This window comes from Mytilus galloprovincialis, chromosome 8 (genome assembly GCF_965363235.1).
Source record: "Mytilus galloprovincialis chromosome 8, xbMytGall1.hap1.1, whole genome shotgun sequence".
NCBI classification, from domain to species: domain Eukaryota; kingdom Metazoa; phylum Mollusca; class Bivalvia; order Mytilida; family Mytilidae; genus Mytilus; species Mytilus galloprovincialis.
In genome coordinates this window covers 76,678,911-76,750,999 of record NC_134845.1, presented here as the reverse complement: position 1 = coordinate 76,750,999, position 72,089 = coordinate 76,678,911, and the positions used below count along the sequence as shown (strand labels likewise).

The 72,089-nt window shown below is 33.5% G+C and overlaps 1 protein-coding gene across 1 annotated transcript; it reads left to right on the top strand.

The window, feature by feature from the left end:
• Positions 1 to 19,052: 19,052 nt before the first annotated feature.
• Positions 19,053 to 44,411, top strand: LOC143043780 (erythroid differentiation-related factor 1-like). The gene is made up of 3 exons (XM_076215958.1): positions 19,053 to 19,238; positions 39,126 to 39,355; positions 44,247 to 44,411. The coding sequence occupies exons 1-3, from the start codon at positions 19,061 to 19,063 to the stop codon at positions 44,409 to 44,411; spliced, it is 573 nt and encodes a 190-aa protein (XP_076072073.1). The 5' UTR covers positions 19,053 to 19,060.
• The last annotated feature ends 27,678 nt before the right edge of the window (positions 44,412 to 72,089 follow it).

Sequence of the window (72,089 nt, the reverse complement as noted above, 5' to 3'; positions counted from 1 at the left end):
GTCCAAATAAGCATTATTCTTGGTTTTCGCACAATAACTTTAGTATAAGTAAATAGAAATCAATGAAATTTAAACACAAGGTTTAATATGACCACAAAAGGAAGGTTGGGATTGATTTTGGGAGTTGAGGTCTGAACAGTTTAGGAATTAGGGGCCAAAAAGGGGCCCAAATAAGCATTATTCTTGGTTTTCACACCATAACTTTAGTATAAGTAAATAGAAATCTTTGAAATTTAAACACAAGGTTTATGACCATAAATGGAAGGTTGGGTTTGATTTTGGGAGTTTTGGTCCCAACAGGTTTTTAGAAATAAGGGGCCCAAAGGGTCCAAAATTGAACTTTGTTTGATTTCATCAAAAATTGAATAATTGGGTTCTTTGATATGCCGGATCTAACTGTGTATGTAGATTCTTAATTTTTGGTCCCATTTTCCAATTGGTCTACATTAAGGTCCAAAGGGTCCAAAATTAAACTTAGTTTGATTTTAACAAAAATTGAATCCTTGGGGTTCTTTGATATGCTGAATCTAAAAATGTACTTAGATTTTTGATTATTGGCCCAGTTTTCAAGTTGGTCCAAATCAGGGTCCAAAATTAAACTTTGTTTGATTTCATCAAAAATTGAATAATTGGGGTTCTTTGATATGCCAAATCTAACTGTGTATGTAGATTCTTAATTTTTAGTCCCGTTTTCAAATTGGTCTACATTAAATACCAAAAGGTCCAAAATTAAACTAAGTTTGATTTTAATAAAAATTGAATTCTTTGGCTTTTTTGATATGCTGAATTTAATCATGTACTTAGATTTTTGATTATGGGCCCAGTTTTCAAGTTGGTTCAAATCAGGATCCAAAATTATTATATTAAGTATTGTGCAATAGTAAGAAATTTTCAATTGCACAGTATTCAGCAATAGCAAGAAATCTTCAATTGCACAGTATTGTGCAATAGCAAAAAATGTTCATTTGCACAGTATTGTGCAATAGCAAGAAATCTTCAATTGCACAGTATTGTGCAATAGCAAATATTTTCAATTGCACAGTATTGCGCAATAGCAAGAAATATCTAATTGCACAATATTGTGCAATAGCAAGAAATTTTCAATTGATTGGAGTTATCTTTCTTTGTTCAGAATAGTAGTTGAATCAACTTAAATCATTGTTTTATACAATGCACAATGTATATTCACTTTTACTACCAACTGATAAATTAAAACACTCTTTACCATTCAGTGAAAAGAAGCACTTTTTGTTACATTTTAATTTTTATGATTTTTTTCAAATGAGTAGTTATTGTTGCAAACTCCATTAGAAATTTGAATTGAGATCAGTTTTGAAAAAAGGGAAAGAGGGATGTGAAAAAAAAATGGTGGGGGTTTAATTTTTCTCATTTCAGATTTCATAAATAAAAAGAAAATTTCTTCAAACATTTTTTTGAGAGGATTAATATTCAACAGCATAGTGATTGCTCAAAGACAAAAAAAATATTTTAAGTTCATTAGACCACATTCATTCTGTGTCCAAAACCTATGCTGTGTCAACTATTTAATCACAATCCAAATTTAGAGCTGAATCCAGCTTGAATGTTGTGTCCATACTTGCCCCAACCGTTCAGGGTTCAACCTATGCGGTCGTATATAGCTGCGCCCTGTGGAGCATCTGGTTGAAAAATGTCAAATGGTCTCAAAATTCCGTTTTATGCTGATTTCTCGGTTTTCAACCCCACTAAAACTTGTTATTGACAACCAAGAAATCAGGAAAGAGTATTGCGGAACCCATTTTTCTGATTTGCAGAATAAAAATAAATTGACATTTCATACTTTTTTATTCCTTCCAACCGTAACTAATACATTATCCCTAAAAAATAAATAAAAATAATCTTTTTTTATGAAATGAAATGCATTAAACAACACGTTGTAATGTGAAAAAGTTAATTTCAAAAATAATCTGTATGTTTACGTATCTAAAAACAGACAAATCGATCATAACTGAGTTTGAAATATTTTTTGTGCATATAATTTTGTGGAGCGAAACCTGTGTTTAAAACCCATTACAATAAGTTTGTTATTCTTTTTTGTCATAATTCCGTAAGATGTATCTCAAAGATGAAATGGACCTGTCCAAATGTGGAAGTCGGCAAGTTAAAGTAATGGATATTAACAAACAATTTGGAATTTTCTTGTTTCATAGATAATAAAAAAAATTTCGTCCATTTGGATATCAAAAACGGGAATGCATGACAACTGATGAATCCAATATCCTCGTCTTTCCAGTGGACGAGTCTATTATATTTTGTGAACAGGAATGGTAACGCTTATAATTTTTCGTACGTGTTTGCAATTTTTATTTATTATTTTTATGCCCCACCTACGATAGTAGAGGGGCATTATGTTTTCTGGTCTGTGCCTCCGTTTGTCCGTCCGTCTGTGCCTCCGTTCGTCCGTCCGGTGAAAGTTTTTGGTCGAGGTAGTTTTTGATGAAGCTGAAGTCCAATCAACTTGAAACTTATTACACATGTTCCCCATGATATGATCTTTCTAATTTTAATGCCAAATTATAGTTTTGACCCCCATTTCATGGTCCACTGAACATAGAAAATGATAGTGCAAAGTTCAGGTTAAAGTTTTTGGTCAAGGTAGTTTTTGATGAAGTTAAAGTTACATCAACTTGAAACTTAGTATACATGTTCCCTATGATATGATCTTTCTAATTTTAATTCCAAATTAAAGTTTTGACCCCAATTTCACAGTCCACTGAACATAGAAAATGATAGTGGGAGTGGGGCATCCGTGTACTATGGACACATTCTTGTTCGTGCTTGAAGATCATTATATTATTCACCAAGTTTCCTGAAATTGATAGAAAGCTATGCGGATCTGTTTTTTCTAGTTCGTGAAATGACGATTGAATTTTGTCTTTGTCTGTGACTTGTATGACGATAGCATGCATTTTATGTTTATAACAATTGAGCAATAATATTTCATGGAACTAGAATTTATGAAATGATGACAAAATAGCACACCAAACAAATTGCTTGAAAGATATTTTTTTTTTTTTTTTTTCGACCAACCGACTGCCATGACTGTTCATGTGAAAAATCCATAAACCAACAAATTAAAAAATCCTGGCCTGACAATTTTTAATTGAAAACGGGCTATTCTAGTCGACTAAGATATATAAAGAATTCACCTGCAATGAGCAGATTTTGTTAAAGATTACAACAATTGGGTTGAAGGCTAGTGATCATTGTAGACAATTTATTGTTGTCAGTAGACCTTACATATTGGTATACAATTTTCTGCTTTGCTTCAGGTCTAGACAAATATATGCTACTTTATGCCGCATACATGCAAATACAAATATACTGGATACTTCAGAGTTTGAGGAGGTCAAATGATTTTATAACTAATGTTCTAAATGTAAATGAATAATGCTAATAACAGTGTAACATGATAGTTTTTTTATATTTACCAGGGCTTGAAAATAAGTGATGAAATGAAGAAGAAAAATGAAGAAGAAAAAGCAAGCTGTTACAGCAATGTAGTAATTCCTCTTCCATGGTATGATACTTCACTGAAAGATATGGAGCATTTTCTGGTGTCAACACTGGATACAGAATTTTCAAGATTTTTTTTTCAGGTTTCAGCAGTTTTACTGCTACATAAAGCGGCCATTGTTTTTCTTTCCAATGCAAAATCATTATTTGAGGATAATCTGTCTTGCAGCTTTGATTACCTAAAGATGGCATTACAATGTCATGGTAAGTAATTCTTATATTCAAATAAAAATGGTTCTTTTGAACTCTCAGAAATTAAAGATTGGTGTATCCTTTTGTGGAGCATCCTTTGGCAATTCTTATTTTTGGGATACGATTGCTTTCAAGCAATCTGTAGACTTTTACTGTTGACTCAGGGCTGCATTCCCTCACGTTAACCGTTTTATTTTAAACATTCAGCAGCATCTCAGATTCTTATGATTGTCTTGCTTTAAAAGGTAAAAACAAGTAAAAGGATTGAACATAAACAACTTTCCTGTAATGTTCTTCTCATAATCTTCATGTTTGATATTTCCTTTGACTTATATGCGTGTTTTTAACAACACGGAAAATCAGAATTAAGCAGTATTTATATTTAGTGTTTTTATAAATTTAGAAACACGTCAGAGGGAATTCCCCAGTTTTGATAAATGCGAGAGTTCTCTGACCGATAATTCCATTTCTGTCATATAAGAACTGAAGTGGAGTTTTTCCATATTTTACCGTTATGAAACTGATATTTGATACTGTACTGTCATAAAGAAATGGAGAACCATTTATCATATCATTTTTGAAATAAACGTTCTTGTTACAAATTGCAAGTCGCGGGTTTGTTTATGAATTAATGCGCATGCAAAATTTTTCTTGATTTCAAGGGGTATCAGATTGAGTGGTTGCTCTGGATTCCAAGCTTCATTGATTTATTTGAAACTCATGGGATTCTTTCTATGTCTGTAGGCTGCTATTGAGGGTTATTGATGTTGCATAATTTTAATTCATATGCATCATTTAAATTAAATAAATGAAGGTTTACCTATAACACCCCTTAAGCTGAAATGGAGTCTTCCATATTATCGTTTCGAGTTGTCTCCCTTCCGGAAGTATTTCCCGTCAAAATCGAAATGTAATACGACTCGTCAAGAAAAATTAACTAGTTAGATGTCGATAAACGTCGTATTAATATATTAAGAACGATCTCAATTTAAACAGAGGAGTGTGTACGGAAAGGAGTCATGCCCACTGACCCAAAGGAAATCAATATTTAAAGAGTTAGAAATGGGGTTTCTCCTAGAATTAACGGTGATAAGATACGAAGTGAAATACTTTCTCTCACTCTCAGTGACTGCTGTGGAAAGTAGTACAAGAATAAAACACAATAAGTACATTGCTCATACACTTGTATCCGAGATTGGCTATTTTAAAAGTTGAGTGACTATTCAGATTATTACATTTTGCATGTGCAGTCGAATTAGTTTTGAAAATAATACTATCCAGCTGTACCAGGGCTGCCAAAAATGTGTGAGACTCACGCATGTTCATGCTTTTTTGCGGCAGTATCCTTGGATCTATTTTTTTCCTCTTTGATCTTTTCAAATTTGGCCAAATCTCACGCATTTGACATAAATAATATATCACTAGAAACACCCCTGCAAAATTGCGGGAATTTAGAGCGTGGTTGAAAGTATGTAAACTGTTGTACTAGGATGAATTTTTGTAAAGTGTATATGCTATTTACTTTCAATTCCAAGTTTACTATCCAGTCTCTATATAATATATCAGTACCCACCATGGATAGTAAACTTGGAATTAGAGTCTTTAAAATATATCAGTGACCGTCGAGGATAGTAAACTTGGAATTTATAGGAAATAGCAAATACACTTTATTTATAATATATGTATGATCATAGTATACAGAAAAACGCGAAAATAATTGTCCTGTCCTCAAATACTTATCAAAATAATGTTTAATTTTAAAACAGTCCTAAACGAAAGTCTTGTCTATCATACATGTCATACCTGTCAACCTATGAAAATGAAAATGCAGGTCATGACCTGCATTGAAAATTTAAAATCTCAGGTCACAACGCGTACAAACTTTTTTTGAGCTGGATTTAAGTATTTACTATAATTTAAATCAAAGTTTCCAAAACATGTTCACATGGCTAAGTGTAAAGACTTAAAATAATTTAAAACTTTACATATCATTATTTCATTACACTCGAAAGCACATAGTTAGGTTTATGTTATGCTTCCATTACAGCTTCACTTGTTCATTCCTAGGTGCTTTTGAGTGTAATGAGTGTATTTTAAAGGAAAATCAATTATGAAATCAGTCTGAAGGCTTAGGAATCCGGGTGAAAACTGGTCATTTTCAGAATTCCCGGTTTATGGCGGGTGACCCAGGTGACCCCTCAAAGTTGTGAAAATCTCGGGTCACACCAGCAGGATAAGGGTCAATTGACAGGTATGGCCTAAGAATTAAAAGTTTGTCCGATGACAGAAACAATATCCCGACGCCTTTATTTTCGTTTTCTTCCCAAAATAACCCAAACTGAATTATCATAAGCAAGGATGACAAATGCGACTATGCATGGTACTTATAGGACACAGAGGCATGATGATTAATTTATTGTGGAAGGAAGAGAAGCAACACACAAAATGAGGTCTTCTCATTTAATAGTATAGATGTACATTTTTTCCCCTGTGCAACACAGTGAAACTTTGTGAGTCCATCTTTGTGTTTGTATGTCTATCTGTACACATTATTGCTTTTATTTATAATGGCGATTTTAAATTTTGCATTATTGTGAAAAATCCTGCTTAATTGCATATAAAAAATTTCAAAATGTGAGTTAACAATTATTGCGATTTATACAAACTTCAAAGGTGTTTGTATCCTGCTATCTCATATTGTATTTTCTTGTGGTCTCATATTGTATTTTCTTGTAGAGTTCTATTGTATTTTCTGTAGACTCTTATTATATATTTCTTGTGGTCTCATATGGAAATATTATTTTTTGTAGTCTCATATAGTGGGAATATTATTTCTGTAGTTTCAGTAGGAGGTTGTGTAATTTTTTGTTTGTGTAACTGTTGAGGGATCCTGATATAGCAAATCTCAATTAAAGTCAGCATGGCAATTTGATAGCTAGCCCACATAAATGAGCAAAAAAGACCAAATAACTGCTCCAAAACAAACAGCAACCAAGGCCCATATAAGGGGTTTCTGTGTGTAAACCAAAACATAGTCTCAGCAAATCATACTGGCTTAAAGCAGAAAGACAGTTAGAATAAATAATAATATTTATTAAAAAATCATTTAATTTTGGCCCTTGAGCAACACTCAGCATACAAACGGAATTTTGAGTTCCTGCCTGAGCAAGTCAGCTTGCAACCTTCAGTGTAAGGAAGAACCTGCCTGCCCGACAATGCGCCAGCCGGGGAATGTGAAGCGAGGGTTCTCCACTTAGGTGATGAGACTAGGCGTCTCATCGGCAGCCAGGTAGTGCAAGGGTCTGCCTGGGGGATAGCCCATGTACTTGTGAAGTAGCAGGGGTCTATCAAACTGGCACTGGAATAAATTTGATAAAATTTGTCCCCGAAATGCTTGGGGATGAATGAAATTTTAGAAATGACCAGTGATAAAATTCCATTAAGGAAAACTGAAATAAAGAAAAATATATATCACTAGTTTAAGCTGAGTTGTTTCTCTAGTCATGAAACAATATTGAAGGTGTTAGGAAGGGGAAGGTGGGAGGTAAATTGAATAATAGCACTGTAAAACTCCATCAACTAGTCAGGCTGCTATGAACCAAGAAACTGATTATACAAAGACCATGCAATTGGCTTTACATACAGATTGGGTACTGACCTACTGACCCTCAAATAATATACTATTTAAGTGTAATCAGTATTAAAGAGATCTGGTATCATATTCTGCTTTCCTCTCCAACAGTGATTGTTTGTGACATGTATCTGATTAAGAAAAGATTAGTGTGCCTCCTAGTGAGATTCCAGTTGTAACTTCAAAGTGTCAAATGTTAGAATTAACCTCAAGATATAACAAGTGGTCTGTGTATGTTAATTAATTGCATCCATGATGTCAGCATCTTTATCATAAAATTAATTACTTGTAAACTGAAATGACTTTTCTGTTTGTATAAACAATACTTAAATTACATATAAGTAAATATTATAACCCTGGTGCATTTTTCGCAATAATGAAAACATTGCAATAATTTCTGAATTTACAGTATATAATTCTTGCAAGATTTTTAGCTCCTAAGTCCTAAAGGGTCATGTGAGCTTTTTCCATAGTTTGGCATGTGTCTTCATTATATGTCTGGCTTTGCAAACATTATAACAAAATGTTCTTGTTAAAAACTACTAGGCCAAATGTTAAATAACTTTACCTGAATGTTCCTTAGTGTATCTTGTTTCAAAAATATATCCATGGATTTAATCAATCAACAAATATTGCTGCTATTTCTAAAAACAGAAAATAAGGGTGACATGCAATAAATTAAAATGTTTTTGATTTATATAAAAAAAATTCGTAAGGGTTCCACGGAACCCAGTGTCTCGCCTACTTTTGCTGTTAATCGCAGACTCAACAAAAATGAGGAAAAACATCAATAAAAATTTGCCTCTCGATACTGTCTTTTGATTGAAAGAAGCTTCCAAGTTTGGTAAAAAAATCCAGGATAATTTATAAATCTAATAAATGTTTTATAAACTTTAGCTGCAGACTGTATGTAATGTTAACTGGAAGAAAATCTAAGTCCATTTATAAGTAAAATACGGAAAAAGTGAATTTTTTTATCACAAAATTTACTTCTGAATAATATCTAATGATCAGAAACAAGCTTTTGTCTAGGTTTGGTAGAAATCCAGGATAGTTTAAGAACATTATAAAAATTTTAAAAACTTAAACCGCAGAGTGAATGTTTTGTTTCTGGCAAAAAAACTAAGTCCATTTATAAGTAAAATACGGAAAAGTGGAAATTTATTTTTACAAAATTTCTTCTTGATACTATCTTATGATCATAAACAAGCTTCTGTCCAAGTTTGATACATTTTAATCAAGGATAGTTTATGAAAGTTATTAAAATTTTAAAAACTTTAACCACAGAGTGAATGTAATGTTTCCTCGCAGAAAACCTGAATTGGTAATTTAAGGAAATTTTGCTGTTTTTGGTTATTATCTTGAATATTATTATAGACAGAGATAAACTGTAAACAGCAATAATGTTCAGCAAAGTAAAATTTACAAATAAGTCAACATGACCGAAATGATCAATTGACCCCCTAAGGAGTTATTGTCCTTTATAGTCAATTTTTAAAGGTTTAAGACCACAAAAGGAAGGTTGGGATTGATTTTGGGAGTTTCAGTCCCAACATTTTAGGAATTAGGGGCCAAAAAGGGCCCAAATAAGCATTTTCTTGGTTTTCACACTATAACTTTAGTTTAAGTTAATAGAAATCTATGAAATTTTGACACAAGGTTTATGACCACAAAAGGAAGGTTGGGATTGATTTTGGGAGTTTTAGTTCAAACAGTTTAGGAATAAGGGGCTAAAAAAGGGCCCAAATAAGCATTATTCTTGGTTTTCGCTCAATAACTTTAGTATAAGAAAATAGAAATCAATGAAATTTAAACACAAGGTTTATGACCACAAAAGGAAGGTTGGGATTGATTTTGGGAGTTGAGGTCCAAACAGTTTAGGAATTAAGGGCCAAAAAGGGGCCCAAATAAGCATTTTTCTTGGTTTTCGCACCATAAACTTTAGTATAAGTAAATAGAAATCTATGAAATTTAAACACAAGGTTTATGTCCATAAAAGGAAGGTTGGGATTGATTTTGGGAGTTTTGGTCCCAACAGTTTAGGAATAAGGGGCCCAAAGGGTCCAAAATTAAACTTTGTTTGATTTCATAAAAAATTGAATAATTGGGGTTCTTTGATATGCCGAATCTAACTGTGTATGTAGATTCTTAATTTTTGGTCACGTTATCAAATTGGTCTACACTAAGGTCCAAAGGGTCCAAAATTAAACTTTGTTTGATTTTAACAAAAATTGAATCCTTGGGGTTCTTTGATATGCTGAATCTGAAAATGTACTTAGATTTTTGATTATTGGCCCAGTTTTCAAGTTGGTCCAAATCGGGGTCCAAAATTAAACTTTGTTTGATTTCATCAAAAATTGAATAATTGGGGTTCTTTGATATGCAAAATTTAACTGTGTATGTAGATTCTTAATTTTTGGTCCCGTTTTCTAATTGGTCTACATTAAAGTCCAAAGGGTCCAAAATTAAACTGAGTTTGATTTTAACAAAAATTGAATTCTTATACCCGCGAGCCTCCTTAACCAAAGAGTGTTTGTATCTTCACTATCTTTTTTATATATGATCTTTTGATATATTTCATCTATATCCTCTTTTATTTTTTGCCAGTTTGCATTTTTATACGACCGCAAAAATTGAAAATTTTTTGGTCGTATATTGGTATCACGTTGGCGTTGTCGTCGTCGTCGTCGTCCTCTTAGTCCAAATACTTTTAGTTTTCGCACTCTAACTTTAGTAAAAGTGAATAGAAATCTATGAAATTTTAACACAAGGTTTATGACCACAAAAGGAAGTTTCAGATTTATTTTTGGAGTTTTGGTCCCAACAATTTAAGAATTAGGGGCCAAAAAGGGCCCAAATAAGCATTTTCTTAGTTTTCGCACTATAACTTTAGTTCAAGTAAATAGAAATTTATGAAATTTTGACACAAGGTTTATGACCATAAAAGGAAGGTTGGGTTTGCTTTTGGGAGTTGAGGTCCCAACAGTTTAGGAATAAGGGGCCCAAAGGGTCCAAAATTGAACTTTGTTTGATTTCATCAAAAATTGAATAATACGGCTTCTTTGATATGCCAAATCTAACTGTGTATTTAGATTCTTAATTTTTGGTCCCGTTTTCAAATTGGTCTACATTAAAGTCCAAAGGGTCCAAAATTAAACTAATTTTGATTTTAACAAAAATTGAATTCTTGGGCTTCTTTGATATGCTGAATCTTAACATGTACTTAGATTTTTGATTATGGGCCCAGTTTTCAAGTTGGTCCAAATCAGGATCCAAAATTATTATACTAAGTATTGTGCAATAGCAAGAAATTTTCAATTGCACAGTATTCAGCAATAGCAAGAAATCTTCAATTGCACAGTATAGTGCAATAGCAAGAAATTTTCAATTGCACAGTATTGCCCAATAGCAAGAAATCTTCAATTGCACAGTATTGTGCAATAGCAAATATTTTTAATTGCACAGTATTGTGCAATAGCAAGATATTTTCAATTGGAGTTATCTTTCTTTGTCCAGAATAGTAGTTGAAACAACTTAAATCATTGTTTTATGCAATATACAATGTATATTCACTTTTACTACCCTGATAAATTAAAACAATCTTTACCATTCAGTGATTACAAGCACTTTTTTTACATTTTAATATTTTATGCTGTATTTAAATGAGTAGTTATTGTTGCAAACTCCATTAGAAATTTGAATTGAGATCAGTTTTGGAAAAAGGGAAAGGGGGATGTGAAAAAAAAATGAGGGGGGGGGTTTCAATTTTTCTCATTTCAGATTTCATAAATAATACGAAAATTTCTTCAAACATTTTTTTGAGAGGATTAATATTCAACAGCATGAAAATAGTTAAAAACCACAGGAAAAAATTTTATTGTACAAAAAAAATAAATATTAGAGAGACAAAAACAACATACATGGTCTGAGATTGATGTATCAGTATATAATGATCTTTTATGATAATAATGAAATCATATGTTGTTTTTGTCTCTCTAATATTTATTATTTTGTACAATAAAATTTTTCCCTGTGGTTTTTAACTTAAGAGAATTTTTATACGACCCCAAAAATATTTTGGGTTCGTATAATAGTATGATGTCGTCGTCTGCGTTGTCGTCGTCCGAAGACACTTTGGTTTCTGGATAATAACTTTAGTTTAAGAGAATAGATCTTAATGAAATTTTTTCAGAAGGTTCAATACCACAAAAGGAAGGTTGGGATTTATTTTGGGGATGATGGTCCAAACTGTTTAGGAATTAGGGGCCCAAAAGGGGCCAAAACAAGCATTTTTTCTAGTTTCAGGATAATAACTTGTTTACCAGTATTTCAATTGCTCTGAAAGTATACTGCAATGTTTAAAATCACAAGTAGAAGGTTTGGATTCATGTAAGGGGTTATGGGGCCAAAGTTTAGGAATTAAGGGCCAAAAAGGGGCCAAAACAAGCATTTTTCTAGTTTCCAGACAATACCTTGTGTGTAATTGCATGGATTTCTCTGAAATTGTACCACAATGTACCATATAACAAAGGGGAGGCTGGGATTAAGTTTTGGGTTAATTGACCAAAATATGTAGGAATTAAGGGCCAAGAAAAGGGCCAAAAAGAAGCATGTTTCTAGTTTCCAAACAATCATTACAATAACTTATGTTTAAGTGTATGGATCTCTCTGAAATCGTACTACAAGGTTCAATATTACAAATGAAAGCATGGGATTGAGTTTAAGGGTTATTGCTCCAAGGGGGGTTTCAATAAATGGGGGGGGGGGATCTCAGTTTACCATTTTTTTTTATTTTTTTAACATTTTTCAAATTTTGAAAAATTTCAAAAAGAAATATTCAATTGCACAGTATTGTGCAATAGATGTGTTAGATCTTGAACCACATTAATTTTGTGGCAAAAACCTATATTATTTCAAAATTTTGATCACAATCAAAATTCAGACGGTATCAAGCTTGAATATTCTGACCAAATTTGCCCCAACTGTTCAGGGTTCGACCACTGGGGTCGTATAAAGCTGCGCCCTGCGGAGCACCTGGTTAACCTTATCATAAGTTTACAAATTGCTCATACTGTAAGAGATTTAGAAAATTTTTATTTTTTTAGAGAATTTATAAAAGATTTTAGATGCTGATTGGTAGATTTGATTGCTTAATCCTCACTTTATTCACTATCAAGCTCATAAATGTCTGATTACAGTTAATTGATTATAAAACAATTTAGAAAATTGTTCATAATCTATAACAATATATCGCTAATTATAGAGTATTGTTGATCATCTCAATGAGATTGATTTTCTCCCTTGAGCCAGTACGTCAAAAGGGAGAAAAGCAGTCGAGTTGAGATGACCAATGATAATCTGCTTATCGCTATTTTACCTATGAGGACGTTGTTAATTTCATTGACAACGCCACATGCACCATTAGTTTCTAGTGATAATTTTTCATATCACTCGACTCCGCTGAGAAACGAAATTATCAGTCAGTAATTTCAAATTTGTTTTGTAGAATAGCGATAATAGTGGGAAAAGAATAAATCAGCAAAGTGGTTAATGAATGGAAATTTAATTATGAGTGTTTCGTCCGAGTTCGAGACAAAGAGAGTTAAAAACTTTAATTTTTTATTTTAGCTGTGAGCAAAATACCAAAGAAAGCATATGCAGATAAAAGGTTACTGGTACATATTTTTAGTCTAGCTGGTGATATACATTGTAAGAAATTATACATAGAAGAAGAAGAAACTTTTGTTCCAGTATACAGTCAAGATGAAATCACTATAATGGATATTGTTAACAGGGAATTAGAAACATTTGGTAAACATTTTTTATTAAGGGCAAAGAATTTTTGTCGAGCCTGCAACTTTTGTTGCAGAAAGCTCGACATAGGGATAGTTTTCCGGCGGCGGCGGCGGCGGTGTTAGCTAACTTCTTAAAAGCTTTATATTTTAGAAGGTGGAAGACCTGGATGCTTCATACTTTGTATAGAGATGCCTCATGTTACGAAGTTTCTGTCAGTCACATGTCCAATGTCCTTGACCTCATTTTCATGGTTCAGTGACCACTTGAAAAAAAAGTTCAAATTGTTTGTAATGTTGAATTCTCTCTTATTATAAGTAATAGGATAACTATATTTCATATGTGCATACCTTGCAAGGTCCTCATGTCTGTCAGACAGTTTTCACTTGACCTCGACCTCATTTCATGGATCAGTGAACAAGGTTAAGTTTTGGTGTTCAAGTCCATATCTCAGATACTATAAGCAATAGGGCTAGTATATTCGGTGTATGGAAGGACTGTAAGGTGTACATGTCCAACTGGCAGGTGTCATCTGACCTTGACCTCATTTTCATGGTTCAGTGGTTATAGTTAAATTTTTGTGTTTTGGTCTGTTTTTCTCATACTATATGCAATAGGTCTACTATATTTGTTGTATGGAATGATTGTAAGGTGTACATGTCTAGCGGGCAGATGTCATGTGACCTTGACCTCATTTTCATGGTTCAGTGGTCAATGTTAAGTTTTTGAGTTTTGGTCTTTTTATCTAATACTCTATGCTATAGGTCAACTATATTTGGTGTATGGAAATATTTTATGATCTTTATGTCAGTCGCGCAGGTTTTATTTGACCGTGACCTCATTTTCACGGTTCATTGCACAGTGTTAAGTTTTTGTGTTTTGGTCTATTTTTCTTAAACTCTAAGTAATAGGTCAACTATATATGTTGTATAGAAGCATTGTTAGCTGTACATGTCTGCCTGGCATGGTTCATCTGACCTTGACCTCATTTTCAAGGTCCATTAGTCTTTTATTAGTTATCTTGGTTAATGTTAAGTTTATGTGACAGTTATTATAAAGCTTAACTTTATACTTAGGACTATCAACATAATATCAATGATTAGTATAGAAGGCGAGACATTTCAGCGTGTGCACTCTTGTAACTTTTGTTTTTGTTTCCTGTCCCCTCTCTTTGCAGCAGCTGATTGAAAATATTAACTAGAAGTGATTAAATTATGAAGTACATGTACTTTGACAAGATATATTAAATGATTCTTAGTTCATTACTATGTATGATTCAGTCACCTAACTTTTAGCTATGCTATATACCATCCAAAAGCTGCATTTTCAATTTTGTTGTGTCATAAAAAAGTCATATTTTGCAATTTCCATTAAATCTGGGTCAAGATTGAACTTTTAACATTTTGCAAGAATTAGAAAATTGATCTTTTCATGTTCTGTTCTTGTGTGATATTTTTAAATAAAATACAATAAAATCAAAACAATAAGTAGTAAAATATAATTATGCAATATTTACAGAAAGTTGCTATTCTAAAAAAAATACCAGTTACTTGTGTATAATGCACCTAAAGTGAAATCTTGCATTCACAAACACTTATTATTCCTTTTTCATTACCAGTATATTAACCATTGAGAAAGAATGCAATTAATGTTTTATGTATCAGAAAGACAGAATAAAGAGGTTCAAAAAGTAAAATCACAAAAACACTGAACTATGAGGAAAATTCAAAAAGGAAAGTCCCTAATCAAATGGCAAAATCAAAAGCTCAAACACATCAAACGAATTGATAACAACTGTCATATTCCTGACTTGGTACAGGCATTTTTTTATGTAGAAAATGGGGGAATTAAACCTGGTTTTCAAATGAATACTGTTTGCACCTTGCACTTTTTAAAGCACAAAACCAGATTGATGATTCAGCCATGCAGGATCTATATGATCACTCTGGATTTTGAGATCAAATTTGAGATCATGCAGAATTCTAAGTTGAAGACACATCATGAAACTAATTATGTGTTTTGATGACTTGCAGAAACTTTTTAAATCAAATTCATTTATTCATTTTCCATTATATTGCTATTTAACAGTGTATGGTATTTCATGTATCTTTGAATACATAGAGAATAATGCATGGCAAAATCCGTATCATATGTCGTATCATCCCGAGACATCAATATCAGCCCAAGGGCCTTTAGGCCCGAGGGATGATATTGGTCGAGGGTGATACGGCATGTGATACGGATTTTGCCATGTATTATACGCTTTATCATATATTTCAACAGAAGAGTATTATATTATATGAACTGTTTTCTGATCCCGATAGATTAGCACTGGGTTACCTTCAGTTCTGCTTTTGTCTTGGTTCAAAGCCTTAAAATAACTGCTTATACAAAGCACCTGGGTTACCTTACCATTTGCCTGCTGCTGTTTTAAAAATATTTTGTTTATTATTGTATTTATTTGAGTGTTTTGTATTTTTTATAGTTGCATTTAGTGTGCCAAAAAATATGCAAACTTGATGTTCGTGACGTCACATACAATATGAAAACTTGACGTTCGTGACGTTACATACCAAACAATGACGTCATTAAAAAAAATGACCTATTTTGAGGAATTTTTTTCTTAAGCAAAAAAAAAACAAAAAACTTTATGTAAAAAAAAAAAAAAAAAAAAGGTATGCGATACGGGTTTTACCATGCGATACGGGGTATGCGATACGGGTTTAGCTATGCGATACGGGGTATGCGATACAGGGTAGGTGATACAGACTGGAAAAACAACCTTTATTAGATATACAAAATAGCTGTATTTTGTACTAAATATATGATAAATGAAATTATTTATTCTGAATGCAGAATGAACACTACCGGGTAATTCAAATTAACAAAAATAGTTCCTAAATTTTGTTGCTGAAAAAGTGTGTTTTCAATTGCTCTCTCTGGAAAATAATCATTAAACTTCATTATAAAAATACACTTCAACTTGCTTGTTCATTTCCAATCATGCCAAAATTATCTAATTGGAAAAAAAATAGATATATAAAATCTGTGCCCCTTCTAAAAAAACTAAAGAGGGCTAAAACCAAAACAAGTTCTTTGAGGAATAAGTTGATTTAGATATTATACAACAAGTTAAAAAACATGATACATTGCACTAAAATGTTAACTAAGTATATTTTATCTTAAGTTTAGCTTCAATGTAACCATTATACATTGTTATAAGGTCAGTTTAAGAACCACTACTACAACTATTTGGTATGCAATTGAATAAGCTTTGGCACATCACATTTCCATAGAGATTATTTGGATACACCCCTATGTTATGGTCTATTGACTTATAAACCTTTGCTTAATTTAAAGATTGTGATTAGGTCAGTTTAAGGGGAACCGCTTGTAGTATGTCTATGGTATTTGGTATGCAGTTGAATAAGCATTCGCACATCATATTTCATGGAGATTATTTAGCTATGTTCTCCATTAAACCAGGTTCAACCTACCTTTTTTATCGAGACTGTGACTTTTGTTGCAAAAGTGAGACATAGTAATCCTACACTGCAGCAACTCTTTGGTTAAAGTTTTGGAAATTTTTTAAAATAACTTTTTTAAACTATCCTGGATTTCTACCAAACTTGTGATTATAAGATAGTATCCATAAGTGAATTTGAAAAAAAAATAAAAAAAATCCTGCTTATCTGTATTTTACTTATTAATGGCCTTTTATATCTGCCAGTTGACAATACATTCACCCTGTTGTTAAAGTTTTTACAATTTTAATAACTTTCTTAAACTATCCTGGATTTCTAACCAAACTTCGACAGAAGCTTGTTTATGATCAGAAGATGGTATCACGAAGAAAATTTTGTATAAAAATTTTTTTTTTCTTTCTTTCATATTTTTACTTATAAGTGGACATAGTATCTAAAGTTAGTATCGAGAAGGAAATTTTGTAAAATATATTTCCTGTTTTTCCATATATTACTTGAATATGGAATTTTTTTTTTCTTCCAGTTAACATTACATACAGTCTGCAGTTAAAAATCTTTACACATTTATTAGATTCATAAAATAGACGAAACACTGGGTTCTGTGGAACCCTTTCAAATTTAATATCTTAAAATGTCCTGTACCAAGTCAGGAATATGGTAGTTGTTTCTATGCATATATGTATGTTGGTGTTTGTTTTTGTTGCACTTTAGTGTTCCTGTTGTTCATTTGTTTTCTTCTTATAGTTTCCCTTTGTTTTAGTTTGTAAACCAGATTTGTTTTCTCTCAATCGATTTATGACTTTTGCACACGGGTATAGTACTGTTGCTTTTATTTAATACATTTTTATGACATCTCTTATTACCAGATTAATTCAAAAATGAAATTTTTTTTTTTTACATTCTTTGATAATTACGAATGTGTAATGCTTAAAAGTAGAATGATAGATAAGTATGATTTGAAGTCCATCATGCTGTCCTCTGAGACATTTTTATACGACCGCCAAAAATTTTGGGGTTCTAAATTTTTTACATTCTTTGATAATTACGAATGTGTAATGCTTAAAAGTAGAATGATAGATAAGTATGATTTGAAGTCCATCATGCTGTCCTCTGAGACATTTTTATACGACCGCCAAAAATTTTGGGGTCGTATATTGGTATCAAAGTCTTGTTGTCGTCATAAGACATTTGGTTTCCGGACAAAAACTTCAGTAAATGTGAATTGAATTCTATGATATTTAAACAAAAGGTCTATAACCACAAAAGGAAGGTTGGGATTGATTTTGGGGGTTATGATCACAACAGTTTTGGAATTAGGGGCCAAAAAAGGGCCCTAATAAGCATTTTTCTACTTACCAGACAATAACTTGTTGACTGGTGTATATTGATCTCTTTGAAATGATATCACAAGTTTCCATACCACATAGAGATGGTTAGTAGTGGCTATCGCGAGGGGGGGGGGGGGGTTTGGCTCAAACTGTTTAGGAATTATTAAAAAAAATTGCAAATTATATGTTTGGATTATCTCCCTTACACTGCTTTTAAATTATGTATAAAGAAATGTTGTATTGTCTTGAGGTGATTAGATATAGGAAGATGTGGTGTGAGTGCAAATGAGACAACTCTCCATCCAAATAACTATTTATAAAAGTAAACCATTAGCTGTCAATTTATTTTTAGAAGTTACTATTTAAAAAATGCTGATTAAGGAATATCTATTTTAAGCCTAGATGATGTATGTCATTTTCTATTTTAAGACTTATGATTTGTTTGAATGGGTAATTATGGTTGCAAACTCCATTGGAAATTTGAATTGAGATTATGACCATATCTGAGGGAATTTTTTTTTGGAAAAAGGAGGAGGGTTGGGTGTCAATTTGCAACATCATATATAACTATATAACCAATTCTTAGTTCTTTGACAACAGTTATTCTGTGACTGTGTCAGAAACTTATTATGTATCAAATATTTAATTACAATCCAAATTCAGACCTGTATCAAGCGCGAACATTGTGTCCATTTTTGCCCCAACTGTTGATGGTTGGACCTCTGCAGTCATATCCAGCTGCGGTCGTATCCAGCTGCGCTCCGCGATGCAATTTATTTTCATTATTAACACAGATTCAGAACTGCAAGCTAACACATCAGAAACCAATATATATGTAATATACTTAAGCATTTGGAACCATTGCAGAATCATTCGTTTTTGGCAGAACTAATGGACTTGATCCAACTTTCAAATTAAAAGACATGTCAAATTGTGTAGAAATTATTGTAGACCCTTAATTGCATCTCAAATAAATGTCTTTATGGGTAAGATATCTATTCGAATCAGAACTGAATTGTCCTTAAAACTGTTTTACTCTTTTAGAATATGAATGGGTATGTACTCAACCTGATGACATGAATGGGAGACTACTCTTGTGTTGTAAATGTTATGCAGTTGCCATTGAAAGAGCTGAATCCATGACAACAGATTCAAAATGTGAATCTATACTTTCATTAAAAAAAAAGTATGGTGAAACGCTTGATAAGCTTGGTAAATGGTACATGAAGGAAGCACAATCTTGTCTACAAAAAGGTAATTTTTATACGACCCCAAAAAAATTTTGGGTTCGTATAATGGTATGATGTCGTCTTCTGCGTTGGTTTCATATTTATTACTTTTTTACATACTAACTGGAACCTGCTTGTTTTACGCTACACTCGAACAAAGTGTTGTAGTCGGACGGGAACCAGTTTACATAATTTATTTTATTTACCAAAAAAAATATTGACCTGTCCATAGAAAGGCTTGTATAGCAGTCAGGGGCATTACTTAAACAAGTAACTTTTAAAATTACCTATATAAGTAATGTTGAAAACGAGGCTATTTTTTTTTATATAAGTAACTTTTCTAAATATTATTTTCATAGGTGACCAATTATACAAATTTTACTAGTTTTAACAAATTTTTACAGACATCTGGTTAATTTTTCCCATGAAATATAAAATCTAATCCTTCTGAAACACTAATTGCTTTTCTGACACACTTATCTTTGATATCAACACACTTATCTTAGATATCAACGCTTCTTGGTCAAAGATTGGTCTCTTGGGAATATTAAAATATTGTTTTCCTTCAAAATCTTGAAGGTAGACAGATATAAATAGATAGAAACTTATGAATTAATTAAGACTTGAAGTTATTCATAATTTGTAACCCAAAACAATTACATATGTTCCTAAAATAAGTGTTATTACTAATTCTTTCAAAGATGTACAAAATAACTTATTCAAGTAACATTTTTTTTCATTATTTTTATATAACCCTTTATGTCTATTCTCCTCTCAAATCTTACAAATTCTTAAATTTATGATATAAAATGATGTAAAAATTCATGAAAACTACATTTAGTCTCTGCTTTTATTGAAATTTAAAATAACTCTATTGAGTAATTTTATATTTTTTTAAAACAAAAATTACCTATATAAGTAACTAAAAAAAGTAACTTGTTTAAGTAACACCCCTAACTGTATAGTCTGCCGTTTTATTCTCCAAAATTGGATCTTCCAAAGGGGGTGAATAGAGTACCGGTACAATAAGCAAGAAATAAGAGAACTAGTCCAATTTCGCGGCGAGGTGGTTAGTTTACATTGTTCACATGTAGAGGGCACTCTCATCATTTTTCAAACTAATAATTTTAACTCATCCATATTTTAATAAGTTATTTCTATTCAATTTCTAATTAATACTGATAAATATAAAAACTAAACCTTTCATTACAAATTTCTCGTTTCTTTTCAATTTATTTGTTGAAAGAAACTGGTATCTGCTTGATTGAAACAATACAAACATAGTAAAAAAGACAACTGTAAACCAGCTTAGAATTTGTAAACTACAAAACGTAATCGGTTATTGTTCATTCTGTTTTGATGTTTCATACTGACTATAATGGTTTGTATTAGCTTAAGACCTTTCAAATAATAATGTGATAGGTATATTAAAGACTGTTTTACAAAATGATGGAACTGTTTTACTTTCAAAGTCGTATTATAGTGATATCTGTCATGTACGGATTTCGACTCTCGCCAGTTAATTTCTTCTTTAACAGTCATGCTTTTTAAACTTCCTGTTTAACATACACAAGTTGCTAAATTGTTTTTTAAATGAATTAAACTTATTTTAACAATCATGAAGCTTTCTAGAATCATTTACAAGCAGTTTCAGCTTCTGTTTGATGATGGAAAACAGGTTTTCCTTAGAAAATACTGCAAACGATCGCATAGGATTTGAAATTACCAGAGTTTTATTAGACCTTTTCTAACAGTAACAAAAAGTTTTTTTACCTAAAATTTTTTGGGGACAACGGGGTTCGGACTATATACCAGTGCGAACTATACAAGCCTTTATTTGTACAAAAAAGAACAGCCAGTAGTCAATGGATACTGTAAATCATTCAGGTAGGGTTGACCTATTCGTTTGTGCTAATAAAAAAACAGCCAGTTGTCATCTTCACTTCACACACACACATACGAATATCAATTATATGCTTACGAGATATGCTGCAATGTTAAACAAAGACTTCCTTGAAATTTAATATTTATCTTTCAATTATCTATTTACTTATTTATTTAATTTTGTTTCTTTTTGTTGTTGTTTTTGTTGTTGTTTTTTTATTTTTTTTATTTTTTTTTTTTATTTTTTTTTTTCTTCTTTTCATAATTTTGAATTCAAAATTATCTACATACTTTAAATATATATCTTATATATCTTTATATTTTACTACTTTAACTACTCACAATATATATTTTTCATAACCTGTGCATTTGTTATATTAGATAATTATGTTTGATAATCTTAATGGTAAACTTCATTTTTTGATATTACTGATATGGTATATAATTTTTTCAAGTATGGAAACTTGTATGTAAATACTAACAAAAACTTATTTACTAATTTTAACGAGGCCGGGATAAGGTACAGGTACTTGATGTTTTTAAACTAACAAATGTACAGATTTCAATAAAATATAAATCCCAATATTAGAGACAGTGGCATCATTTTTCCTCAGAGCTTTCAGCTCTTTGATTATCCCAATTGCAACTTCCACTGAACATAGAAAATCCAGTTTTTTTTAGCCCCAGCCATAGCTGAGGGAGTATAAAGGTTTACTCTTGTCTTTATGTAAGACATCTCACACATACGTCTCAAAATTTCTTGATATTCACTAAGTTTGCCTCAACCAAATTTTATTAAACAAATACGCAATGCTTTTGATCACAAAACACAGATCTTTGAAGATTTAGTATTGGTGGCAACACGTTTACAATCTAGAGTTAGAGTGGGGTGCTTATTTTCCCCATAATTTTCCATGTTTTCTGCAATTCATGTTCAGGTCTTTATGTTTTTGAAATATACTGATATTTCTATATGAAGATAACACCAAAATCAAAATATTCTTAGCTTAAAAAAGTGTCTCTTTGATCAAAAAATATCTGAAAAGTTAGATCAAAGGCTATTTTAAATTTCCTGATGTATTGTCAAAGGCGGACAAATATTCACTGTTTTAAGCTCACCTGGCCCAAAGGGCCAAGTGAGCTTTTCCCATCACTTTGCGTCCGGCGTCGTTAACTTTTATAAAAATCTTCTCCTCTGAAACTACTGGGCCAAATTAAACCAAACTTGGCCACAATCATCATTGGGGTATCTAGTTTAAAAAATGTGTCCGATGACCCGGCCAACCAAGCAAGATGGCCGCCATGGCTAAAAATAGAACATAGGGGTAAAATGCAGTTTTTGGCTTATTACTCAAAAACCAAAGCATTTAGAGCAAATCTGACATCGGTAAAATTGTTTATCAGGTCAAGATCTATCTGCCCTGAAATTTTCAGATGAATCGGACAACCCATTGTTGGGTTGCTGCCCCTGAATTGGTAATTTTAAGGAAATTTTGCTGTTTTTATGCCCCACCTACGATAGTAGAGGGGCATTATGTTTTCTGGTCTGTGCGTCCGTTCGTCTGTCCGTTCGCCCGTTCGTCCGTCCGTCCGTCCGTCCGTCTGTTCGTCCGTCTGTCCCGCTTCAGGTTAAAGTTTTTGGTCAAGGTAGTTTTTGATGAAGTTGAAGTCCAATCAACTTGAAACTTAGTATACATGTTCCTTATGATATGATCTTTCTAATTTTATAGCCAAATTAAACTTTTGACCCCAATTTCACGGTCCACTGAACATAGAAAATGAAAGTGCATGTTTCAGGTTAAAGTTTTTGGTCAAGGTAGTTTTTGTCGAGCCTGCAACTTTTGTTGCAGAAAGCTCGACATAGGGATAGTGATCCGGCGGCGGCGGCGGCGGTGTTAGCTAACTTCTTAAAAGCTTTATATTTTAGAAGGTGGAAGACCTGGATGCTTCATACTTTGTATATAGATGCCTCATGTTACGAAGTTTCCGTCAGTCACATGTCCAATGTCCTTGATCTCATTTTCATGGTTCAGTGACCACTTGAAAAAAAAGTTCAGATTTTTTGTAATGTTGAATTCTCTCTTATTATAAGTAATAGGATAACTATATTTGATATGTGCATACCTTGAAAGGTCCTCGTGTCTGTCAGACAGTTTTCACTTGACCTCAACCTCATTTCATGGATCAGTGAACAAGGTTAAGTTTTGGTGGTCAGTTCCATATCTCAGATACTACAAGCAATAGGGCTAGTATATTCGGTGTATGGAAGGACTGTTAGGTGTACATGTCCAACTGGCAGGTGTCATCTGACCTTGACCTCATTTTCATGGTTCAGTGGTTATAGTTAAATTTTTGTGTTTTGGTCTGTTTTTCTCATACTATATGCAATAGGTCTACCATATTTGTTGTATGGAATGATTGTAAGGTGTACCTATCTAGCGGGCAGATGTCATGTGACCTTGACCTCATTTTCATGGTTCAGTGGTCAAAGTTAAGTTTTTGAGTTTTGGTCTTTTTATCTAATACTATATGCCATAGGTCATCTATATTTGATGTATGGAAATATTTTATGATCTTTATGTCAGTCGCGCAGGTTTTATTTGACCGTGACCTTATTTTCACAGTTCATTGCACAGTGTTAAGTTTTTGTGTTTTGGTCTATTTTTCTTAAACTATAAGTAATAGGTCAACTATAGATGTTGTATAGAAGCATTGTTAGCTGTACATGTCTGCCTGGCATGGTTCATCTGACCGTGACCTCATTTTCAAGGTTCATTGGTCTTTGTTTAGTTATCTTGGTTAATGTTAAGTTTATGTGACAGTTGTATTAAAGCTTAGCTTTATACTTAGGACTATCAACATAATATCAATGATTAGTATAGAAGGCGAGACATTTCAGCGTGTGCACTCTTGTTGATGAAGTTGAAGTCCAATCAACTTGAAACTTAGTACACATGTTCCCTATGATATTATCTTTCTAATTTTAATGCCTAATTATATTTTTTATCCAATTTCACGGTCCATTGAACATAGAAAATGATAGTGCGAGTGGGGCATCCGTGTACTTTGGACACATTCTTGTTGGTTATTATCTTAAATAATATTATAGAAAGAGATAAACTGTAAACAGCAATAATGTTCAGCAAAGTAAGATTTACAAATATGTCAACATGACCTAAATGATCAATTGACCCCTTTAGGAGTTATTGCCCTTTATAGTAAATTTTTTACCATTTTTCGTAAATCTTAGTAACCGTTTACAAAAATCTTCTCCTCTGAAACTACTGGGCCAAATTAAACCAAACTTGGCCATAATCATCTTTGGGGAATATAGTGTAAAATGTGTGGCGTGACCAGGCCAACCAACCAAGATGGCCACCACAGCTAAAAATAGAACATAGGGGTAAAATTCAGTTTTTGGCTTATAACTCAAAAACCAAAGCATTTAAAGTAAATCTGACATGAAGTAAAATTGTTTATTAGGTCAAGATATATCTGCCCTGAAATTTTCAGATGAATCAGACAACCTGTTGTTGGGTTGCTGCCCCTAAATTGGTAATTTTAAGGAAATTTTACTGTTTTTGGTTATTATCTTGAATATTGTTATAGATAGAGATAAACTGTTAACAGCAATAATGTTCAGCAAAGTTCGATTTACAAATAAGTCAACATGACCGAAATGGTCAGTTGACCCCTTTAGGAGTTATTGCCCTTGATAGTTAATTTTAACCATTTTTCGTAAATCTTTGTTATCTTTTACAAAAATCTTCTCCTCTAAAACTACTGGGCCAAGTTCATTATAAATAGAGATAATTGTAAGCAGCAAGAATGTTCAGTAAAGTAAGATGTACAAACACATCACCATCACCAAAACACAATTTTGTCATGAATCCATCTGCGTCCTTTGTTTAATATTCACTTAGACCAAGGTATGCGACACAGGCTCTTTAGAGCCTCTAGTTACACATCTATTTAAAACCAAATACCTGCAGCTATAAACAATATTTATCAAATCAATTTCATTATAGATGAATAGCAGATATTTCAAAGGTGTAAAAAATCTGAAATTTTAGGCAATGAGTCAAAGAATTACTAAGAAATACTTCTTTGAAATCGTGTTTTTCATTCAGGAAATTGGCAGAAAATCATCTGTTTTTCGGTCCTTTGCGGTAAGTGCCGAAGTTTAAAAAATAATAATTTTTGTTATGAAATATAATTTACCAGCATATTTCTTCCATTTTAGCCATTATTTTTTTTCATCAAATTTTTTGAAACATATACACAATTCTTGTTACCACAAAAGTTACTCAGATCAAGTACAAATTTGAGTAGCCTCTCTTCTATCATTCTTCAGTTATGTCCAAGGATCTGGAATTTTTTTCACCTAATTTCAGTCATTTATTGATAACTTTAAAGTTGGTGCGCTTTTTAAGCTCACCTGACCTGAAAGGTCAAGTGAGCTTTTCTCATCAATTGGCGTCCGTTGTCCGTAAACTTGTCCATTTAACTAAGATGGCCGCAATGCCTAAAAATAGAACATAGGGGTAAAATGTAGATTTTGGGTTATATCTCTGAAATCAAATCTGTGATGGGGTAAAATTATTTATTAGGTCAAGATCTATCTGCCCTGAAAATTTCAGACAAATCTGACAACCTGCTGCCCCCGAATTAGTAATTTTAAGGAAATTTTGCAGTTTTTAGCTCACCTGGCCCGAAGGTCCAAGTGAGCTTTTCCCATCACTTTGCGTCCGTTGTCTTCCGTCGTTTGTCGTCTATCGTCGTCCCGCATCCGTCGTCGTCCTGCGTCCGTCGTCGTTAACTTTTACAAAAATCTTCTCCTCTAAAACTGCTTGGCCAAATTTAATCAAACTTGGCCACAATCATCATTGGGGTATCTAGTTTGAAAAATGTGTCCGGTGACCCGGCCAACCAACCAAGATGGCCGCCATGGCTAAAAATAGAACATAGGGGTAAAATGCAGTTTTTGACTTATAACTCAAAAACCAAAGCATTTAGAGCAAATCTGACATGGAAAAATTGTTTATCAGGTCAAGATCTATCTGCCCAGAAATTTTCAGATGAATCGGACAACCCGTTGATGGGTTGCTGCCCCTGAATTGGTAATTTTATGGAAATTTTGCTGTTTTTGGTTATTATTTGGAATATTATTATAGATAGAGATAAACTGTAAACAGCAATAATGTTCAGCAAAGTAAGATTTACAAATAAGTCAACTTGACCGAAATGGTCAGGTGACCCCTTAAGGAGTTATTGCCCTTTATAGTCAATTTTTAACCATTTTTCGTAAATCTTAGTAATCTTTTAGAAAAATCTTCTTCTCTGAAACTACTGGGCCAAATTTAACCAAACTTTGCCATAATCATCATTGGGGTATGTAGTTTAAAAAATGTGTCCGGTGACCTGGCCAACCAACCAAGATGGCTGCCATGGCTAAAAATAGAACATAGGGGTACAATGCAGTTTTTGGCTTATAACTCAAAAACCAAAGCATTTAGAGCAAATCTGACATAGAGTTAAATTGTTTTCAGGTCAAGTTCCATCTGCCTTCAAATTTGCAGATGAACGGACATTCCGTTGTTGGATTACTGCCCCTGAAATGGTAATTTTAAGGAAATTTTGCTGTTTTTGGTTATTATCTTGAATATCATTATAGATAGAGATAAACTGTAAACAGCAATAATGTTCAGCAAAGTAAGATCTACAAATAAGTCAACATGACCAAAATGGTCAGTTGACCACTTTAGGAGTTATTGCCTTTTATAGTCAATTTTTAACCATTTTTCGTAAATCTTAGTAATCTTTTAGAAAAATCTTCTCCTCTGAAACTACTGGGCCAAATTTAACCAAACTTAGCCATAATTGGGGTATCTAGTTAAAAAAATGTGTCCGGTAACTCGGCCAACAAACCAAGATGGCCACCATGGCTAAAAATAGAACATGGGGGTAAAATGCAGTTTTTGGCTTATAACTCAAAAACCAAAGCATTAAGAGCAAATCTGACAGGAAGTCAAATTGTTGATCAGGTCACGATCTATCTGCCCTGGAATTTTCAGATGAATCGGATAATCGGTTGTTAGGTTGCTGCCCCTGAATTGGTAATTTTGAGGAAATTTTGCTGTTTTTTTTGTTATCTTGAATATTATTATAGATAGAGATAAACTGTAAACAGCAATAATGTATAGCAAAGTAAGAACTAAAAATAAGTCACTATGACTAGAATAGTCAATTGACCCCCTAAGGAGTAATTGCCCTTCACAGTCAATTTTTAGCTCACCTGGCCCAAAGGGCCAAGTGAGCTTTTCTCATCACTTGGCGTCCGGCGTCCGGCGTCGTCCGTCGTCGTCCGTCGTCGTCGTCCTGCGCTAACTTTTACAAAAATCTTCTCCTCTGAAACTACTGGGCCAAATTTAACCAAACTTGGCCACAATCATTATTGGGGTAACTAGTTTAAAAAATGTGTCCGGTGACCCGGCCAACCAACCAAGATGGCCGCCATGGCTAAAAATAGAACATAGGGGTAAAATGCAGTTTTTGGCTTATAACTCAAAAACCAAAGCATTTAGAGCAAATCTGACAAGGGTAATATTGTTCAACAGGTCAAGATCTATCTGCCCTGAAATTTTCAGTTGAATCGGACATTTCGTTGTTGGGTTGCTGCCCCTGAAATGGTAATTTTAAGGAAATTTTGCTGTTTTTGGTTATTATCTTGAATATTATTATAGATAGAGATAAACTGTAAACAGCAATAATGTTCAGCAAAGTAAGATCTACAAATAAGTCAACATGATCAAAATGGTCAGTTGACCACTTTAGGAGTTATTGCCCTTTATAGTCAATTTTTAACCATTTTTCGTAAATCTTAGTTATCTTTTAGAAAAATCTTCTCCTCTGAAACTACTGGGTCAAATTTAACCAAACTTGGCCATAATCATCATTGGGGTATCTAGTTTAAAAAATGTGTCCGGTGCCCCGCCCAACTAACCAAGATGGCCGCCATGGCTAAAAATAGAACATAGGGGTAAAATGCAGTTTTTGGCTTATAACTCAAAAACCAAAGCATTTAGAGCAAATCTGACACCAGTAAAATTGTTCATCAGGTCAAGATCTATCTGCCCTGAAATTTTCAGATGAATCAGACATTCCGTTGTTGGGTTGCTGCCCCTGAAATGGTAATTTTAAGGAAATTTTGCTGTTTTTGGTTATTATCTTGAATATTATTATAGATAGAGATAAACTGTAAACAGCAATAATGTTCAGCAAAGTAAGATCTACAAATAAGTCAACATGACCAAAATGGTCAGATGACCACTTTAGGAGTAATTGCCCTTTATAGTCAATTTTTAACCATTTTTCGTAAATCTTAGTAATCTTTTAGAAAAATCTTCTCCTCTGAAACTATTGAGCCAAATTTAACCAAACTTGGCCATAATCATCATTGGGGTATCTAGTTTAAAAAATGTGTCCGGTGACCCGGCCAACGAAACCAAGATGGCCGCCATGGCTAAAAATAGAACATAGGGGTAAAATGCAGTTTTTGGCTTATAACTCAAAAACCAAAGCATTTAGAGCAAATCTGACATGGGGGGTAAAATTATTCATTAGGTCAAGATCTATCTGCCCTGAAATTTTCAGATGAATCAGACATTCCGTTGTTGGGTTGCTGCCCCTGAAATGGTAATTTTAAGGAAATTTTGCTGTTTTTGGTTATTATCTTGAATATTATTATAGATAGAGATAAACTGTAAACAGCAATAATGTTCAGCAAAGTAAGATCTACAAATAAGTCAACATTACCAAAATGGTCAGATGACCACTTTAGGAGTTATTGCCCTTTATAGTCAATTTTTAACCATTTTTCGTAAATCTTAGTAATCTTTTAGAAAAATCTTCTCCTCTGAAACTACTGGGCCAAATTTAACCAAACTTGGCCATAATCATCATTGGGGTATATAGTTTAAAAAATGTGTCCGGTGACCCGGCCAACGAACCAAGATGGCCGCCATGGCTAAAAATAGAACATAGGGGTAAAATGCAGTTTTTGGCTTATAACTCAAAAACCAAAGCAATTAGAGCAATCTGCCATGTGGTAAAATTGTTTATTAGGTCAAGATCTATCTGCCCTGAAATTTTCAGATGAATCGGACCACCTGTTATGGGGTTGCTGCCCCTGAATTGGTAATTTTAAGGAAATTTTGCAGTTTTTGGTTGTTATCTTGAATATTATTATAGATAGAGATAAACTGTAAACAGCAATAATGTACAGCAAAGTAAGAACTAAAAATAAGTCAGTATGACCAAAATAGTCAATTGACCCCCTAAGGAGTTATTGCCCTTCATAGTCAATTTTTAACAATTTTCTTAAAATTTGAAGATTTTCAATAACATTTTCCACAGAAAGTACTGTTATCAATGGAGATAATTGTAAGCAGCAAGAATGTTCAGTAAAGTAAGATCTACAAACACATCACCATCACCAAAACACAATTTTGTCATGAATCCATCTGTGTCCATTGTTTAATATTCACATAGACCAAGGTCAGCGACACAGGCTCTTTAGAGCCTCTAGTTCGTAAATCTTAGTAATCTTTTACAAAAATCTTCTCCTCTGAAACTACTGGGCCAAATTAATCCAAACTTGGCCACAATCATCTTTGGGGTATCTTGTTTAAAAAATGTGTCCGATGACCCGGCCATCCAACCAAGATGGCTGCCATGGCTAAAAATAGAACATAGGGGTAAAATGCAGTTTTTGGCTTATAACTCAAAAACCAAAGCATTTAGAGCAAATCTGACAGAAGTAAAATTGTTCATCAGGTGAACATCTATCTGCCCTGAAATTTTCAGATGAATCGGACAACCCGTTGTTGGGTTGCTGCCCCTAAATTGGAAATTTTAAGGAAATTTTACTGTTTTTGGTTATTATCTTGAATATTGTTATAGATAGAGATAAACTGTTACAGCAATAATGTTCAGCAAAGTTAGATTTACAAATAAGTCAACTAGACCGAAATGGTCAGTTGACCCCTTTAGGAGTTATTGCCCTTTATAGTAAATTTTTAACCATTTTTCGTAAATCTTAGTAATCTTTTACAAAAATCTTCTCCTCTGAAACTACTGGGCAAAATTAATCCAAACTTGGCCACAATCATCTTTTGGGTATCTAGTTTAAAAAATGTCCGGTGACCCAGCCATCCAACCAAGATGACCCCCATGGCTAAAAATAGAACATAGGGGTAAAATGCAGTTTTTGGCTTATAACTCAAATACCAAAGCTAAATTGAGAGCAAATCTGACATTGGGTAAAATTGTTTATCAGGTCAAAATCTATCTGCTCTGAAATTTTCAGATGAATCGGACAACCTGTTGTTGGGTTGCTGCCTCTAAATTGGTAATTTTAAGGAAATTTTACTGTTTTTATACGACCGCAAAATTTTTAATTTTTCGTCGTATATTGCTATCACGTTGGCATCGTCGTCTGCGTCGTCGTCGTCGTCGATGTCAGAATACTTTTAGTTTTCGCATTCTAACTTTAGTAAAAGTGAATAGAAATCTATGAAATTTTGACACAAGGTTTATGACCACAAAAGGAAGGTTGGGATTGATTTTGGGAGTTGAAGTCCCAACAGTTTAGGAATTAGGGGCCAAAAAGGTGCCCAAATAAGCATTATTCTTGGTTTTCGCACCATAACTTAAGTATCAGTAAATAGAAATCTATGAAATTTAAACACAAGGTTTATGACCATAAAAGGAAGGTTGGTTTTGATTTTGGGAGTTTTGGTCCCAACAGTTTAGGAATAAGGGGCCCAAAGGGTCCAAAATTGAACTTTGTTTGATCTCATCAAAAATTGAATAATTGGGGTTCTTTGATATGCCGAATCTAACTGTGTATGTCCTGTTTTCAAATTGGTCTACATTAAGGTCCAAAGGGTCCAAAATTAAACTTAGTTTGATTTTAACAAAAATTGAATCCTTGGGGTTCTTTAATTTGTTGAATCTAAAAATGTACTTAGATGTTTGATTATTTGCCCAGTTTTCAAGTTGGTCCAAATCGGGGTCCAAACTTAAACTTTGTTTGATGTCATCAAAAATTGAATAATTGGCGTTCTTTGATATGCCAAATCTAACTGTGTATGTAGATTCTTAATTTTTGGTCCCGTTTTCAAATTGGTCTACATTAAAGTCCAAAGGGTCCAAAATTAAACTAAGTTTGATTTTAACAAAAATTGAATTCATGGGCTTTTTTGATATGCTGAATCTAAACATGTACTTAGATTTTTGATTATGGGCCCAGTTTTCAAGTTGGTTCAAATCAGGATCCAAAATTATTATATTAAGTATTGTGCAATAGCAAGAAATTTTCAATTGCACAGTATTCAGCAATAGCAAGAAATCTTCAATTGCACAGTATTGTGCAGTAGCAAAAAATCTTCAATTGCACAATATTGTGCAAAAGCAAATGTTTTCAATTGCACAGTATTGTGCAATAGCAAGAAATATCTAATTGCACAATATTGTGCAATAGCAAGAAATATCTAATTGCACAATATTGTGCAATAGCAAGATATTTTCAATTGGAGTTATCTTTCTTTGTCCAGAATAGTAGTTGAATCAACTTAAATCATTGTTTTATACAATATACAATGTATATTCACTTTTACTACCAACTGATAAATTAAAACAATCTTTACCATTCAGTGATAATAACTTTATTTTACATTTTAATATTTTATGATGTATTTAAATGAGCAGTTATTGTTGCAAACTCCATTAGAAATTTGAATTGATATCAGTTTTGGAAAAAGGGAAAGGGGGATGTGAAAAAAAATGAGGGGGGAGGGGGGTTAAATTTTTCTCATTTCAGATTTCATAAATAAAAAGAAAATTTTTTCAAACATTTTTTTGAGAGGATTAATATTCAACAGCATAGTGAATTGCTCAAAGGAAAAAAAAATATTTTAAGTTCATTAGACCACATTCATTCTGTGTCAGAAACCTATGCTGTGTCAACTATTTAATCACAATCCAAATTTAGAGCTGAATCCAGCTTGAATGTTGTGTCCATACTTGCCCCAACCGTTCAGGGTTCAACCTCTGCGGTTGTATAAAGCTGCGCCCTATGGAGCATCTGGTTGATTATTGGCCCAGTTTTCAAGTTGGTCCAAATCGGGTCCAAATTAAACTTTTTTTGATTTCATCAAAAATTGAATAATTGGGGTTCTTTGATATGCCAAATCTTGGGCCCAGTTTTCAAGTTGGTTCAAATCAGGATCCAAAATTATTATATTAAGTATTGTGCAATAGCAAGAAATTTTCAATTGCACAGTATTCAGCAATAGCAAGAAATCTTCAATTGCACCGTATTGTGCAATAACAAGAAATTTTCAATTGCACAGTATTGCACAATAGCAAGAAATCTTCAATTGCACAGTATTGTGCAATAGCAAATATTTTCAATTGCACAGTATTGTGCAATAGCAAGAAATATCTAATTGCACAATATTGTGCAATAGCAAGAAATTTTCAATTGATTAGAGTTATTTTTCTTTGTCCAGAATAGTAGTTGAATCAACTTAAATCATTGTTTTATACAATATACAATGTATATTCACTTTTACTACCAACTGATAACAAGCACTTTTTGTTACATTTTAATATTTTATGATGTATTTAAATGAGTAGTTCAAACTCCATTAGAAATTTGAATTGAGATCAGTTTTGGAAAAAGGGAAAGGGGGATGTGAAAAAAAAATGAGGGGGGGGGGAATTTTTCTCATTTCAGATTTCATAAATAAAAAGAAAATTTCTTCAAACATTTTTTTGAGAAGATTAATATTCAACAGCATAGTGAATTGCTCAAAGGCAAAAACAATATTTTAAGTTCATTAGACCACATTCATTCTGTGTCAGAAACCTATGCTGTGTCAACTATTTAATCACAATCCAAATTTAGAGCTGAATCCTGCTTGAATGCTGTGTCCATACTTGCCCCAACCGTTCAGGGTTCAACCTCTGCGGTCGTATAAAGCTGCGCCCTGCGGAGCATCTGGTTGGTTATTATCTTGAATATTATTATAGATAGAGATAAACTTTAAACAGCAATAATGTACAGCAAAGTAAGATTTACAAATAAGTCAACATGACTGAAATGGTCAATTGACCCCCTAAGGAGTTATTGTCCTTTATAGTCAATTTTTAACAATTTTTATAAAATTTGTAAATTTTTACTAACATTTTCCACTGAAACTACTGGACCAAGTTTATTATAGATAGAGATAACTGTAAGCAGCAAGAATGTTCAGTAAAGTAAGACGTACAAACACATCACCATTACCAAAACACAATTTTGTCATGAATCCATCTGCTTCCTTTGTTCAATATTCTCATAGACCGAGGTGAGCGACACAGGCTCTTTAGAGCCTCTAGTTTGTAAATCTTAGTTATCTTTTACAAAAATCATTTCCTCTGAAACTACTGGGCCGAATTAAACCAAACTTGGCCACAATCATCATTGAGGTATCTAGTTTAAAAAATGGCCACCATACCAAGATGGCTGCATTGTCTAAAAATAGATTACAGGGGTAAAATGTATAATTAGGCTGATATCTTTGAAACCAAAGCATTTAGAGCAAATCTGACATGGGGTAAAATTGTTGATCAGGTCAAGATCTATCTGCCCTGAAATTTTCAGACGAATCGGACAACCTGTTGTTGGGTTGCTCTCCCTGAATTGGTAATTTTAAGGAAATTTTGCCTTTTTTGGTTATTATCTTGAATACTATTATAGATAGAGATAAACTGTAAACAGCAATAATGTTCAGCAAAATAAGTCAATCATTACCAAAATTGTCAGAGAACCCCTGAAGGAGTTATTGCCCTTTATAGTCAATTTTAACAACTTTTTCGTCATTTTTTATAACTTGTACAAAAATCTTCTTCTCTGAACCTACTGCGCCAAATTTAAACTTACTTGGCGACAATCATAATTGTGGTATATAGTTTTAAAAAATGTGTCCGATGACCCAACCTACCAAATAAAATGGCCAACATGGCTAAAATTAGAACATAGTGATAAAATGCAGTTTTTGCTTTATATCTTTAAAACTAAGACATTTAGGGCAAATCTTTCAAGATTTAAATGTCCATGAGAATAAGATCTATCCCCTGATATTTTTCAGATGAATCCTACAACCCATTGTTGGGTTGCTGCCCTAAAATTGGAAATTTTAAGGTAATTTTGCAGTTTTTATACGACCGCAAAATTTGAAAAATTTTTCGTCGTATATTGCTATCACGTTGGCGTCGTCGTCGTCGTCGTCCGAATACTTTTAGTTTTCGCACTCTAACTTTAGTAAAAGTGAATGGAAATCTATGAAATTTTAACACAAGGTTTATGACCACAAAAGGAAGGTTGGTATTGACTTTGGGAGTTTTGGTCCCAACATTTTAGGAATTAGGGGCCAAAAAGGGCCCAAATAAGCATTTTCTTGGTTTTCGCACTATAACTTTAGTTTAAGTTAATAGAAATCTATGAAATTTTGACACAAGGTTTATGACCACAAAAGAACAGTTGGGATTGATTTTGGGAGTTTTGGTTTCAACAGTTTAGGAATTAGGGGCCAAAAAAGGGGCCCAAATAAGCATTATTCTTGGTTTTCGCACAATAACTTTAGTTTAAGTAAATAGAAATCTATGAAATTTAAACACAAGGTTTATGACCATAAAAGGAAGGTTGGTATTGATTTTGGGAGTTTTGGTCCCAACAGAATAAGGGGCCCAAAGGGTCCAAAATTAAACTTTGTTTGATTTCATCAAAATTGAATAATTGGGGTTCTTTGATATGCCGAATCTAACTGTCATGACTGTGTATGTAGATTCTTAACTTTTGGTCCCGTTTTCAAATTGGTCTACATTAAGGTCCAAAGGGTCCAAAATTAAACTTAGTTTGATTTTGACAAAAAATGAATCAGTTAGGTTCTTTGATATGCTGAATCTTAAAATGTACTTAGATTCTTGATTATTGGCCCAGTTTTTAAGTTGGTTCAAATCGGGGTCCAAAATTAAACTTTGTTTGATTTCATCAAAAATTGAATAAATGGGGTTCTTTGATATACAATGTACCAAATCTAACTGTGTATGTAGATTCTTCATTTTTGGTCCTGTTTTCAAATTGGTCTACACTAAAGTCCAAAGGGTCCAAAATTAAACTTAGTCTGAATTTAACAAAAATTGAAATCTTGGGGTTCTTTGATATACTGAATCCAAAAATGTACTTAGATTTTTTATTATGGGCCCAGTTTTCAAGTTGGTCCAAATCAGGATCTAAAATTATTATATTAAGTATTGTGCAATATCAAGTCTTTTCAATTGGACAGTATTGCGCAATGGCAAGAAATATCTAATTGCACAATATTGTGAAATAGCAAATTTTTTTTTAATTAGAGTTATCTTTCTTTGTCCAGAATAGTAAGCAAGAAATATCTAATTGCAAAATATTGTGCAATAGCAAGATTTTTTTTTAATTGGAGTTATCTTTCTTTGTCCAGAATCAACTTAAATCTTTGTTATATACAATATACAATGTATATTCACTTTTTACTACCAACTGATAAATTAAAATAATCTTTACCATTCAGTGATAACAAGCAGTTTTTTTTACATCTTAATATTTTATGATGTATTTAAATGAGTAGTTATTGTTGCAAACTCCATTATAAATTTTAATTGAGATTAGTTTTGGAATAAGGGAAAGGGGGATGTGATTGAAAAAAATTGGGTTCAATTTTTCTCATTTGAAATTTCATAAATAAAAAAGAAAATTTCTTCAAACATTTTTTTGAGAGGATTAATATTCAACAGCATAGTGAATTGCTCTAAGAGAAAACAAAAATTTTAAGTTCATTAGAACACATTCATTCTGTGTCAGAAACCTATGCTGTGTCAACTATTTAATCACAATCCAAATTTAGAGCTGAATCCAGCTTGAATGTTGTGTCCATACTTGCCCCAACCGTTCAGGGTTCAACCTCTGCGGTCGTATAAAGCTACGCCCTGCGGAGCATCTGGTTGGTTATTATCTAGAATACTATTTTAGATAGAGATAAACTGTAAACAGCAATAATGTTCAGCAAAGTAAGATCTACAAATAAGTCAACATGACCAAAATTGTCAGTTTACCCCTTAAGGAGTTATTGCCCTTTATAGGTGTAATACCACCATTGATTTCCCCCTATTAGTCTTTGTTAAATTTGCACTTTTCAAAAAATTCTGTAGAATTTATCTTTGTTTCAAATAAAGAAATACTTGGCATGAGCAAAGGTTTATCCAGTGTCCAGTACTATAGAAAAAAATTCACATAATATTTCATTGCATATAAGAAAATAACCATCACCGGAAGTTATCCAATCAAATTGCTCCCCTTATTTTATCTGTGTACAAGGTTTAGTCACCATGTAACCTCAAGATTACAAAATATTCTATAGAAATCCCAAATAAAAAAATAATGGTGCTTTGAAATACCCAAGACATATGTTTATGACACAGAAATCTTTTACTGCTATAAAATGTAGGATTAATTACCTACAACTGTCAAATTCAAGGGAATATTTTTTTTTCGACCTATTTTCGTATACAACCGGATGTGACGTACCATGATTAGGTGGTATTACACCTATAGTCATTTTTTTACAATTTTCATATTTTTTGTAAATTTTTGTGAATTTTTATGCCCCACCTACGATAGTAGAGGGGCATTATGTTTTCTGGTCTGTGCGTCCGTTCGTCTGTTCGTTCGTTCGTTCGTCCGTCCGTTCGTTCGTTCGTCCGTCTGTCCCGCTTCAGGTTAAAGTTTTTGGTCGAGGTAGTTTTTGATGAAGTTGAAGTCCAATCGACTTCAAACTTGGTACACATGTTCCCTATGATATGATCTTTCTAATTTTAATGCCAAATTAGAGATTTTACCCCGATTTCACGGTCCACTGAACATAGAAAATGATAGTGCGAGTGGGGCATTCGTGTACTGAGGACACATTCTTGTTACAAAATATTTTCCACTGTAATTACTGGGCCAAGTTCATTATAGATAGAGATAATTGTAGCAACAAGAATGTTCAGTAAAGTAAGATCTACAAACACATCACCATCACAAAAACACAATTTTGTCATGTCCATTGTTTAATATGCACATAGACCAAAGTGAGCAACACATGCTCTTCTTGAGAGCCTCTAGTTTAGAAATGAAAAATGGAGTTCATCAACTTGATTGCATCTACCTTAATAACAGGTGCTTTATACAGAAATATATTGAAATCCTATTTGGGATTATGCAACACTTTTAAAAATCTTAGTTTTGTAACATTGTACGTTATTGATGTACAATTATCCTTTTTATACGACTGCAAAAATTGAAAATTTTTTGGTCGTATATTGGTATCACGTTGGCGTCGTCGTTGTCGTCGTCGTCCGAATACTTTTAGTTTTCGCACTCTAACTTTAGTAAAAGTGAATAGAAATCTATGAAATTTAAACACAAGGTTTATGACCACAAAAGAAAGTAGGGATTAATTTTGGGAGTTTTGGTCCTAATTTTTTAGGAATAAAGGGCCAAAAAGGGCCCGAATAAGCATTTTCTTGGTTTTCGCACTATAACTTTAGTTTAAGTAAATAGAAATCTATGAAATTTTGACACAAGGTTTATGACCACAAAAAGAAGGTTGGGATTGATTTTGGGAGTTTGGCTTAATAAACATTTTGATATGAGCGTCACTGATGAGTCTTATGTAGACGAAACGCGCGTCTGGCGTACTAAATTATAATCCTGGTACCTTTGATAACTATTTTCACCACTGGGTCGATGCCACTGCTGGTGGACGTTTTTGTCCCCGAGGGTATCACCAGCCCAGTAGTCAACACTTTGGTGTTGACATGAATATCAATAATGTGGTCATTTTTACAAATTTCCTGTTAGCAAAACTTTGAATTTTTCGAAAACTAAGGATTTTCTTATACCAGGCATAGATTACCTTAGCCGTATTTGGCACAACTTTTTGGAATTTTGGATCCTTAATGCTCTTCAACTTTTTACTTGTTTGGCTTAATAAACATTTTGATATGAGCGTCACTGATGAGTCTTATGTAGACGAAACGCGCGTCTGGCGTACTAAATTATAATCCTGGTACCTTTGATAACTATTAGTTCAAACAGTTTAGGAATTAAGGGCCAAAAAAGGTCCAAAATAAGCATTATTCTTGGTTTTCGCACAATAACTTTAGTATAAGTAAATAGAAATCCATGAAATTTAATCGCAAGGTTTATGACCACAAAAGGAAGGTTAGGATTGATTTTGGGAGTTGAGGTCAATCAATTGATTGGAGTTATCTTTCTTTGTCCAGAATAGTAGTTGAATCAACTTAAATCATTGTTTTATACAATATACAATGTATATTCACTTTTACTACCAACTGATAAATTAAAACAATCTTCACCATTCAGTGATAACAAGCACCTTTTGTTACATTTTAATATTTTATGATGTATTTAAATGAGTAGTTATTGTTGCAAACTCCATTAGAAATTTGAATTGAGATCAGTTTTGGAAAAAGGGAAAGGGGGATGTGAAAAAAAAATGGGGGGGGGGGGGTTAAATTTTTCTCATTTCAGATTTCATAAATAAAAAGAAAATTTCTTCAAACAGTTTTTTGAGAGGATTAATATTCAACAGCATAGTGAATTGCTCAAAGTCAAAAAAAATATTTTAATTTCATTAGACCACATTCATTCTGTGTCCGAAACCTATGCTGTGTCAACTATTTAATCACAATCCAAATTAAGAGCTGAATCCAGCTTGAATGTTATGTCCATACTTGCCCCAACCGTTCAGGGTTCAACCTTTGCGGTCGTATAAAGCTGCGCCCTGCGGAGCATCTGTTTACTCTATGATATCAAAAGTTTACAACTTTTTGTTGTCTTGTTATTGGCGATAAATATAGGATATATATTTTTCTTTTACAGCAGGTGAAAGATTTCCTAAAGAAGAATTTCAAGAATTTGAATCCTTTTATAAGGAGAGCCTGTCCTGTTTTGAAAGTGGGATGTCTAAATTCAAGTCAGTAGATGATAAGGCAGGCAATGCCAAAGTAATGTTAAATATTGGAAGACTTCATTGTTTGAAGGCTAAGGAACTCTGTTCTAGGACAGCACGGAATGAGTTTAGTAAAGATGAAAGATTTTTCTTTGAACAGGTTAACTTAATTATAATTCTTTATATTATTAATTTTGACATTTTTCTTTATAACATTCGTCAAGCATATTCAAGAAATGACTATAAAATCTTGGTACATTGTACTTTGAAACAAAGATCGAGTTCAACAAAATAAAGACATCATACTTATTTTTGTTACTGTATCAAACGATCCTTTATAATAGATATTTAGCTAATCAGCTATCAATTCCATCATCATGCCTAATATATCATATACTGTGTTACAACTCTAGATTCTACTGACCGAAAGGATCGTATAATACAGTGATGGAAATAAGTACGACTAAACAAGTGACAACTCCAGGACAGATCCATCCATTTGGATCATCAGTGAAGGCGATACACAGCTAACAACACATTTTATTTCATATAAACTACTCTTTATATCAGCACAACAATGTTAGATCTGCAGATTTTTAAACTCTTGCTATTGGGATATCGAGAAATGTGTCCATCACTCCAGACCACTCGGCCACATAGACTGAACTAAAATAATTCAGCTTTCGGTGGCCTAGTGTTTCCTTTATATATATATATATATATATGATATAACTATCACACATATATATATGATATAACTATCACACATATATATATGATATAACTATCACACATATATATATGATATAACTATCACACAAGTTTCGATAAGTTTCAGCCATTACATCCTTCTTCATTGGAATGCATGACAACATTTAAACAACAATTACTTGGCTTGGATACATTCTTACATATATAATGACATACCTGTCAACCTATGAAAATGAAAATGCAGGTCATCATTGAAGAAAAAAATTTAAGTATTTAGGAGAAATTTTTATGCCCCACCTACGATAGTAGAGGGGCATTATGTTTTCGGGTCTGTGCCTCCGTCTGTTTTGTATATTTTTTATTGGTTTATTTGTTTATTTGCACTGCTCTATTCAAGAAGTACACCACTTATTCTTGGTCCCATTGCTTTCAATGTTAGTTACCTCAATTTCAAGCTGAATAGCTCTTTTTTTAGCTCACCTGGCCCAAAGGGCCAAGTGAGCTTTTCTCATCACTTTGCGTCCGTCGTCCGTCGTCGTCCGGCGTTAGCTTTTGCAAAAATCTTCTCCTCTGAAACTACTGGGCCAAATCAAACCAAACTTGGCCACAATCATCATTTGGGTATCTAGTTTAAAAATGTGTGGCGTGACCTGGTCAACCAACCAAGATGGCCGCCACGGCTAAAAATAGAACATAGGGGTAAAATGCAGTTTTTGGCTTATAAATCAAAAACCAAAGCATTTTGAGGAAATCTGACATGGGTTGAAAATGTTTATCAGGTCAAGATCTATCTGCCCTGAAATTTTCAGATGAATCAGTCAATCGGTTGTTGGGTTGCTGCCCCTGAATTGGTAATTTTGAGGAAATTTTACTGTTTTTGGTTATTATCTTGAATATTATTATAGATAGAGATAAACTGTAAACAGCAATAATGTTTAGCAGAGTAAGATCTACAAATAAGTCAACATGACCAAAATGGTCAGTTGACCCGTTTAGGAGTTATTGCCCTTTATAGTCAATTTTTAACCATTTTTCGTAAATTAAAGTAATCTTTTACAAAAATCTTCTCCTCTGAAACTACTGGGCCAAATTAATCCAAACTTGGCCACAATCATCTTTGGGGTATTTAGTTTAAAAAATGTGTGGCGTGACTTGGTCAACCAACCAAGATGGCCGCCACGGCTAAAAATAGAACATAGGGGTAAAATGCAGTTTTTGGCTTATAACTCAAAAACCAAAGCATTTTGAGGAAATCTGACATGGGGGATAAAATGTTTATCAGGTCAAGATCTATCTGCCGTGAAATTTTCAGATGAATCGGTCAATTGGTTGTTGGGTTGCTGCCCCTGAATTGGTAATTTTGAGGAAATTTTGCTGTTTTTGGTTATTATCTTGAATATTATTATAGATAGAGATAAACTGTAAACAGCAATAATGTTTAGCAAAGTAAGATCTACAAATAAGTCAACATGACCAAAATGGTCAGTTGACCCGTTTAGGAGTTATTGCCCTTTATAGTCAATTTTTAACCATTTTTCGTAAATTAAAGTAATCTTTTACAAAAATCTTCTCCTCTGAAACTACTGGGCCAAATTAATCCAAACTTGGCCACAATCATCTTTGGGGTATCTAGTTTAAAAAATGTGTGGCGTGACCTGGTCAACCAACTAAGATGGACGCCACAGCTAAAAATAGAACATAGGGGTAAAATGCAGTTTTTGGCTTATAACTCAAAAACCAAAGCATTTTGAGGAAATCTGACATGGGATAATAATGTTTATCAGGTCAAGATCTATCTGCCCTAAAATTTTCAGATGAATCAGTCAACCCGTTGTTGGGTTGCTGCCCCTGAATTGGTAATTTTGAGGAAATTTTGCTGTTTATGGTTATTATCTTGAATATTATTATAGATAGAGATAAACTGTAAACATCAATTATGTTAAGCAAAGTTAGATTTACAAATAAATCAACATGACCGAAATGGTCAGTTGACCCCTTTAGGAGTTATTGCCCTTTATAGTCAATTTTTAACCATTTTTCATAAATCTAAGTAATCTTTTACAAAATCTCCACTGAAACTACTAGGCCACAATCATCTTTGGGGTATCTAGTTTGAAAAATGTGTCTGATGACCTGGCCATTCAACCAAGATGGCCGCCACGGCTAAAAATAGAACATAGGGGTAAAATGCAGTTTTTGGCTTATAACTATGAAACCAAAGCATTTAGAGCAAATCTGACATGAAGTTAAAATGTTAATCAAGTCAATATTTATCTGCCCTGAATTTTTCAGATAAATTGGACAACTGGTTGTTGGGTTGCTGCCCTCCAATTGGTAATTTTTAAAGAAATTTTGCCGTTTTTGGTTATCTTGAATACTATTATAGATAGCGATAAACTGTAAACAGCAATAATGTTCAGCAAAGTAAGATCTACAAATAAGTCAACATGACCTAAATGGTCAATTGACCCCTTAAGGAGTTATTGCCCTTTATAGTCAATTTTTAACAATTTTCATTAATTTGGTAAATTTATGTAAATTTTTACCAAATACAGTCAAACCTGATTAAACCGGACCCTGAATAAACCGGTTTCCTGTCCATTCCGGCCGAAAATGAAAGTCCCATGTTTTCCTCTTCAAAGTCTTTGTTAAAATACCCTTAGTATACCGGACCCTGTGTATTCCGAATTCCGATCTAATTATGAAGTCCCAATACTCTTAATTACATTAATTATTACCTGTCAAAACCGGTTTGTGTAATTAATTTCAATAATCGATATGCAATCAAAACATATTTGTTTATACAATATGGCTTTTCAGGATAATCAATTAGTCAGGTGTTAAACTGTGAACTTACAATCGTACAGGAGTGAGCTGTATTATTTATTAAAACATTATAAACGTGTCAGTTAAACGAAAAAAAAACACCGAATATATCTTGGATTGAACTTACGTTGTAACTTGGATAAACAAATTTAAATCGCAGAATAAGAAATTTTCATCGTGATTTCGAAATCCTCGATTCCCTGTTGTGAACCCCTAAACACATGACCTTGATAATGAAAAACACCCAGATGACAACAATCAATGGGTATTGTACACTGTACGACAACGTTGCGATAGTGATGAAACTACGTTTGATTATATTCTGGCTTTTTAATCGGCCATTTAACAAATTAATAATCATGGAAGTAAATCGAAACTCTCGTCTCACAATCCAAACAACGCGAGCATTAGGATGCAAAGGCAAACAATGAAAAACGAAGTGAAAGTATTTTAATTTATCAGATATAATTCACAATCAGAGAGAACTTTTACAGGCAAAATATCGGACGTCACAAGTACTTAACTTCCGGTCAAAACGGAAACCTGAATAAACCGGCTCACTGTCCAAACCGGCCCTCTTTCATAGTCCCGTAGCCGGCCGGTTTATACAGGTTTTACTGTATAGTTCTCTGTTACTAATGGGCAAAGTTCATTAAAGATATAATTGTAAGAAGCAAAATCGTTCAGTAAAGTAAGAACTTCAAACACATCACCATCACCAAAATACAATTTTGTCATGAATCCATTTGTGTCCTTTGTTTGATATGCACATAGACCAAGGTGAGCGACACAGGCTCTTTAGAGCCTCTAGTTTTAAGTTCAAATAAAGTGATAATCATTGTATGTCAAAGCAACACTTTATGGTGTCTTGTACTGTAAAAATTAGCATACCTTTAATGGTATATAAGAAAGATTACTGGTTCCCAGAACTTCGGATGAACCAAAACAGGTACTTCAGATCTGACAAACAGGCAAAATGTACCCTCTTTTCAAAATTACAAGTCAAAGAGTGTTTTACAATGATCATTCAGCCTTCATTTATTACCAATAATGCCTAGATATTCTACATATTTTTAAAGTTACACTCGTAAGTAGAACTATTTTGTGTTCAATATGTACTACTTTCTAGAATGTGCTTTCTGGACGGACAAAATGATTTGATATAAAGAATGATATAAAAAAGAAGATGTGGTATGATTGCCAATGAGACAACTCTCCACAAGAGACCAAAATGACACAAATATTAACAACTATAGTATGTTTGTGTTGCTAAAAACATCTCTTTTCTCCTTTTTTGATTCTTCATAAAATAACGATATATTTTAATTTTCATTGCACATAGTCCTAATATCTATTTGCCACTCACTAAAATCTATAAAGCATTATTTGCATTTAGATATTCTTTCAGGCACAACCCACTAACATAACTGAATTAACTTAATAATGTTAAATATAATAAATTTTAAAACATGACTTTTGCCAAGATTGAAGCTTCCTTTTTTTATGTATTTTAGGCAATTATCTGTTTCAAGAAAGCCTTTAAGATTTTAAAACAAGGAAAGAGTTTTGAGGAGATTTTGGAATTAATAAACTTCAACATTGCAGAAACTTATTTTGAGATGTACAAACAACTTCAAGATCATCCTCCATTATCTGCTTGTGCACAGGAAGAGGTATAATTTAGTGAACAGTTTTTAAATTGAAATAACATGTTAAGTTGAGCAATTTATAACTTACCTGGCCTCAAAGGCCATGCCAGCTTTAGCTGTCACTTGGCATTCTTCATCAGCTTATGTCCTTAAACTTTTTTAAAGATCATCTCTGAAACTTCAAAACCAATTTCCACCAAATTTGGGGTGAATGTTCCTAAGGGTACGTAGCATATGGTTAGTGGCATCCATTTTCTGGTCAGGTAACAAACAAAAATTAGCTGCCATGGAATAAAATAGAACATTAAAGTAAAATGCAGGAATGTTCTAAAATCTTGACAACCCTAGTAAAAAAAGAAAATCTGACAGTAAAAATGGCATAATCTACATATTTCCTATTATCATTTAAGTATCCAATAGAACACACCAGCGAAATTGTGGGCATATATAGCTTGTAAACTGTTGTAGGATGAATTTTTGTAAAAGATATTATGACTGTTAGAACTTCATATAAGGTATCAAAGACCCTATCCCTTTTTTCCAAAGTCCGTTATTTGTTTCCTTTCTGTTAAATTCAATTATTTTCGTGTTTCTTGCCTTATACCACAATTATTCTTCCCCTTTGCTACAATGCATTATTTAATAAAAGTCAAATTAAATTAAAGAATTGCACCACTTCAAACATGAAATCAATGAAACTGTTTATAGACCATTATTATTTTTATAAAATATGCTTCTAGGACATTCCAACAGTGTTTTTCCTTTTGAGAGCTGTATTAACATGCCAATGATAGGATTTGAATCTCGTATAAATGACTATGGCTCATTTGAGGGGTGGTCGGAGGGGCCCTGATCCCGAAATCCAGGGCTTAAAAACATGAAATCCTGAGGTGCGTATTTTAACGAAATTCCTATCCCGATATCCCGAAATTCAATAAACATATTCCTGCATCCCGTAAGGCTCAATCCCGAAATCCTGAGCTTAAAAGCACTCGATCCCGACGTCCTGAATAAGTCCTGCCTCTCTCTAATTTCTAAACATTGAAAAAAATTGCCGATATGGCATCCATATACTATGGACACATTCTTGTTTCCCCATGCTTTACTTATTTCAATTATATGCACCTGGTATGACCCCTTTGATAGTAAATATTTCAGAAAACAGTAGACAGAATACAGAGAGTCTCTATATATTATAGAAGTTGTATAATCGTAGTTTACATGTGGATAAACCCGAAAAATAATTGTATTTAAAGAGGTATAATAGTTGTGATTCTTGCGATCTAAAAACCATGATATGGAGAAAGCTCTGATTGGCTAATTTATTTTTCATGTTTGTAATCTATCAAACGATTGGTTGGTTTTGTGCATGTTTAAAACCGGAAGTCTTATCTATGACTAAAAGTCAGTCTGATGATGGAAAAATATCCGGACACCTATTTTGTCGTTTTTCATCCAAAATAACTCAATCTGAATAATCATAAAAATGGATGACAAATGCGACTATGCATGTTACCCAAAGAACACAGAGTCATGATGATTGATTTATTGTGGAAGGAAGAGAAGTGACACACAAAATGAGGTCTTCTCGTTTAATAGTATAGATAAGGAGTTATTTGCCCAATAAAATGATAAATTATGATTTGTTACTAATTTGATGTTTTTATACACCTGTTTATGGGACGTACTATGGTATACTGTTGTTCGTCGGTCGTCAACATGTCAGACAATAACTCAAAAAGGCTTGAACAAAATTACTTTGGTGAATTGTTTATATCTATTGATGTAAGCTCCCTTTCATTTTTCATAAATTTCAGATTTTAAGTTTTTCCAGTTTTCTGACAATAATTCAAAAATGCTTTCAGCAGTTTTCATGAAACTTTATGTTTAAATCTATTGTTCTAAGCTCCCTTTTGATTTTAATAGATTTTAGATTTTACGATTTGATTTTATTTATAAAAAAGGGGTGATCTTCCAGTTTTCTGAAAATGCTTTGAGCAGTTATCATAAAAAAAATAGGTGACTGGTTTACATCTATTAAGATAACCTCCCTTTAGTTTTTTATGAATTTTTTATATGACATTTTGAACTTTATCATCATCTTTTAAAAAGTGACAGGCATCTCATGCACTCATAGCGCAGCTGTTTATTCTCTTTCATTTCAGAAAATAAAATAGATAGGTGGAAACTGTGAACAGCAAACATATTCACTAATATTTGATCTACAAATTCAAATACAACTGAAATTTCTAGATGACTCCTAATAAGGAGTTGCAGCCTTAAGCAACAGTTTTTGACAAATTTTCCTGTCATTGTAATCTTTTTATGCCCCCTCAACTATATTTTACCCTGGCAATTACAAGTTTGGGAGCATATTGCTTAACACCTGTCTGTCTGTTCTTCTGTCTGTCCTAAGCCGTCTGTCCCATTATGGGTATAGATATTCTGCATAACTTCTCCCACAGTTTGAATCCTAGGAAGTTTTCACTTTGCTGTCTGTTTGTACATATATTGAAGGTGTGTATATGGTCAGGTTTTTGATTTTTATTAATATTTGCTCTTTTGGGAGATAGTTGAACTTTGTCATTTTTGGAGTATATATTTGCATAAGAGGTGCATAGCATTTCTGGATAACTCCTACAATTTGAATGCTAGGAAGTTTTCACTTTTCAGGCTGAATGTACATATATTGAAGGTGTGCACTTTGTCTAGTTTAAAGATTGTCTCATCTGAAACAACTGAATCTATTTCAATCAAAGTTTTTTAAAATGATCTTTAGGGTATTCAAATAAAATTGGTAAATTTCAGTTTTGCACTCTAACCAACATGGATGACCAGAATCATAGTACGACTTGGGAATAAAATGCAAATTTTGTCTATTATCTTGAAGCCCTTAAATAATGGACATGATGGATAGAGAAAATCTGATATAACTTATAAGGAGAAATGTAACATTTGGTTTCTAGACAATAACTTTAGTTAAAGTGTATGGATCTCTATGAAATTTTACAAGAAGGTTCATTTCCACAAAAAGGAAGGTTGAGATTGATATTGAGGGTTATGGTTCTAACAGTTTAGGAATAAGGGACCAAAAAGGGGTCAAAAACAAACATTTTTATTATAAAACCCAAATTCAAACAGTATCAAGCTTGAATATTGTGTCCAAACTTGCCCCAACTGTTCAGGATTTTGACCTCTCAGGTTGCGCTTATTATTTATTGGTTATTAGTCCTCTACCGACAAAGTCAAAGGGGACTCTAGGTTTGCACTCCGTCTGTCTCTCTGTCCATCTGTCAGTCCCGCAAATCAGTTTTCCACACTTTTTATACGATCGCAAAAATTTTAATTTTTCGTCGTATATTGCTTTCACGTTGGCGTTGTCGTCTTGCATCTTCGTCTTGCGTCGTCGTCCGAATACTTTTAGTTTTCGCACTCTAACTTTAGTAAAAGTGAATAGAAATCTATGAAATTTTAATACAAGGTTTATGACCATAAAAGGAAGGTTAGGATTGATTTTGGGAGTTTAGGTCCCAACAGTTTAGGAATAAGGGGCCAAAAAGGGGCCTAAATAAGCATTATTCTTGGTTTTCGCACAATAACTTTAGTATCAGTAAATAGAAATCTATGAAATTTTAAACACAAGGTTTGTGACCATCAAAGAAAGGTTGGGTTTGATTTTGGGAGTTTTGGTCCAAACAGTTTAGAAATAAGGGGCCTAAAGGGTCCAAAATTGAGCTTTGTTTGATTTCATCAAAAATTGAATAATTAGGGTTCTTTGATTTGCCGAATCTAACTGTGTATGTACAAAAATGTAGATTCTTAATTTTTGGTCCCGTTATCAAATTGATCTACATTAAGGTCAAAAGGGTCCAAAATTAAACTTAGTTTGATTTTAACAAAAATTGAATCCTTGGGGTTCTTTGATATGCTGAATCTATAAATGTACATAGATTTTTAATTATTGGTCCAGTTTTCAAGTTGGTCCAAATCGGGGTCCAAAATTAAACTTTGTTTGATTTCATCAAAAATTGAATAATTGGTGTTCTTTGATATGCCAAATCTTACTGTGTATGTAGGTTCTTAATTTTTGGTCCCGTTTTCAAATTGGTCTACAGTAAAGTCCAAAGAGTCCAAAATTAAACTAAGTTTGATTTTAACAAAAATTGAATTCTTGGGCTTTTTTGATATGCTCAATCTAAACATGTACTTAGATTTTTGATGATGTTTTCAAGTTGGTTCAAATCAGGATCCAAAATTATTATATTTAGTATTGTGCAATAGCAAGAAATTTTCAATTGCACAGTATTCAGCAATAGCAAGAAATCTTTAATTGCACAGTATTGTGCAATAACACAAGAAATTTTCAATTGCACAGTATTGCGCAATAGCAAGAAATCTTCAATTGCACATACAGTATTGTGCAATAGCAAATATTTTCAATTGCACAGTATTGCGCAATAGCAAGAAATTTTTTTTTTGTCCAGAATATATAGTAGTTGAATCAACTTAAATCGTTGTTTTATACAAAATACAATGTATATTCACTTTTACTACCAACTGATAAATTAAAACAATCTTAATTACCATTCAGTGATAACAAGCACCTTTTGTTACATTTTAATATTTTATGATGTATTTAAATGAGTAGTTATTGTTGCAAACTCCATTAGAAATTTTGATTGAGATCAGTTTTGGAAAAAGGGAAAGGATTTTCATAAATAAAAAGAAAATTTCTTCAAACATTTTTTTGAGAGGATTAATATTCACCCAAGAGAAAATTAATCTGGAATTCCACTGGAATCCCGGCTGGAATTTTGATGGGATTCCAAGTGGGATCCCACCTAATTCCACCGGGATAAAATTTCGGGAATCCCGCCAAAAGTCCGGGAATTCTGATGTAAATCCCGGTTGAAATATACTGGGATCCCACTGGGATATTGTGGGAATTCAATTGGGATCCCACTGGGATAAAATTTCAGGATTCCCGCTAAATAAGTGGTATCCCGATGTAAATGTAATGTGATAAAATTTCGGGATTCCCGTAGAAGAAGCGGGATCCCGATGTAAATCCCAGTGGAAATATACTGGGATTCCCGGAAAAAAAAGCAGGATCCCAAAAATAAATACCAGCAGGATATACATGCACCAATTCAAATTGCACTGCCACTGGGATTCCTGGGTTATTTATGCAAAAGGATACATATGTCATGTTTTCCTTTCTGTTAATTAATTTGCTGTCTCTGTACTTCCAACTAGAATTGCTGAGTAAATTATGGTAACTGGAATATCTGCATGCAATCAGTTTCGTTGGCAGCTCCATTTAAAAAGATCAGTATATCCCCTAAAAGTATCAAAAAAATCCACAAAGAATCATTTGTTCAATACGTTTTGAAGCAACAAATTCAATAGAAATATTATTGCATGTTAATGTTTATAGAATACAGTAGATTGGAAGCTAGTCCAAATAATTATGAAGTCTTGGAAGGTTATTTTATTTTTTTTGCAAATTAATTACCTTCCCCCTTTTTTATCCCCTGACGATAAATAACTAGCGACTTATTATTTTCACCAAATAAACATACACACAACTGAATTAAAGTTTGACATACCTACTATTTATGCCTGTTATGTGACAAGTTTAAAATAAGTTTATTCATGGCATGCATGTATATATATATATTTTCAGTTTATGCTTTCAGACTTTCTGAAGTTGATTTGCTCAGATAAAAACCATACAAATCATAGTTCCTCAATAAATTATTTTTATAATCATTATATGCACATATACACATGTTAAATTAAATTATTAATGCACTTATCTGAAAATATCTTCATCTTCGTCCTGTCCATAATTCAGCGTAAACAAATTTTGATGACGTTTTTACCAGTACACAAACGTCGACGTGACAATCTCGCCCCAAATTATATCGGCCAAGTTGATCTGTCTCCGTAACGGTATTATAAATAAATTAAGGGTATCGCATAAAAGTATTAATTACTGGCCAGTTTTTACTAAATATAAGAAAAGAATACTTTAGTAATCGGCACATGGTGCATGCGGATAAGATAGTGGCCGCATTATTTAGGACAGTTTTTTCTTGGGTCGAACTGTTCAGTACAAAGCACGTGGTCATCATTTTTTTTTACATTTTACATAAGTTGAGAGACCAACGTTTTACGACGTCAGTCATTATCTTATCATTGATGCCGGACGACAACTAATAGAAACGCACTTATGAGAAGTTGGGGAACATTAGAAACGCACAAGCTTGTCTGGCAAAACACCCGTTGACATTTCCTCGGACGCCCTGTCATTTTTATCGCGAAAATCTCGGCATTTTTCTGACTTATAAATATCTGTCAAACTGAGTATTAAGTGACACTTAAATGTGATTGGCTTCACCTGACAGCTTTGATGTCATACACATTGTTAATTAACACCAATAACCTATACTTGATGTTATTAGACACATTTGTATACACAAACAAAACACTTGCATATTTTCAACAACATAAATTAATTATGGTTCATACAATTTCCCGTTTTAACTAGACTGGGATCCCAGCATCAGACAGTTTTCCCGATTGGGATCCCAGCTTTAAACAGTTCCGATTGGGATCCCAGTGTCCGATATTTATCCCGTTTCATCTTGACTGGAATCCCGGCTTCAGACAGTTATCCCGAATGGGATCCCAGTTTCAGATATTTATCCCGAATGGGATCCCGCCTCCAGATGCTTATCCTGGCTTATCCCGACAATTTCACCGGGATTGCATTGGGATCCCGATCGATCCCGTTTTCGTTTTCTCTTGGGCAACAGCATAGTTAATTGCTCAAAGGGAAAAAAAATATTTTAAGTTCATTAGACCACATTCATTCTGTGTCAGAAACCTATGCTGTGTCAACTATTTAATCACAATCCAAATTTAGAGCTGAATCCAGCTTGAATGTTGTGTCCATACTTGCCCCAACCGTTCAGGGTTCAACCTCTGCAGTCGTATAAAGCTGCGCCCTGCGGAGCATCTGGTTGGGGGTTATTTTTGCTTTTTATATCATGAAAACTATGATAGATAGGGAGATAAATTTGAATTACAAATATGTTTAGCAGGACAAGATATATAAATATATGTCAACATCACCAGCATCACAAATTTTATTGGCAAACATAATAGGCAGTAAGAAAACAAAAATAATGGTCTGACTAACTGTCGCAGATGTAAAGCGCATTGTTTCAAAGAAATGAAATTGTATTAAAAGGTTTAATGATTTTTATTTCATTCATCTAAGAGGACATATGTGTTTTTGCAATCACGTTGCCTCTGTTGTAGTGCATCATTAACTTTTTCAAAAATTTTCTCCCCTGTGATACCGAGTCAATTTCTTTCAAACTAGATGTGAATGCTCTTTTGGGTATGTAGTTTAGTATGAGACTTTGCCATCCCTTGGCATACCTAATGTCTGTCATCTTTAATGTTTTTTAACTTTTCCATAATTTTTATCCTCTGCAGAAACTACTGGGCTTTGAACTTGGTTGAAATCATTCTTGGGATATCTTGTTTAAGCAATTGTGTTTGCTGAACATAGCGGCCAATGATAAAATGAGGTAAAACCCAAGTTTTGTCTCTCATTTTTAAATAAACACACTTTAAGTGTAATGAAAAAATTTGACCTGGGAAAAATAGTTTTATCATGGCAAGTTAAAGTTTTTAAGTTCTAATTTTGTTCCATTCTGATGATTTTGTGCAGAGTTATGGTCCTAGGACTTAGACTTAGAAAAATGCACTCAAATAATCAGTTTTCCGCACTTTTGACCTGGGAAAAATAGTTTTATCATGGCAAGTTAAAGTTTTTAAGTTCTAATTTTGTTCCATTCTGATGATTTTGTGCAGAGTTATGGTCCTAGGACTTAGACTTAGAAAAATGCACTCAAATAATCAGTTTTCCGCACTTTTTATATGCCCGTCGTCTTTTAGACGGGACGTATTATGGTATACCGTTGTCCGTCCGTCCGTCCGTCGTCCACACTTCGGACAATAACTCAAAAACACTTTCACCAATTTCCATGAAACTTAAGTGAATTGTTTATATTTATTGACGTAAGCTCTCTTTCGTTTTTTTTTTAATTTCAGATTTTAAGTTTTAGATTTATGGGGCTTTATTCATAAAAAAGAGGGGATTTTCAACACTTCGGACAATAACTCAAAACGGCTTTCACCAATGTCCATGAAACTTTGGTGAATTGTTTATATCTATTGATGTAAGCTCCCTTTCAATTTTTATAAATTTCAGATTTTAAGTTTTGGATTTATGGGGCTTTATTCATAAAAAAAAGGGGGATTTTCAACACTTCGGACAATAACTCAAAAAGGCTTTCACCAATGTCCATGAAACTTTGGTGAATTGTTTATATCTATTGATGTAAGCTCCCTTTCAATTTTTATAAATTTCAGATTTTAAGTTTTGGATTTATGGGGCTTTATTCATAAAAAAAAGGGGGATTTTCAACACTTCGGACAATAACTCAAAAAGGCTTTCACCAATGTCCATGAAACTTTGGTGAATTGTTTATATCTATTGATGTAAGCTCCCTTTCAATTTTTATAAATTTCAGATTTTAAGTTTTGGATTTATGGGGCTTTATTCATAAAAAAAGGGGGATTTTCAACACTTCGGACAATAACTCAAAAAGGCTTTCACCAATGTCCATGAAACTTTGGTGAATTGTTTATATCTATTGATGTAAGCTCCCTTTCAATTTTTATAATTTTCAGATCTTAAGTTTTGGATTTATGGGGCTTTATTCATAAAAAAAAGGGGGACTTTCAACACTTCGGAAAATAACTCAAAAAGGCTTTCACCAATGTCCATGAAACTTTAGTGAATTGTTTATATCTATTGATGTAAGCTCCCTTTCTTTTTTTTATAGTTTCAGATTTTACATTTCTGTGTTATGAAAGGGGGGATTTTCCAATTTTGGGACAATATTAAACTAACACTTTCACAAAATTTTATGCAACTTTGATAAATTGTTTATATCTATTGACATAAGCTCCCTTTCCATTTTTATAAATTTTAGATTTTATGTTTTCTTAAGTAATGAATTTTTATACTTAAAAAAGGGGGATTTTATGAAACTTTGGTGAATATATTAATGTAACATCCCTTTTGATTTGTATATATATTTCTAGTTGATCATATAAATTCATTTAAAGCATAAAAGACAAGTTAAAAGAGCAACGGGCGTATCATGCACTAAAGCGCAGCCCTTTATTTTTTTATTCTTGAAGATTTTGATTTGATAATTGGTTTTGTTACGACAAGTTACAGATCAAGTTCGAATTTTGTTGTGGTCTGATAATTTTTGTGCATAGTTATGGTCCTTAGGATTAGAAAATTTTAAATTACTCAAATAACCAGTTTTCTTGCATGAAAATATTGACTTGATATTTGTTATATACCGTAGTTTACGGCATGACAAATTATAGATCAAGTTAGAATTTCGTTCCAATTAAAAAAAGTTTTAAGTGGTAGGGTATATTGTATTGCCATGCAGTACTCTCAGAATGCTTGTTGATGTAATATTGAACAGATATATCATGTTAAGTAGGGGTGTTTGCGAAAAATACCAGTCGAGAGAATGTTAAATTTCACGAGCCGTAAGGCGAGGGAAATTCATTCTCAAGACTGGTATTTTTCGCAAATACCCCTCAATAACATGATATATCTGTTTAATAACACCGAATGATAATGTACTAAAACGCATTGATGATCGTTACGTTACAAGCGTCCAGTCGGATAGAGTATTTTTTGGCAAATACCACGGCAGAGAGAAGCGTCCAGTCGGATAGAGTATTTTTTGGCAAATACCACGGCAGAGAGGGTAAAAAAGGCATATCCTTTTAGCAAATACCCCGGTGGCGTTAAAAATGAACGATATTCATTTGATAACGGTAAATTGGTGAAAAATACACTGGCTATTAACCAATCAAAACCCCGGATTCTTACATAAGGTGTAATTATACTGTTTAACCATTTTATTAGCTCACCTGGCCCAAAGGGCCAAGTGAGCTTTTCCCAGCACTTGGCGTCCGGCGTCCGTCGTCCGTCGTCTGTCGTCCGTCGTCTGTCGTCCGGCGTCGTTAACTTTTACAAAAATCTTCTCCTCTGAAACTACTGGGCCAAATTTAACCAAACTTGGCCACAATCATCATTGGGGTATCTAGTTTAAAAAATGTGTCTGGTGACCCGGTCAACCAACCAAGATGGCCGCCATGGCTAAAAATAGAACATAGGGGTAAAATGCAGTTTTTGGCTTATAACTCAAAAACCAAAGCCTTTAGAGCAAATCTGACATGGGGTAAAATTGTTCATCAGGTCAAGATCTATCTGCCCTGAAATTTTCAGATGAATCGGACAACCCGTTGTTGGGTTGCTGCCCCTGAATTGGTAATTTTAAGGAAATTTTACTGTTTTTGGTTATTATCTTGAATATTATTATAGATAGAGATAAACTGTAAACAGCAATAATGTTCAGCAAAGTAAGATTTACAAATAAGTCAACCTGACCCAAATGGTCAGTTGACCCCTTTAGGAGTTATTGCCCTTTATAGTCAATTTTTAACCATTTTTCGTAAATCTTAGTTATCTTTTAGAAAAATCTTCTCCTCTGAAACTACTGGGCCAAATTAAACCAAACTTGGCCACAATCATCATTGGGGTATCTAGTTTAAAAAATGTGTCCGGTGACCCGGCCAACTTACCAAGATGGCCACCACGGCTAAAAATAGAACATAGGGGTAAAATGCAGTTTTTGGCTTATAACTCAAAAACCAAAGCATTTAGAGCAAATCTGACATGTGGTAAAAGTGTTTATCAGGTCAAGATCTACCTGTCCTGAAATTTTCAGATGAATCGGACAACCTGTTGTTGGGTTGCTGCCCCTGAATTGGTAATTTTAGGGAATTTTTGCTGTTTTTGGCTATTATCTTGAATATTATTATAGATAGAGATAAACTGTAAACAGCAATAATGTTCAGCAAAGTAAGATTTACAAATAAGTCAACATGACCAAAATGGTCAGTTGACCCCTTTAGGAGTTATTGACCTTTATAGTCAATTTTTAACCATTTTTCGTAAATCTTAGTAATCTTTTACAAAAATCTTCTCCTCTGAAACAACTGGGCCAAATTAATCCAAACTTGGCCACAATCATCTTTGGGATATCTAGTTTAAAAAATGTGTGGCGTGACCCGGCCAACCAACCAAGATGGCCGCCATGGCTAAAAATAGAACATAGGGGTAAAATGCAGTTTTTGGCTTATAACTCAAAAACCAAAGCATTTAGAGCAAATCTGACATGCGGTACAAGTGTTTATCAGGTCAAGATCTACCTGTCCTGAAATTTTCAGATGAATCGGACAACCTGTTGTTGGGTTGCTGCCCCTGAATTGGTAATTTTAAGGAAATTTTGCTGTTTTTGGTTATTATCTTGAATATTATTATAGATAGAGATAAACGGTAACAGCAATAATGTTCAGCAAAGTAAGATTTACAAATAAGTCAGCATGACCAAAATGGTCAGTTGACCCCTGAAGAAGTTATTGCCCTTTATAGTCAATTTTTAACCATTTTTTCGTAAATCTTAGTAATCTTTTACAAAAATCTTCTTCTCTGAAACTACTGGGCCAAATTAAACTAAGCTTTGCCACAATCAATATTGGGGTAATTTGTTTAAAAAATGTGTGGCGTGACCTGGCCAATCAACCAAAATGGCTGCCATGGCTAATAATAGAACATAGGGGTAAAATGCAGTTTTTGGCTTATAACTCAAAAACGAAGCATTAAGAGAAAATCTGACAGGGTTTAATTGTTTATCAGGTCAAGATCTATCTGCCCTGATGTTTTCACATGGATCGGACAACCCGTTGTTAGGTTACTGTCCTGAATTGGTAATTTTAAGGAAATTTTGCCGTTTTTTGTTATCATCTTGAATATTATTAGCTCACCTGGCCCAAAGGGCCAAGTGAGCTTTTCCCATCACTTGGCGTCCGTCGTCCGTCGTCTGTCGTCCGTCGTCCGGCGTCGTTAACTTTTACAAAAATCTTCTCCTCTGAAACTACTGGGCCAAATTACACCAAACTTGGCCAAAATCATCATTGGGGTATCTAGTTTAAAAAATGTGTCCGGTGACCCGGCCAACCATCCAAGATGGCCGCCATGGCTAAAAATAGAACATAGGGGTAAAATGCAGTTTTTGGCTTATAACTCAAAAACCAAAGCATTTAGAGCAAATCTGACTTAGGGTAAACTTGTGTAACAGGTCAAGATCTATCTGCCCTGAAATTTTCAGATAAATTGGATAACCTGTTGTTGGGTTGCTGCCCCTGAATTAGTAATTTTAAGGAAATTTTGCTGTTTTTGGTTATTATCTTGAATATTATTATAGATAGAGATAAACTGTAAACAGCAATAATGTTCAGCAAAGTAATATTTACAAATAAGTCAACATGACCGAAATGGTCAGTTGACCCCTTTAGGAGTTATTGCCCTTTATAGTCAATTTTTAACCATTTTTCGTAAATCTTAATAATCTTTTACAAAAATCTTCTCCTCTGAAACTACTTGGCCAAATCAATCCAAACTTGGCCACAACCATCTTTGGGGTATGTAGTTTGAAAAATGTGTCCAGTGACCCAGCCATCCAATCAAGATGGCCGCCATGGCTAAAAATAGAACCTTGGGTAAAATGCAGTTTTTGGCTTATAACTCAAAAACCAAAGCATTTAGAGTAAATCTGACATGAGGTAAATTTGTTTATCAGGTCAAGATCTACCTGCCCTGAAATTTTCAGATGAATTGGACAACCCGGTTTTGGGTTGCTGCCCCAGAATAAGTAATTTTAATGAAATTTTGCTGTTTTTGGTTATTATCTTGAATATTATTATAGATAGAGATAAACTGTAAACAGCAATAATCTGCAGCAAAAAAAGATTAACAAATAAGTCAACATGACCGAAATGGTCAGTTGACCCCTTTAGGAGTTATTGCCCTTAATAGTCAATTTTTAACGATTTTTCGTAAATCTTAGTAATCTTTTACATCTTCTCCTCTGAAACTACTTGGCCAAATTACACCAAACTTGGCCAAAATCATCATTGGGGTATCTTGTTTAAAAAATGTGTCCGGTGACCCGGCCAACCATCCAAGATGGCCGCCATGGCTAAAAATAGAACATAGGGGCAGTTTTGGGCTTATAACTCAAAAACCAAAGCATTTAGAGCAAATCTGACAGGGGTAAAATTGTGTAACAGGTCAAGATCTATCTGCCCTGAAATTTTCAGATAAATCGGATAACCTGTTGTTGGGTTGCTGCCCCTGAATTAGTAATTTTAAGGAAATTTTGCTGTTTTTGGTCATTATCTTGAATATTGTTATAGATAGAGATAAACTGTAAACAGCAATAATGTTCAGCTAAGTAAGATCTAGAAATAAGTCAACATGACCAAAATCGTCAGTTGACCCCTTAAGGAGTTGTTGCCCATTTTATTCAATTTTTAAAAGAGAAAATTCTAAGTACCAAGAATGTTCAGTAAAGTAAGATCTACAAACACATCACTATCAGCAAAACACAATTTTGTCATGAATCCATCTGTGTCCTTTGTTTAATATGCACATAGACCAAGGTGAGCGACACAGGCTCTTTAGAGCCTCTAGTTTTGTTTTGACTATTGTCTTGAATACTATTTACATGAATAAAGATTGATAGAAGATTATAACCAAACAAAACAGATTTTTGTGATAAATTCTATTCTACAGAGCCTCTAGTTTAGTCATGATAATGGTTATTTTATGTTAAAGCTATCCATTAAGTTCAATTAAAAATGAAAAAGAAAACTACTGAAATTCTAGATGTCAATAGTTTTAAAAGTTTTGGATCTTTAATACAACCACAACCGCTAAAAATGGTCATTATATTGGTATCAAGTGGTTGTCATCTGCGTCGTCCGAAGACGTTTGGTTTCCAGACAATAACTTTAGTTCAAGTGTATGGATCTCTATGAAATTAATCCAAAATGTTCAATACCATAAAAGGATTGTTGGGATTGTTTTTGGGGGAGATGGTCCAAGGTATTACGGGCCAAACAAGCATTGTTCTAGTTTCAGGACAATAACTTTTGTCTAAGTATTTTGATTGTTCTATAATTGTACAACAAGGTTCAATACCACAAGTAAAAGGTTGGAATGCAGTTTGGGGGTTATGATGACAATAGTTAAGGAATTGAGGACCAAAAAGGGGCCAAAGACAAGCATTTTTGTAGTTTCCAAAGAATAACTTGTTTGTAAGTTTATTGATCTCTCTGACATTGTACCACAATGTTCCCTATCACAAAGGGAAGGCTGGGATTGAGTTTGGGGGAAATGGCCCAAAAAATGCAGGATTTCGGGACAAAAAAGGGGCCAAAAACAAGCACTTTTTCTAGTTTCCAGACAATAACTTTGTGTTTTAGTGTATTAATCTCTCTAAAATTGTACAAGGTTCCATATTACAAAGAAAAGGCTGGGATTGAGTTTGGTGGTATTTGCTACCAGGGGGGTTTCAAAAAGTTTGGGGGGAGGGGGATTTTTTTTCCAAATTTTTTTAAGGAGTTCATATTTTTTTTTTTCAAAGTTTTTCAAATTTCTAATTTTTGAAAAGTTTCATGAAGAAATCTTCAATTACAAAGTAATGCACAATAGATTTGTAAGAGCTTTGACCACATTTAATTTGTGTAAGAAACCTATAGCTGACTATGCGGTATGGGCTTTGCTAATTGTCGAAGGCCGTACAGTGACCTATAGTTGTTAATGTTTGTGTCATTTTGGTCTTTTGTGGATAGTTGTCTCATTGGCAATCATACCACATCTTCTTTTTTAGCTCACCTGGCCCGAAGGGCCAAGTGAGCTTTTCTCATCACTTGGCGTCCGGCGGCGTCCGTCGTCGTCCGGCGTCATTAACTTTTACAAAAATCTTCTCCTCTGAAACTGCTGGGCCAAATTAAACCAAACTTGGCCATAATCATTATTAGGGTATCTAGTTTACAAATTGTGTCCGGTGACCTGCCCAACCTTCCAAGATGGCCGCCATGGCTAAAAATAGAACATAGGGGTAAAATGCAGTTTTTGGCTTATAACTCAAAAACCAAAGCATTTAGAGCAAATCTGACATGTGTAAAATTGTTCATCAGGTCAAGATCTATCTGCCCTGAAATTTTCAGATGAATCGGACAACTCGTTGTTGGGTTGCTGCCCCTGAATTGGTAATTTTAAGGAAATTTTGCTGTTTTTGGTTATTATCTTGAATATTATTATAGATAGAGATAAACTGTAAACAGCAATAATGTTCAGCAAATTAAGATTTACAAATAAGTCAACATGACTGAAATGGTCAGTTGACCCGTTTAAGAGTTATTGCCCTTTATAGTCAATTTTTAACCATTTTTCGTAAATCTTAGTAATCTTTTACAAAAATCTTCTCCTCTGAAACAACTGAGCCAAATTAAACTAAACTTGGCCACAACTATCATTTGGGTATCTAGTTTAAAAAATGTGTGGCGTGACCCACCCACCCAACCAAGATGGCTGCAACAGCTTAAAATAGAACATAGGGGTAAAATGCAGTTTTTGGCTTATAACTCAAAAACCAAAGCATTTAGAGCAAATCTGACATGTGTAAAATTGTTCATCAGGTCAAGATCTATCTGCCCTGAAATTTTCAGATGAATCGGACAACCCGTTGTTGGGTTGCTGCCCCTGAATTGGTAATTTTAAGGAAATTTTGCTGTTTTTGGTTATTATCTTGAATATTATTATAGATAGAGATAAACTAAACAGCAATAATGTTCAGCAAATTAAGATTTACAAATAAGTCAACATGACCGAAATGGTCAGTTGACCCGTTTAAGAGTTATTGCCCTTTATAGTCAATTTTTAACCATTTTTCGTAAATCTTAGTAATCTTTTACAAAAATCTTCTCCTCTGAAACAACTGGGCCAAATTAAACCAAACTTGGCCACAACTATCATTTGGGTATCTAGTTTAAAAAATGTGTGGCGTGACCCACCCACCCAACCAAGATGGCCGCAACAGCTTAAAATAGAACATAGGGGTAAAATGCAGTTTTTGGCTTATAACTCAAAAACCAAAGCATTTAGAGCAAATCTGACATGTGTAAAATTGTTCATCAGGTCAAGATCTATCTGCCCTGAAATTTTCAGATGAATCGGACAACCCGTTGTTGGGTTGCTGCCCCTGAATTGGTAATTTTAAGGAAATTTTGCTGTTTTTGGTTATTATCTTGAATATTATTATAGATAGAGATAAACTGTAAACAGCAATAATGTTCAGCAAAGTAAGATTTACAAATAAGTCAACATGACCGAAATGGTCAGTTGACCCGTTTAAGAGTTATTGCCCTTTATAGTCAATTTTTAACCATTTTTCGTAAATCTTAGTAATCTTTTACAAAAATCTTCTCCTCTGAAACAACTGGGCCAAATTAAACTAAACTTGGCCACAACTATTATTTGGGTATCTAGTTTAAAAAATGTGTGGCGTGACCCACCCACCCAACCAAGATGGCTGCAACAGCTTAAAATAGAACATAGGGGTAAAATGCAGTTTTTGGCTTATAACTCAAAAACCAAAGCATTTAGAGCAAATCTGACATGTGTAAAATTGTTCATCAGGTCAAGATCTATCTGCCCTGAAATTTTCAGATGAATCGGACAACCCGTTGTTGGGTTGCTGCCCCTGAATTGGTAATTTTAAGGAAATTTTGCTGTTTTTGGTTATTATCTTGAATATTATTATAGATAGAGATAAACTGTAAACAGCAATAATGTTCAGCAAATTAAGATTTACAAATAAGTCAACATGACCGAAATGGTCAGTTGACCCGTTTAAGAGTTATTGCCCTTTATAGTCAATTTTTAACCATTTTTCGTAAATCTTAGTAATCTTTTACAAAAATCTTCTCCTCTGAAACAACTGGGCCAAATTAAACCAAACTTGGCCACAACTATCATTTGGGTATCTAGTTTAAAAAATGTGTGGCGTGACCCACCCACCCAACCAAGATGGCCGCAACAGCTTAAAATAGAACATAGGGGTAAAATGCAGTTTTTGGCTTATAACTCAAAAACCAAAGCATTTAGAGCAAATCTGACATGTGTAAAATTGTTCATCAGGTCAAGATCTATCTGCCCTGAAATTTTCAGATGAATCAGACAACCCGTTGTTGGGTTGCTGCCCCTGAATTGGTAATTTTAAGGAAATTTTGCTGTTTTTGGTTATTATCTTGAATATTATTATAGATAGAGATAATCTGTAAACAGCAATAATGTTCAGCAAATTAAGATTTACAAATAAGTCAACATGACTGAAATGGTCAGTTGACCCGTTTAAGAGTTATTGCCCTTTATAGTCAATTTTTAACCATTTTTCGTAAATCTTAGTAATCTTTTACAAAAATCTTCTCCTCTGAAACAACTGGGCCAAATTAAACCAAACTTGGCCACAACTATCATTTGTGTATCTAGTTTAAAAAATGTGTGGCGTGACCCACCCACCCAACCAAGATGGTCGCAACAGCTTAAAATAGAACATAGGGGTAAAATGCAGTTTTTGGCTTATAACTCAAAAACCAAAGCATTTAGAGCAAATCTGACATGTGTAAAATTGTTCATCAGGTCAAGATGTATCTGCCCTGAAATTTTCAGATGAATCGGACAACCCGTTGTTGGGTTGCTGCCCCTGAATTGGTAATTTTAAGGAAATTTTGCTGTTTTTGGTTATTATCTTGAATATTATTATAGATAGAGATAAACTGTAAACAGCAATAATGTTCAGCAAAGTAAGATTTACAAATAAGTCAACATGACCGAAATGGTCAGTTGACCCGTTTAAGAGTTATTGCCCTTTATAGTCAATCTTTAACCATTTTTCGTAAATCTTAGTAATCTTTTACAAAAATCTTCTCCTCTGAAACTGCTGGGCCAAATTAAACCAAACTTGGCCATAATCATTATTAGGGTATCTAGTTTAAAAATTGTGTCCAGTGACCTGCCCAACCTTCCAAGATGGCTGCCATGGCTAAAAATATAACATAGGGGTAAAATGGAGTTTTTGGCTTATAACTCAAAAACAAAGCATTTAGAGCAAATCTGACATGGGTAAAATTGTTCATCAGGTCAAGATCTATCTACCCTGAAATTTTCAGATGAATCGGACAACCCGTTGTTGGGTTGCTGCCCCTGAATTGGTAATTTTAAGGAAATTTTGCTGTTTTTGGTTATTATCTTGAATATTATTATAGATAGAGATAATCTGTAAACAGCAATAATGTTCAGCAAATTAAGATTTACAAATAAGTCAACATGACTGAAATGGTCAGTTGACCCGTTTAAGAGTTATTGCCCTTTATAGTCAATTTTTAACCATTTTTCGTAAATCTTAGTAATCTTTTACAAAAATCTTCTCCTCTGAAACAACTGGGCCAAATTAAACCAAACTTGGCCACAACTATCATTTGGGTATCTAGTTTAAAAAATGTGTGGCGTGACCCACCCACCCAACCAAGATGGTCGCAACAGCTTAAAATAGAACATAGGGGTAAAATGCAGTTTTTGGCTTATAACTCAAAAACCAAAGCATTTAGAGCAAATCTGACATGTGTAAAATTGTTCATCAGGTCAAGATCTATCTGCCCTGAAATTTTCAGATGAATCGGACAACCCGTTGTTGGGTTGCTGCCCCTGAATTGGTAATTTTAAGGAAATTTTGCTGTTTTTGGTTATTATCTTGAATATTATTATAGATAGAGATAAACTGTAAACAGCAATAATGTTCAGCAAAGTAAGATTTACAAATAAGTCAACATGACCGAAATGGTCAGTTGACCTGTTTAAGAGTTATTGCCCTTTATAGTCAATTTTTAACCATTTTTCGTAAATCTTAGTAATCTTTTACAAAAATCTTCTCCTCTGAAACAACTGGGCCAAATTAAACCAAACTTGGCCACAACTATCATTTGGGTATCTAGTTTAAAAAATGTGTGGCGTGACCCACCCACCCAACCAAGATGGTCGCAACAGCTTAAAATAGAACATAGGGGTAAAATGCAGTTTTTGGCTTATAACTCAAAAACCAAAGCATTTAGAGCAAATCTGACATGTGTAAAATTGTTCATCAGGTCAAGATCTATCTGCCCTGAAATTTTCAGATGAATCGGACAACCCGTTGTTGGGTTGCTGCCCCTGAATTGGTAATTTTAAGGAAATTTTGCTGTTTTTGGTTATTATCTTGAATATTATTATAGATAGAGATAAACTGTAAACAGCAATAATGTTCAGCAAAGTAAGATTTACAAATAAGTCAACATGACCGAAATGGTCAGTTGACCCGTTTAAGAGTTATTGCCCTTTATAGTCAATTTTTAACCATTTTTCGTAAATCTTAGTAATCTTTTACAAAAATCTTCTCCTCTGAAGCTGCTGGGCCAAATTAAACCAAACTTGGCCATAATCATTATTAGGGTATCTAGTTTAAAAATTGTGTCCAGTGACCTGCCCAACCTTCCAAGATGGCCGCCATGGCTAAAAATATAACATAGGGGTAAAATGCAGTTTTTGGCTTATAACTCAAAAACAAAGCATTTAGAGCAAATCTGACATGGGTAAAATTGTTCATCAGGTCAAGATCTATCTGCCCTGAAATTTTCAGATGAATCGGACAACCCGTTGTTGGGTTGCTGCCCCTGAATTGGTAATTTTAAGGAAATTTTGCTGTTTTTGGTTATTATCTTGAATATTATTATAGATAGAGATAAACTGTAAACAGCAATAATGTTCAGCAAAGTAAGATTTACAAATAAGTCAACATGACCGAAATGGTCAGTTGACCCGTTTAAGAGTTATTGCCCTTTATAGTCAATTTTTAACCATTTTTCGTAAATCTTAGTAATCTTTTACAAAAATTTTCTCCTCTGAAACAACTGGGCCAAATTAAACCAAACTTGGCCACAACTATCATTTGGGTATCTAGTTTAAAAAATGTGTGGCGTGACCCACCCACCCAACCAAGATGGCCGCAACAGCTTAAAATAGAACATAGGGGTAAAATGCAGTTTTTGGCTTATAACTCAAAAACCAAAGCATTTAGAGCAAATCTGACATGGGTAAAATTGTTCATCAGGTCAAGATCTATCTGCCCTGAAATTTTCAGATGAATCGGACAACCCGTTGTTGGGTTGCTGCCCCTGAATTGGTAATTTTAAGGAAATTTTGCTGTTTTTGGTTATTATCTTGAATATTATTATAGATAGAGATAAACTGTAAACAGCAATAATGTTCAGCAAATTAAGATTTACAAATAAGTCAACTAGACCGAAATGGTCAGTTGACCCGTTTAAGAGTTATTGCCCTTTATAGTCAATTTTTAACCATTTTTCGTAAATCTTAGTAATCTTTTACAAAAATCTTCGTCTCTGAAACAACTGGGCCAAATTAAACCAAACTTGGCCACAACTATCATTTGGGTATCTAGTTTAAAAAATGTGTGGCGTGACCCACCCACCCAACCAAGATGGCCGCAACAGCTTAAAATAGAACATAGGGGTAAAATGCAGTTTTTGGCTTATAACTCAAAAACCAAAGCATTTAGAGCAAATCTGACATGTGTAAAATTGTTCATCAGGTCAAGATCTATCTGCCCTGAAATTTTCAGATGAATCGGACAACCCGTTGTTGGGTTGCTGCCCCTGAATTGGTAATTTTAAGGAAATTTTGCTGTTTTTGGTTATTATCTTGAATATTATTATAGATAGAGATAAACTGTAAACAGCAATAATGTTCAGCAAAGTAAGATTTACAAATAAGTCAACATGACCGAAATGGTCAGTTGACCCATTTAAGAGTTATTGCCCTTTATAGTCAATTTTTAACCATTTTTCGTAAATCTTAGTAATCTTTTACAAAAATCTTCTCCTCTGAAACAACTGAGCCAAATTAAACTAAACTTGGCCACAACTATCATTTGGGTATCTAGTTTAAAAAATGTGTGGCGTGACCCACCCACCCAACCAAGATGGCTGCAACAGCTTAAAATAGAACATAGGGGTAAAATGCAGTTTTTGGCTTATAACTCAAAAACCAAAGCATTTAGAGCAAATCTGACATGTGTAAAATTGTTCATCAGGTCAAGATCTATCTGCCCTGAAATTTTCAGATGAATCGGACAACCCGTTGTTGGGTTGCTGCCCCTGAATTGGTAATTTTAAGGAAATTTTGCTGTTTTTGGTTATTATCTTGAATATTATTATAGATAGAGATAAACTAAACAGCAATAATGTTCAGCAAATTAAGATTTACAAATAAGTCAACATGACCGAAATGGTCAGTTGACCCGTTTAAGAGTTATTGCCCTTTATAGTCAATTTTTAACCATTTTTCGTAAATCTTAGTAATCTTTTACAAAAATCTTCTCCTCTGAAACAACTGGGCCAAATTAAACCAAACTTGGCCACAACTATCATTTGGGTATCTAGTTTAAAAAATGTGTGGCGTGACCCACCCACCCAACCAAGATGGCCGCAACAGCTTAAAATAGAACATAGGGGTAAAATGCAGTTTTTGGCTTATAACTCAAAAACCAAAGCATTTAGAGCAAATCTGACATGTGTAAAATTGTTCATCAGGTCAAGATCTATCTGCCCTGAAATTTTCAGATGAATCGGACAACCCGTTGTTGGGTTGCTGCCCCTGAATTGGTAATTTTAAGGAAATTTTGCTGTTTTTGGTTATTATCTTGAATATTATTATAGATAGAGATAAACTGTAAACAGCAATAATGTTCAGCAAAGTAAGATTTACAAATAAGTCAACATGACCGAAATGGTCAGTTGACCCGTTTAAGAGTTATTGCCCTTTATAGTCAATTTTTAACCATTTTTCGTAAATCTTAGTAATCTTTTACAAAAATCTTCTCCTCTGAAACAACTGGGCCAAATTAAACTAAACTTGGCCACAACTATTATTTGGGTATCTAGTTTAAAAAATGTGTGGCGTGACCCACCCACCCAACCAAGATGGCTGCAACAGCTTAAAATAGAACATAGGGGTAAAATGCAGTTTTTGGCTTATAACTCAAAAACCAAAGCATTTAGAGCAAATCTGACATGTGTAAAATTGTTCATCAGGTCAAGATCTATCTGCCCTGAAATTTTCAGATGAATCGGACAACCCGTTGTTGGGTTGCTGCCCCTGAATTGGTAATTTTAAGGAAATTTTGCTGTTTTTGGTTATTATCTTGAATATTATTATAGATAGAGATAAACTGTAAACAGCAATAATGTTCAGCAAATTAAGATTTACAAATAAGTCAACATGACCGAAATGGTCAGTTGACCCGTTTAAGAGTTATTGCCCTTTATAGTCAATTTTTAACCATTTTTCGTAAATCTTAGTAATCTTTTACAAAAATCTTCTCCTCTGAAACAACTGGGCCAAATTAAACCAAACTTGGCCACAACTATCATTTGGGTATCTAGTTTAAAAAATGTGTGGCGTGACCCACCCACCCAACCAAGATGGCCGCAACAGCTTAAAATAGAACATAGGGGTAAAATGCAGTTTTTGGCTTATAACTCAAAAACCAAAGCATTTAGAGCAAATCTGACATGTGTAAAATTGTTCATCAGGTCAAGATCTATCTGCCCTGAAATTTTCAGATGAATCAGACAACCCGTTGTTGGGTTGCTGCCCCTGAATTGGTAATTTTAAGGAAATTTTGCTGTTTTTGGTTATTATCTTGAATATTATTATAGATAGAGATAAACTGTAAACAGCAATAATGTTCAGCAAATTAAGATTTACAAATAAGTCAACATGACCGAAATGGTCAGTTGACCCATTTAAGAGTTATTGCCCTTTATAGTCAATTTTTAACCATTTTTCGTAAATCTTAGTAATCTTTTACAAAAATCTTCTCCTCTGAAACAACTGGGCCAAATTAAACCAAACTTGGCCACAACTATCATTTGGGTATCTAGTTTAAAAAATGTGTGGCGTGACCCACCCACCCAACCAAGATGGCCGCAACAGCTTAAAATAGAACATAGGGGTAAAATGCAGTTTTTGGCTTATAACTCAAAAACCAAAGCATTTAGAGCAAATCTGACATGGGTAAAATTGTTCATCAGGTCAAGATCTATCTACCCTGAAATTTTCAGTTGAATCGGACAACCCATTGCTGGGTTGCTGCCCCTGAATTGGTAATTATAAGGAAATTTTGCTGTTTTTGGTTATTATCTTGAATATTATTATAGATAGAGATAAACTGTAAACAGCAATAATGTTCAGCAAAGTAAGATTGACGAATAAGTCAACATGACTGAAATGGTCAGTTGACCCATTTAGGAGTAATTGCCCTTTATAGTCAATTTTTAACCATTTTTCGTAAATCTTAGTAATGTTTTACAAAAATCTTCTCCTCTGAAACTACTGGGCCAAGTTAATTATAGATAGAGATAATTGTAAGCAGCTAGAATATTCAGTAAATTAAGATGTACAAACACATCACCATCACCAAAACACAATTTTGTCATGAATCAATCTGCGTCCTTTGTTTAATATTCACATAGACCAAGGTGAGCGACACAGGCTCTTTAGAGCCTCTAATTATACTATATCATGTTAAAAATTTGGTCACAATCCAAATTCAAACAGTATCAAGCTTGAATAATGTGTCCACATTTGCCCCAACTGTTCAGGGTTTGACCTCTGCGGTCGTATCAGGCTGCGCTCATCAAAGCATTTTTACTGTAATTACATTTTACATTTAATATTGTTTTAATCTGAACTATGATACTTTTAATTATTAGGTTGAAAAAGAAGTTGAAAAGGGAATGGAAGAAGTATTACAATACTGCAGTAAAAAGATAACATCTGCGAATCAACCATTGTATAGGAAAAGAGCTGGAACTGTCAATCAAAGACTAGCTTCATTATATCATAATAGACTACAAAAGGTAACTTAATGTACTGATTTATCTTACCTCCTAAAGATACATTTCTAGGAATATGATTGGTTAAACGTAACTGTGTGGAGACCTTGTATATTCCATATTAAGGTTCATGTGGACCCTATGGCTAAAATGGCCGTTTTTTCACCTCAAAATTTACTCTGAGTACAGGCAAACCTGTGCATCTGGAAAAGTTTTAAGGCATAGCATGCTCTAGATAAATAGAATTCAAATGCAATGTATGATTTAGAAAATTCATAACTTAACTGGATTTTGCCGTACACTTTTTTTCGTCCCTGCAGAAGATGATAAAATTAACAAACAGTTGAGTTTACCTTGATATGGTCCACTCAGGTACACAGTTTAAATAACCAATTATTGTCAGGTATCTATTGTCCATCTCATGTCCATGTCAAGCAATACAGCTCACTTCAATTATTACCTGTGAGGAAGATCTCAAACCTGTTTCCCAACTTAGTTTATTTTGGCACCTTCTGGAGGAATGAAAAAAAGTGCACGGCAAAATCCTGGTAAGTTTTTATTTTTCTAAAACATAAAACATATTTGAAATTTATTTATCTAGGGCATGCTATGCCTGAAATTTTTTACAGATGCGCAGGTTTGTCTGTATTCAGAGTAAATTTTGAGGTGAAAATACGGCCATTTTAGCCATAGGGTCCACATGAACCTTAAGTTAGTAGACGGGGATTATTTAAAAAAAAAAATGTTCATCAGGTTAAAATCTATATGTTCTGAAATTTTCAGATGAATCAAATAACCTGTTGTTGGGTTGCTGCCCCTGAATTGGTAAAATTGTCTCGCAGTAAAATGTATCTTCCCACTATATTTATATATCTTGGTTTCTGATTGGTCAAATTTATGGGAAGGTCTAAATGTTTCTCAGAGTTATCTGATCTTATTTCATTTCATACGTGAAGTCCAGTGAGTGTCTGGACGACATTGACGTAATGGGAAAATTTGTGTCTAAAAAAGAAATGGTAACTTATAAGACATACCACAAATAACACTTGTTAGGGTTTTTTTTCCCGGTATCTTATACAATTTTACTAACTAGGTGATAAGTTCTATTTAGACAAAAATTAACAGTTTTTTTTAAATAATTTTTATAATTAATTATTTACTGCAAGTTTTGTGTTTCAAATTATGCGTCGGTAGACAAAATAATTAAGATTGACATACTTCGGTAGGATTGCTACAGATGATTCCAACAACAAAAGTAGGCATGTTATTCACCTTTATGTAGAAAAATCAATTAAGATTTACGACACAACAAGTTTTAGTGGGGTTGACAACCGAGAAATCGGCATGTAAAGGTTGTCTTGTTGATGTTGTAATAAGATCCTTGAATATTGTTTACATTATGACACTAACAATGATTTTGTCATCAACAAATTAAAATATTACTAAATTTGTATTCTTTTAATGATTTTTTGGGATGTATAAATATACATCCACATTTATTTTCTATTCAAAGGGTGCTTTAAATATATATGACATATTCATACTTATTTTAAGGTTAAATCTTAACTATCCTACTGCCTGTCGATACTTTTATTTTGGCATTGCACAAGTCATGTTGTCATTGACTGTCCATGGCGTTAAAACACTAAATCCTGGGGATGTGTTTTAATTGATTTTAGTCTCTGATGCATGATGTTTTTTATTATTAATTTTTTTGGGGGCTTTTAACTAGCTTTCAGTAAACTGTGAGTACTCTCAAATCATACTTTCATGTTTATAATATGACCTGTTGACACCATTTGTTTTGTAATGTTTTTTGTTAATTAGTGTTTACTTATTTTGTGTTAAATCTTGTCTCACTATGTTTAATTATAATATGTACCACTTTTTGATTTATTTAGTATGACGATAAATTTTCACTTCTGAACTCATACTGTGAACAACAAATTTATTTTGTAAAAATTATTTCCTAGCAACAAAATTTTTATGTTTGAATTTACCTGTGTACATTATTTTATTTAACACCATTTTGTTCCAGGTTATAGTTGTCTAGCTGACATTGTTTTACATTTTTTAGCTCACCTGGCCCAAAGCCATGTGAGCTTTTCTCATCACTTGACGTCCGGCGTCGTCCGGCGTCCGTCGTCCGTAAACTTTTACAAAAATCTTCTCCTCTGAAACTTCTGGGCCAAATTTAACCAAACTTAGCCACAATCATCATTGGGGTATCTAGTTTAAAAATTGTGTCCAGTGACTCGGATTACCAACCAAGATGGCCGCCACAACTAAAAATAGAACATAGGGGTAAAATGCAGTTTTTATACGCCCGTCGTCTTTTAGACGGGACGTATTATGGTATACCGTTGTCCGTCCGTCCGTCCGTCGTCCACACTTCGGACAATAACTCAAAAACACTTTCCCCAATTTCCATGAAACTTAAGTGAATTGTTTATATCTATTGACGTAAGCTCCCTTTCGTTTTTTTTTTAATTTCAGATTTTAAGTTTTGGATTTATGGGGCTTTATTCATAAAAAAGGGGGTATTTTCAACACTTTGGACAATAACTCAAAAAGGCTTTCACCAATGTCCATGAAACTTTGGTGAATTGTTTATATCAATGTATGTAAGCTCCCTTTCAATTTTTATAAATTTCAGATTTTAAGTTTTGGATTTATGGGGCTTTATTCATAAAAAAAGGGGGATTTTCAACACTTCGGACAATAACTCAAAAAGGCTTTCACCAATGTCCATGAAACTTTGGTGAATTGTTTATATCTATTGATGTAAGCTCCCTTTCAATTTTTATAAATTTCAGATTTTAAGTTTTGGATTTATGGGGCTTTATTCATAAAAAAAAGGGGGATTTTCAACACTTCGGACAATAACTCAAAAAGGCTTTCACCAATGTCCATGAAACTTTGGTGAATTGTTTATATCTATTGATGTAAGCTCCCTTTCAATTTTTATAAATTTCAGATTTTACATTTCCGTGTTATGAATTTTTATGCTTAAAAAAGGGGGGATTTTCCAATTTTGGGACAATAACTAACACTTTCACAAAATTTTATGCAACTTTGATAAATTGTTTATATCTATTAACATAAGCTCCCTTTCCATTTTTATAAATTTTAGATTTTACGTTTTCTTAAGTAATGAATTTTTATACATAAAAAAGGGGGATTTTATGAAACTTTGGTGAATATATTAATGTAACATCCCTTTTGATTTGTATATATATTTCTAGTTGATCATATAAATTCATTTAAAGCATAAAAGACAAGTTAAAAGAGCAACGGGCGTATCATGCGCTAAAGCGCAGCCCTTTATTGGCTTTAAACTCAAAAACCAAAGCATTTAGAGCAAATCTGACAAGGGGTTAAAGTGTTTATCAGGTCAAGATCTATCTTCCCTGAAATTTTTCAGATGAATCAGACAACATGTTGTTAGGTTTCTGCCCCTGAATTGGTAATTTTAAGGAAATTTTGCTGTTTTTGGTTATTATCTTGAATATTATTACAGATAGAGATAAACTGTAAACAGCAAAAATGTTCAGCAAAGTAAGATCTACAAATAAGTCAACATGACCAAAATGGTCAATTAACCTCCTAAGGAGTTATTGCCCTTTGTAGTCAATTTTTAACAATTTTTCGTAAATCCTAGTAATCTTT

What these genes read in the sequence shown, in the direction of transcription:
- LOC143043780 (XM_076215958.1), top strand. Translation starts at nt 19,061, where the DNA reads ATGAATGGGAGACTACTCTTGTGTTGTAAATGTTATGCAGTTGCCATT. An exon ending in ACAATCTTGTCTACAAAAAG is followed by an intron (nt 19,239 to 39,125) that starts GTAATTTTTATA and finishes TTTCTTTTACAG; the next exon opens with CAGGTGAAAGATTTCCTAAA. An exon ending in AAAGATTTTTCTTTGAACAG is followed by an intron (nt 39,356 to 44,246) that starts GTTAACTTAATT and finishes TATGTATTTTAG; the next exon opens with GCAATTATCTGTTTCAAGAA.